General features: G+C 53.4%; 6 protein-coding genes across 18 annotated transcripts; 1 reads left to right on the top strand and 5 right to left on the bottom strand.

Moving 5' to 3' along the window:
• Window positions 1-2574: 2574 nt before the first annotated feature.
• KHSRP (KH-type splicing regulatory protein) lies at window positions 2575-14082 on the bottom strand. Of its 2 annotated transcripts, XM_053911339.1 has the most exons (20): window positions 13704-14082; window positions 11959-12055; window positions 11253-11291; window positions 10883-10922; window positions 9966-10015; window positions 9613-9684; window positions 8731-8788; window positions 8324-8498; window positions 8038-8136; window positions 7556-7654; window positions 7355-7457; window positions 6620-6720; window positions 6380-6524; window positions 6139-6299; window positions 5930-6039; window positions 5734-5835; window positions 5491-5579; window positions 5196-5396; window positions 5026-5103; window positions 2575-4736 (listed from the first exon to the last, which is right to left on the bottom strand). In XM_053911339.1, exons 1-20 carry the CDS (start codon window positions 13935-13937, stop codon window positions 4459-4461), a joined length of 2331 nt encoding a protein of 776 aa, XP_053767314.1. In that variant the 5' UTR covers window positions 13938-14082; the 3' UTR covers window positions 2575-4458. The 2 variants fall into 2 exon arrangements, with proteins under 2 accessions (XP_053767314.1, XP_053767315.1); XM_053911340.2 differs by lacking the exon at window positions 5734-5835 and having other exon boundaries at window positions 13704-14079.
• A 1218-nt stretch (window positions 14083-15300) lies between these two features.
• SLC25A41 (solute carrier family 25 member 41) lies at window positions 15301-19984 on the bottom strand. Its single transcript, XM_053911341.1, has 7 exons — window positions 19778-19984; window positions 19389-19544; window positions 18692-18844; window positions 18396-18503; window positions 16629-16796; window positions 16403-16550; window positions 15301-15746 (listed from the first exon to the last, which is right to left on the bottom strand). The coding sequence occupies exons 1-7, from the start codon at window positions 19982-19984 to the stop codon at window positions 15574-15576; spliced, it is 1113 nt and encodes a 370-aa protein (XP_053767316.1). The 3' UTR covers window positions 15301-15573.
• Window positions 19985-23260: 3276 nt separating this feature from the next.
• SLC25A23 (solute carrier family 25 member 23) lies at window positions 23261-33382 on the bottom strand. Of its 3 annotated transcripts, XR_006656661.3 has the most exons (11): window positions 33066-33379; window positions 31847-31973; window positions 31183-31270; window positions 30781-30892; window positions 29593-29751; window positions 29356-29508; window positions 29051-29158; window positions 28470-28637; window positions 26135-26285; window positions 25266-25347; window positions 25000-25136 (listed from the first exon to the last, which is right to left on the bottom strand). XR_006656661.3 is itself a non-coding variant. In XM_024569169.4 (10 exons), exons 1-10 carry the CDS (start codon window positions 33219-33221, stop codon window positions 24952-24954), a joined length of 1407 nt encoding a protein of 468 aa, XP_024424937.1. In that variant the 5' UTR covers window positions 33222-33379; the 3' UTR covers window positions 23261-24951. The 3 variants fall into 3 exon arrangements, 2 of the variants coding, with proteins under 2 accessions (XP_024424937.1, XP_045058358.1); XM_024569169.4 differs by lacking the exon at window positions 25266-25347 and having other exon boundaries at window positions 23261-25136; XM_045202423.3 differs by lacking the exons at window positions 25266-25347; window positions 29051-29158 and having other exon boundaries at window positions 23261-25136; window positions 33066-33382.
• Window positions 33383-35647: 2265 nt separating this feature from the next.
• On the top strand, window positions 35648-38259 carry CRB3 (crumbs cell polarity complex component 3). The gene is made up of 5 exons (XM_024569109.3): window positions 35648-35801; window positions 36029-36204; window positions 36953-37023; window positions 37496-37639; window positions 37966-38259. Exons 2-5 carry the CDS (start codon window positions 36123-36125, stop codon window positions 38035-38037), a joined length of 369 nt encoding a protein of 122 aa, XP_024424877.2. The 5' UTR covers window positions 35648-35801; window positions 36029-36122; the 3' UTR covers window positions 38038-38259.
• A 289-nt stretch (window positions 38260-38548) lies between these two features.
• Window positions 38549-47619, bottom strand: DENND1C (DENN domain containing 1C). 9 transcript variants are annotated; one of them, XM_045202415.3, is made up of 23 exons: window positions 47603-47619; window positions 46243-46307; window positions 46113-46156; window positions 45951-46000; window positions 45620-45739; window positions 45477-45546; window positions 45221-45292; window positions 45061-45126; window positions 44905-44958; window positions 44684-44794; window positions 43810-43910; window positions 43680-43725; window positions 43455-43556; window positions 43241-43366; window positions 42277-42381; window positions 41460-41550; window positions 41327-41367; window positions 41045-41116; window positions 40050-40094; window positions 39871-39978; window positions 39601-39722; window positions 39262-39469; window positions 38549-39166 (listed from the first exon to the last, which is right to left on the bottom strand). In XM_045202415.3, the coding sequence occupies exons 2-23, from the start codon at window positions 46289-46291 to the stop codon at window positions 38549-38551; spliced, it is 2421 nt and encodes an 806-aa protein (XP_045058350.2). In that variant the 5' UTR covers window positions 46292-46307; window positions 47603-47619. The 9 variants fall into 9 exon arrangements, with proteins under 9 accessions (XP_045058350.2, XP_045058349.2, XP_024424876.2 ...); XM_045202414.3 differs by lacking the exon at window positions 47603-47619 and adding an exon at window positions 47429-47565; XM_024569108.4 differs by lacking the exon at window positions 47603-47619 and adding an exon at window positions 47429-47563 and having other exon boundaries at window positions 39601-39668.
• Window positions 47620-52184: 4565 nt separating this feature from the next.
• Window positions 52185-55743, bottom strand: TUBB4A (tubulin beta 4A class IVa). Of its 2 annotated transcripts, none has more exons than XM_053911545.2 (4): window positions 55534-55743; window positions 54891-54999; window positions 54673-54783; window positions 52185-53813 (listed from the first exon to the last, which is right to left on the bottom strand). In XM_053911545.2, exons 1-4 carry the CDS (start codon window positions 55588-55590, stop codon window positions 52756-52758), a joined length of 1335 nt encoding a protein of 444 aa, XP_053767520.1. In that variant the 5' UTR covers window positions 55591-55743; the 3' UTR covers window positions 52185-52755. The 2 variants fall into 2 exon arrangements, with proteins under 2 accessions (XP_053767520.1, XP_053767522.1); XM_053911547.2 differs by lacking the exon at window positions 55534-55743 and adding an exon at window positions 55139-55342 and having other exon boundaries at window positions 52186-53813.
• Between the last annotated feature and the right edge of the window lie 10218 nt (window positions 55744-65961).

Here is a 65961-nt window from a genome sequence, read left to right on the forward strand (position 1 = left end):
GCAGCAGTGAGCTGGGGACTCTTGCACCTTCCCCAGTGAGCGTGTGGGCAAGAAGGTGCCAAGTGAAGATTGCTTAAGTTGTATCTTAAAAGGAATATTTCAACCTAAATTCCTATCAACAAGGATGAGTTAATTATTGAACATCCCTACAGAATACTATGTAGTGGTTAAAAAGAATTAGGAATCTCCTTATGTGTCAATGTGGAACCATCCCTAGTTATGTGGAGTGAATAAAAGTCAAGGGCAAATCAGTCTTCACTTTCATATCAGAAAGAAAAAAAAAATGGAAAAGAATACCAGAGCTGGACTTGCTTGCACGTTTTATGGCCAAAGTAGCTACAGGAGACACAAGAAACGGAATACTTGGTCACCTCCAGGAAGGATAGAACTGGGTGGCTGGGGACAGTGAGGGACGCTTCACTTCTTCCTGTTTGTGTTGTTTGGCTTATGAGCTCTACCAGTGTCCTACTTATCCAAAAAGATAAATAAGACAAAAACTTGAAACTACAAAAAGGACCCAAGGGACCCGATTATTCCTTATTGGACCTGCACGGGAGCCCCTTTCCTGGGTGCCTGGGTGGGCCAGGCCAACACAGTCATGGTGTTTGACTGCTCCACGGAGACAATGGTCCGGAGAGCTCGGGGCTGGGGCCAGGTGGAACATCGGGTGGCTGATGGCGGGTTGGCCATCCGCCTGGAGACGCACTACACCCTGTGTGAGCCCGTCTTGACCTTCTACCAGCAGAAACCTCCTCCTAAATGTAGGTACTGCAGGCTTGCTGCTCACTGCCCTGGCCTCCAGAGGGCAAATCCAGCTCCAAAGAGCACAGGAGCCACGCTGTGGCCCAGTCTCTCCAGGCCTCAGTCCATCCATCTGTGTACATCTGAGGAATTCCATTCCCTCCATTAAGCAATACAGGTGCAGGCTACAGCCTCCCACCTATGACATTTAAGGTCTAAACAGTGATTAGCTCCAAAACTGCAAAAATAAATACATTTTAGAACATATTGACAGAACATGAGATTGACGACTGGTCAACCACAGGTCAAGTCAAAGCTATACAGATTCTCCAGGTGTAAAGAAGGGATCACTTAATTCACAAAGCAACCCATACAACTCCTATACTTTTCAGTTATGGAGATAGTGAACTTTAGTGATGTTCCCATCATGGAGGGTAGGAACATGACAGGCGAAAGGGAGGGACAGCAATGCCTGCGGACCTAGCTGTGCCCAAGAATGGGGTGGGAGATTCCCCACACCTCCTTCACTGTAGCCTGTTTGGAGGGACAGCATCTCTGCACAGCTTATGTGGCTGAGTGGCCAGCTATAACATGAAATCTTGTCTTATCCCGGCCTTCCTGACCCATTTCCTTTTCCCTCTCTAGTATGGCCACAGGACTGTACCTTGTGATTCTTTTCACTGGCAGTAATAAGGGCCTGCAAACTTGCTTCCCCCTTTCCATTGGGGTGGAGGGCAGTAACACAGCTGTGACTAAGAGCTGACCCCTCTCAATCTTGACAGAAGCAGCTCCAGGAAACATTTTTACCAAGTGCTGCTCTGTCATCGAAAGTCTGTGATGAGACAGCAGGGGGCTGACTGTTCCTTCACCCAAGAACCAGCAGAGGGCTCAGAGGGGGCGCAGTGCCTGGGAAATAGGGTGTGTATGAATGGAGCATACGCTCCTAAGCTGCCCATGTGACCCCAGAGCAACAGTATCCCCCTCCCTGGCCCACTGTGCCACAACATGGGCTCCCCGGGGGCCATCAATGAACATTCCCGCAGGGACAGGTTCCTAAGAAATGTGGAAGGTCACAGGACTGTGAACAGCCCCACCTGGAGGCAGCACTGTTGCTGTCACCTGCTTGGTGCTGCCATTTAAACTGCTGGGCCCAGGCATCCAGATTCTGATGGTGAAACCTGATTTTTCAGTGTTAGTATCCAACCATAAATCCAAATGGAACACCCCAGCTACACAGTATGCCTCAGGATGACCGCCCCTATGCTGGGCAGCTCAAGTGGCCCCTTCGCTTACTCTCCCATTTCCTGTCCTCACCCTTGGGAGGCCATGGCCTGCCACCAAGCACTTAACTGGTGCCATTACTTTGGACAGGACAGGTTTCCAACTCAGGGCTTTCTAAAGAGAGCACGTAGGAAGGCCGGGAGGACTCCTGTGAGGCAGGGCTGGGTTTGCTGTGGTGGTAGGGTGCATCCATGGGAACGCCTGTCCCTGGGGATCATCCTGGGCACTTTGCTCCCCAAGTTCCCCGAGGGAAGAACAGGGTGGGGGGAGAACTGCACCACAGGTGTGCGGCTTGCTGCTCCCTCCCCAAACAAAATCAGAGGGCAGTCTTTTGGGGGCGGCTTGTACTGCACTCTCATAGGCCAAGCCTGTTCCTGTACAACACAATTGCATCCAGCACACAGTTTTAGACAAAAAAGCTCTTTATTTAACCAAAAAAAAAAAGAAAAAAGAAAAAGAAAAAAAAAAAGAAAAAAGGGAGGGGAAGAAAAGTCATAGGAAAGTACAACGTGCCTGCAGAAAACTATTTTCTCTTATAATTTTGTTTTCTTAAAAAAAAGAAAAAACACAACACAAAGCTTATAATTTCCAATCACCATTATCAGGCTCTTACAACATCTATAAAGAACATACATCTGCTTCAAAACTCTACAGGGGCAGGTGGGGAACAGAGAGAGAGACGGCACCCAGCAGACATGGGGAGGTTTTGTTATCATTTATTTGTGAAGTTAAAAACGAGCGATAAAAAGTAAAAACTGCCATACAATTTTTTTTTTTGTTCTCAATTTGTTTGCAGTTTCAATGTCCTCTTGAACAGATGAAACAAGACAGACCAGTCCTGGGAGAGAGGACGCGGGAGGGAGGGCCGCGGGAAGCCGAGCTAGGGCAGAGGGAGGAGCAAGAGGAGCAGAGAGGCAGAGGGGCTCAACTGATGCAGGGTGGGGTGGGGTGGTGGTTTCCTGCAATATCAACACCTGGTCCAAGGAATGTTCCAACTCTAACTAAAAAGAAGAAATAGCAAGATTGACTTTTTTTCCTTTTTAGAAGTTTATTTTAAAAACATGAAGAGGGCCAAGAGTGGTAGGGAGAAAATGAATTACTTTCCCTTGAAAGAAGCAGTTTCAGGAAGGGTGGGTATAGAGATTTTTATATATATATAATCTTATAGGTTTTGTTTCACTTTGTGTTTACTAAAAAAAATTTTTTTGGCAGAGATTTAGTTCTCGCTATCTTCTATGGCTGGCTCAACATGAAGGACCCCAAATTTGAAAGAAAAAAAAGCATGTGAGACACAGAAAAAGCGAGAGAGCGAGAGCTAGCACTGACCTCCAAGCCACTCAGAGAGGGCTTCCCCAGACCCCCATGGCAGCCATCACTCTCTCACCTAACAAATGGGGAAAAAAAAAAAGAAAAAAGGAAAAAAAAAAGAAAAAAAAGCCAAAACCAAGGAAAAAAAAAAGCCCCCAAACAAAACAAATAATATTAAAAGAATTTTCACAGATGAAGAAGTTCACATTCATTCGATTCATTGAGCCTGCGGAGAGGGAAGAGATAGGAATTGGTCACTACGGGGAGGGGTGGCAGGGGCGGGAGACTGGGGGACCGTAAGGAGGGGGCCAGGAAGCCCCTCTCTAGAAACAGTGGCTAGCAGGTATGTCTGTAACTGTCTAGTGAAGTGCTCCGGGGACTCGGCTGAAGTCAGACTGGCTCCTTAATGAAGGAGGAGAAAGAGTGATACGAAGGCAAGAAGGAGAGAAGCAGGGGTCGTGGGAGAGAGAGAAGCGAAGTGAGGGTCTGCAGGGGAGAAAGCGGTGGCTCCCGGCGCATCACAACATGAACAATCTCAGAGATCACGGTGTCCCCACAACACCCCTGTGAGGTAGGTTGGAAGGTGGCAGCGATCATCATGCCCACTTCACAGACAAGACCGGGACACAGACACGGGCGCGAGAGCAGAGGCCAAACCCAGGTGGAGCAGAGGGGCTCCAAGGCTGGTCCCCTTGGCAGGCTCCCTACGTCCCTGCTGGAGCCAGGGCCACCCCACGCTGGGGCTGCCTGCAAACACAGTCACTTGGACACAGTCGGAGAGAAGATCGTGGGTTTAAAAACAAAAAGAACAAAAGCCAAAAAAAGTAATGCAGAGGGGGAAAAAAGTATCCATTTTCTTCCCAAGTGGCCAGATTTTGAATTAGCAGCCAGGTTGGTGACCAACGTTTCAGTAGCTGGCCTGCCCCCCACCCCCAGGACTACCCACCAGTTCAACAGTTCCACCTTTTATCTGTCTCGCACTCTCCCCCAGCATCACGACAGCATTACACAGGAACAAGCGAGCCGGCGGAGGGAGGCCTCTTCTTTAACCTCTGGACCCAGCGCACACTTCCCCTGGCTCATGGGGACTCTCGGAGACCTCCGGCCACACGGCCCCCGCTGCAGGCATCAAGGACACACCCCGCAGGGGAAGGGATTTCCGGCGCTACCCACTAAGGCAGGATGAACGGTGGCTGGGGGTTGGAAGGAAAAAGGAGGAGGAGGAGGGTGGCAATTCCCACTTGCCTGCTGCTGTCCCTGCTGTGTGGGTGGAGGCTGGGGGCCGCCAGGACCTGGGGTCTGTCCGTAGTAAGCGGCTTGCTGTCGGTAGTATTCAGCCCAGGCAGCGCTGTAGTCTGGCTGGGAGCCGGGGGGCGCTCCTGGACCCCCTCCAGTAGCCACTTGAGCTGTTGGGAGGAGAGGGTGAGTGGGGCTGGCAAGAGTGGGCCTGGCCCTGCCTTGCCTCAAGCTCCACTAGTTCAACCTTTTTTTTTTTTTTTTTTTTTTTTAAATGATGTAGTTGACATACAATACTGTATTAGGTTCAGGTGTGCCACAGAGATTTCCCATTTAAATTCCTTACAATATAATCACTATACTAATACCCACGCCACCATACAAAGTCATCATAATGATGACTACATTTCCTATGCTGCAACTTCATCCCTGTTACTATTTTTTTTTTGTATAACTCACCCTGCTTCTTGTAGTACTCCTCCCAGGCCTTCGTGTAGTCTTGTTGTGGGGGAGCTCCAGGCTGCTGGGGCTGCTGACCTGCAGAAGGCAGGCAGCGAGGTAAGAGGACACAACTGACCTCTTCTGTCCCTCTGGCTGACTTGAACCCATGTCGTGGCCCACACACTCACCGATTTTTTTGTAATACTCTTCCCAGGCCTTTGTGTAGTCTGATTGGCCAGCAGGTGGGGGCTGGGGAGGCTCGCCCTGGGCAGGTGGAGCTGCGGGGGCAGGGGCGGGACCAGGCACGGGGCCTGGGGGCTGCTGGTAGTAGTGTGAGTAGTAGGCGGCCCAGGCTGCGTTGGGGTCTGCGGCGGCTGCAGCAGCTTTATCTGCAAGAAGAAAGTGTAGACTGAGAGCTGACACACAAAACCAGTCCCATATCCAGACCCTGTGCTGCCCCATCAAATGGACAGCCTTACTTACTCGGGTCATGAGGAGCAGGTGGTTGCCACTGGGGGTAAGTATTGCCCCATCCCTGGGGTGGGTACTGGTGAGGAGGGGGGCCCCCAGCACTGCAGGAGAAAGAGGGGGAACACATGAGCATGGGTTGCTCCACTGCAGGAATAGAAATGGCTAGTAGAGAAAGGGGACCCAGGGGAGGGTGTGAGAAAACTAACAATGCATATAAGACCCAGGCCGTGAAACAAATTCCCCCAAATTCAACACCTATAGCATCTTGTAAAAGACGGTGTCTGTGAAACAGAGGGCTGGGCTGGATCATGTTTGGGTCCCGAACAACCACTGCTTCTGAAAGATGACGCAGGACCCCTTGGTGGTGCATGGAAATGGAAACAGGGCCTGTCACTCTTCTTGCCAGTGTACAGAACCCAATGTCCCAAATCCCAGGCAGCTGAATACTCACTGAGGGGGAGCCCCTGGTGGCCCCTGGTTGAAGGGCCCAGGATTGAAGGGCCCCATGGGACCGGCAGGGCCTGGTCCCCCTGGGCCAGGTCCAACTGGGCAGAGAGGACCCTGGAGGAAGGAGAATGGGACAAGGTTAGCGGGTGAGAGATAGGAGCCAGAGCCAGGCCCAGGCCCCCAGATCCCTCCGTGAGCCCTCCACAAGCCCACCTCAATCTTCTCCTCAATGAGCTGCTTGGCGTGGTCAATTTGCTGGGGTGAGCCACGGATAATGAACAGTTTGAAGTTGGGGTCTCCGTTTGGTGGCAGCTGCCGGGATATCTCTACAAAGGCGCCTGTCTGCTGGTTTATGGCTTTCACATTCTCGCCACCTGAGGGGGAGACAGGCAGTGAAAGGAGGGTGGGAGGAGAGAGTGGGTGAGGGACAAGGGGTTAGGAAAAGCCTACTCACCTCGTCCAATGACTAGCCCACACTTGTGAGTGGGGATGGAGAATGTCATCTCCCCACCAGGCGGGCCCCAGTTGCCTTGGCCCCTTCCTCGGCCACGACCTCCTGGGGGCATGCCTGGACCTCCTGGAGGGCCTGGGGGACCACTCTATAATACAAGGAGGAGATGGAGAATGAATGCAGGAAACCAGGCCTGTCCCCTCTGCCCCCACCAGCTCTTCTCACCTACCCCATGCCACCTACCCTAAGGCTCTGGAGGAGGTCATTGATAATCCGCGCTGCGTGCTCACACCGGTCTGGGGGCCCCATTATGTGAGCTATCTTCTCAGGACCTGTCCCATCATCTGAGGCCAGCACCCAGAGAGCGGAGACACGGATTTAAAAGAGAAGCACAACTCCAAGCCACCGCCTCCTCAGGACAGCACTGTGCCAAGCTAGGTGCCTGAGACAACTCAGACTCAGGGCCGCTCGCTGCACTCCATGTACTCAGGAGTGAGAAATGAGGCAGGCAGGCCCCACGTCCCCAGCTCAACAGGGAGGTGGCTGAGGCTTCTTTCTGCAATTGGAACCCTTAGAACTAATGCATGCATTTTTATAAAACTGAAAACAACAAACTTCTGAAAAGCAAGAGGTCCCTCCTCCCCACAGACCTGCCCTCAGGGGCTCCCAAAAGCTCTGCAGGAGCCCAGAGTTGGGGTAGTGGTCTGATCCAGCCCAGGGTGCCCATGTTATCTAGGCTGCCCTGTCAGGATGGGCCACTGGTGGCGGAGAGGGAAGAGGTAAATTCAACAGAACAGGAAAACACGGAAAGTCTTCCCATCACCAACTGTCTCCCAGGGCTGTCCCACAAAAGAGAGAGACGTGATAGATCTAGGAGTAACGGGGCACCACAAAGAGGCTCAGCATGCTAACCATGGTGCGAAACTGTCTGCAGTAGCCTCTCAGGGTGATCTTAAGAGGACACGACTCGACCCTGACCTTGTTTAAACTGGATCCGCACACCGGCGTCATTTTGGATCTTCTTGATCATCTCTCCACTCCGGCCAATGACCACGCCAACAGAATGCCTAGGCACTGGCACCTGAGGGAGGAAGGAAGAGTCAGCTTTTGCAGTCTACTGGATATGAAGAGCCCTCCCCACGAACAGCTCTCCACCTTCTCAGGGAGGCCTGCACTCACATCAATGCCTCCACCAATCCGGGATCCATACTCATTCCGGTCCCCAAAGCCACCCTGGTCACGCTCCCGGAGGATGTCCATCACCATCTCGCAGGCTTGCTGCAAAGACACAGAGCATGGTGCACACAGGAAGCTCTTCTGCCCCACTGTGACCCCAGCCTCCCACAAACCAAGGGATCACAGGCATAAGCTAAAGACTGACACACAGGTGCTGAGCTCTGTTACCTGCCACCCTAAGAGGCAGGCACGGCCAGCACCTCTATTTTCCAGATGAGAAAACGAAGGATCAGAGTTAGGCTACTTGCTCATGTACAAACAATTGGGAGGGAAAGTTCAACACAAGAACACAAATCCTGGGCCGACTTCAAAGCCAGTGCTCTCGGAAACCTCTCCACTTCCACCCAAATCTCCAGCCAGCCTACCAGATCTCTCTCTTACATCTCTAGAAACCACCACCACCACCACCTGCAAGGTGTGCTCACCTGCACTTTGTAAGGATCCCCAATGATCCGAAGGGGCTTGTCCACATTTGTGTTCTGGGAACCATCTTGAATTAAAATCATCTTTACTCCAGCTCGTTCCTTTAAAACCAACGTTGACTGTCAGTGCAGAACTTTCTGAGAACCAGTACACTTGGGGCGGGGTCCATGATCAAGAAGGGTAAAAGACTGGCAAAGCAGCTGGTGTGAGTGTATGTGTACATCAGACTCAGAAAGGACACTGTCTTGGGATGGAAGCAAATTTCTGTCCTCTGCTCCACCCTCTCACCTGTAGCTGCTTAATGGTCTCCCCGCCTTTGCCGATGACCAGGCCAGCTTTCCCTGCAGGGATCATAATCTCCTGCACCGTGCCATTCTGGCCCCCGTTGGCATTGTCGTGGAACTGCCCTGGGGGTCCCCCACGACCACGAGAGACAATGTCATCCAACATCATCTTTGCTTTCCTGGGAAGGAAAGGAATGGGGTGCTGTCACTTGAAAAAGTACTGGCCTGGAGACCCCCCAACTCAAAGCAAAGATGTCTCCAATACATGGGTCTGACAGATGATGTGGCAGAAGAGTATTAAAGTGCCTGGGACTGGAGTACAGGGACATGGTGTGTCACCCACAACTTTCAAAGGGATCAAGAGGACTTCTGCCCACTCCCATCACAATGACAGGCCCAGCGAGCACTTACTGGACAGACTCTGGGGCTCCTGTCAAGGAGACACTGCGCTCAGGGAGGCCACCACTGTCTGGAGAGAAAAGGAGATAGGATCAGTGCCTTTCTAGGCCTGCAGACCCTGGAAAGGCCTTTATTGGAGATAAGGAAAATTCAAGAACCACCAACGGACACTTCTGCCACCATTCAGCAGCTTGAGAAATCAATTTACCTCCCCAAAGACCTGGGAGGCTGTGCTATGCAAGGCCGAGGTCAGGAAGCTTAAAGTCCAATATGGGAGGCAGAACTTTAGAGAGTAAAATGAAAACTTTTAGAGAGTAAGAGATGGAAGGAGAGACAGATTATGGAAGGTCAAAACCCTGGGCCATTCTCACTACCACCAACAATCACATGTGCACCCTATAATTAAGATTCCACTCTGCCAGAGCAAGGCCTCAGAAACTCGCGAAAAGCTGACTCCTACAGAGGAGCAGGCAGAATTGCAATTCAAACCCAGGCCTGTCCTCAAAGCTTTTCTTTCTAATGCACCTTCCTGTTTCCCATATTCCTGTCTGGTTTCTATTAGGTATTTAGTTCAGGTGGCAACCTAACATAATGGTTCAAAGCAAACCTGGAATAAGGGTCCTTGTTTTCAATTCTAGATCTTCCCTCTCAGTCCTCCCCCCACCTATAAAATGAAAGAAAAGTCACAGCTACATCTTAAAGTGCTGTATAGTGGAGATACTGCACTGAGCCTGGTACATAGAAGGCACTCAATAAACAAACAATGAAACACACAAACGCCAGTCCATTTCATATTTCACGTCTACCCGTCAAGTTAGAAGTGAGATCACTAAAGTGCAGAGAGCCAAGCCCCAGCCCAGCATTCATTCTGGCACGAATATGGCTCACTCATACCTGGAGAGATCTGGACTTTGCAGCCTGAATCTTGTTGGATTTTGTTAATCTGTTCACCTCCTCTGCCAATGACTAGATGGACAAAAGAAAAGCAGAGTTGATGGAAGGAAGGAGCCAGCAATGAGTACATGAAGAGGTAGGGGTTTCAGGCCATATGAATATTCAAAGAGGGCGGTAGCCATTCCAAGAGCTCCACCATTCTTTCTGCCCAGAAAGAACAGGTAAGAGCAGAATAGGGGAGGCCCTTTCAGACCAAAGGCTTCTGGGCTAGCATGGGCTGCCAGGACACTGTCCCGGGGGCCAGGGTAGGGTGGGTATAATGGGCACCCCAGACCGCAGTGACCCACACTCACTTAGCCCCACCATGCCATCTGGAACCCTGTACTCTTCTGTCATTGAAGTCCTGCAAAGAGAGACAATGAAAGTCTCAAATGGGAAAGGAGCAAAGGGTCTCCCTGGAGAAAAGGTGCCTTGGCCCAATGCTTCTGGTCTTTGACCCCGCTTCCTATGATGGGATCAAAGCCCCACAGGCCTAAACAGAATCTAACAGCATGAGGCTGGGGTTCCCTTGCCCTACAGCAGGTCACTCCACCTCTGGAGGCCCATTTCCCCACCTGGGCTACAAGAGGCTTGCTCTGGGCAGTGTGGCCCTTGGACCAGTGCTGTCTCTGACTTAGGGGGAGACTGAGCACTTAAGACACTTTCACAGCAATATAATTCAGTCATTTTTTACATGTGTTGACTTAAAAAAATTGCTTTTACCTTTTTCATTTAATTTTCCTAGTGAATCATTTCTATTAAGTTTTATAACCCCCCTCCCTCTGAAACAACGTGGTCCTTCACAAAGGATTCTGTCAGGTTCACTAAAGTCATCTGAGGCAGGGGCAGCAAAAAGGAAAGACCTCCCTACCCCAGGCTCCACCAGCTCTCAGGGAACAAACACGTGCAGAAGATGGATAAGAAAACCAGACTTTTCTAGGAAGAAAGATGCCTGTGCTTTTGGAGTGCCCCCACCTCAACAAAGGAAGCACCAGGGCGCAGAGACCACCCTTTTGTCATTACCAACAAAGTGTCATAACCCTCTCCCTCCAGCCCGGAAGACAGGTAAGGACACAGACAAAGGCAGTGACCTCTATCTATTTGCTCTCTGATGGAATAGTCCCAAATGGTGCGGGAGCCCCAGACAGAGCTCTTCTCCTCCAAGTCAGTAAGAAATGCCAGAGACAGCTGACAGACAAAAAAATGACATATTCTCCAAATCCAAACTTACCTGGGGGGAGGATGGATAGGTCCAAGTTGAGAACTGATGGCTGCAGAGAGAAAATCCACAGGAAAGATTGGTCTGGCTTCTCTCTGGAACTCCGAACACCAGTGGCCCCAGGTGCTCCTGCCTCCATGGTGGCAACCAGCACTATTGCAGTCTAAGCCCCACTGAGCACTGGTGCACAATGGGCCCTCCTCACAACAGCACAGGCACCGGGTATTTCTACCTCAGTTTCCGGGGGCTATGGGAACCCCACAGGTCATGAACACCTAGAGCCTCCATAAAGGACAGGTATTCAGTGCTCCTAGCTCCCAACTTCTAACAACCTTCTAAGATCCTGAAGCTGCCCTCTGCCTGTGTTACCCAATGGACTTACAGTCTCCTTGAGAAGCCAGTTTCTTGCTCTCCGGTTGGTCTGTGAAAGAGAAAGGATGTCAGATGCAGCACCCACCACAGCTGCCTCAAATCTGATGCTGGTGCCACACATCCTGGCAAATAATCCCCCCTTCTGCTACCCCCCAACATTAGAGCCAAGACAGGAAAGTAGCAGACACCAACTCCTAAATGAGGCCAGACTCCATCAATCCTGCTGCCACCACAAGAGTGAAAAAACCCTTATAAATGGGGGAACAATGATGGTGGTTTCTGAATCCTTCCAGCTCAGGACTGGACCTGCCTTGGGCAACAGGGTCCTGGTTGAAAGATCAATCAGGTGGCCCCCCACAAAGTGAGGGGCCACCCAACTGATCATTTTGGCTACTGTGGGTAATGCCACATGCTCCAGGGCCAGCCAAACTTTACGTTTGAGGGACCTCAATAAAGGTACCAGCATTTCCCCAGACTACCAGAAGGGGAGGAACAATCTTGAGAACTTACAACTTGGACCTAGCCACAGCCAATCTGCTCTCCTCTCAGCCACCTGATACCTCAGGACGGTGGCTCAACAAAAAGAATGAACAAAGCTGGGATTGCTGAGGTTTTAAAAGACCGAATGGCAGTAGCGCCCCCCCCCACTCTGAACCACATTCAAACAAAGGCACCTCACTCTCTACCCCTGGCCCTTCCTCCCAGCAGGTAGTTACCTCCATCTTCCAACTGCCTCTTTTGGCCCCCAAAACCAAAATCAGGAGTGCTGTTATTCACTGTTGTAGCAGCGTCGCCTCCAATTTTGGCTGCAATCTAGAGATGAAGTTGTAAACAGAATAGAATTAGCACTAAAACCAACTTCCATGGGGCTCAGATAAACTACTCCTGTTTTCCGGCCTTGCTGTTTGGGCTGGGAGTCAGCTTCCCCAATTTAGGAAAGGGCTGTTGGTTAAGATATTCTAAAAAGAATTTTCACCGAAAGCTTTAAAGTTCAAAAGTTATCCAGGAATTTCAAAGCTCCCCTTCTTGATTGGATTTGGGCCTTCACTGTTTGTGGCCAGACTGTAACCCACACTAACTTGTCTTAGGGGTAAAAGGAACAGAAGAGACTCAGTGCCATGGAGGGTCCGCAGGTCATTTCCACAAGGGAGGACCGCAGGGAACCAGAAGGTGTGACTGCAGCCTAGTTCTTCTGGGATGCTGAGGGGTATTATCTCCCTCACCCTCAGAATCTTTGCATTTGTGAAACAAATCTCAGGAAAGTTTTTGCTTCAAGGCATCTGAAAACTTCATTTGAGAAAAACAAAAGACCCTTTTGGAATACATGTTACAATTTAGCCACATGAAGAGCAACTTAAAATAAACCCCAATCCAACAAACTTATTAACACCAGAGTCTGTTTGTGGAATTATTACTAATTTTCCAAAGAGACAAAAACCAAGAACTAAGGACCTATCTTTCCACCTCTCTCATTTTAACACTTGGAACCAAAGCTCTTGGTCTGCCCAGATGGGGCCTCATCCCAGCCCAACAGATAGCACCAACTCCCCCAAACGATAGCTGCTTGTCAATCAAGACAGTTCAGTGGGCAAGATGAAGTGCACATTAGACTACTATTCCACTCGAGGTTAGAAAGGTGAGAAAGCACAGATCACAATGGGCGGAGCAGGACTTCCAACCTAACGGGCCCTCCCACCCTGCCCTGGAGGCAATGGAACTACCCAGGTCAGGCTGGGGTCCGCTTCCGGAAAAGCAGCCAAAGTCGTCCCATTCTAAGGGCCTCCTCCCCTCCAGGCTCCGGGGAGGTCAGTCCCACCGGCATGTGACACCTCCATGTAGTCATCAAGACTCAAAAAACTGTGGTGAGACCCTCCCTTCTTTCCCAAAAAGATATAGACCACGCTTTCAAGCTGCTAGTAGCATCAAAAAGAACCCACACCTACGTCCACCCTCCCCATTTCGTTTAAGTGCTTGGCCACTTTGGCAGCAAAAGGATTCCCTTTCCATACTCAAGGGGAAGGACTTGTTTCCCCTAAAGTCCGTTCTTTCTGGGGAGCGAGATGAAACGGGACTGGCTTGGGGGCAAACAGAGCTCTGAGCCCTGATGGAGATGGGAGCAAAGTAAAGCATATCCCGGGAAAGTGGACCCTTTCCTTCCAGGACGGTGGACCATGCCTGCGCGTGCATTAAGGCGGGGCGTCCCTCAGAGTGAAGGTTTGCACTCCGGAGTCCCTGTACACCCAGGGACCGCTCCTGGGAATTCCCCGGACGCCCCTTCCCCGTGCAGGAAGTCACCCGTGGGGCAACCGCATTCGAGGCACCTGGGGCGACCCAGGCCCCAGTGTACTGCTCCACGTGAACCCACGGCGGCCCCGGCAACCCCTCACCCGCGACCCCGCGCGCGCGCACACGTGACCCCGCCCCCTCCCCCGCCCGCCCCTCCGGCCCGCGGCCTCCTCACCTGGCGGGCCCGCTGCACGGCGTCGGCGAAGGCGTCCTTGCGAATTCCTGGGCCGCCCCCGCCGGGGGGCTGCGAAGAGGCCCCGGCAGACCCCCCGCCCGGGCCCCCGCCGCCCCGGTCCCCCGCGCCCGGTGGGCCCTGTGGAGGGCCTCCCCCGGCGCCCCCAGAACCCCCGCCCCCGCCGGCAGTCGGCGGCGGCCCGGGCGGGGGTCCTCCCGTGCTGTAGTCCGACATGGCGCGGCAGGGCCGGGCCTGGCGCGGAGGCTGAAGCTGAGAAGGAGGAGGCGGCGGCGGCAGCAGCGGCGGCTCAACGCGGGAACAAGGCCTCGCTCCACACGGCCGCGGAGCACTCTGGGAACCCAGCGGCAGGGAAGACGACGAGGGGAAAGAGGGACGCCCCCTCCCGCCGCCTGGACGGACAGCACAGCCGAGCCAGTGGAAAGCGGCCGCCGCTCCTTCGTCACCAATCGCAGGCCTTGTAGGCGAGCGACCAATCGGAGTGCCGTAAGGGGTAGTAGGCGGGAGGCACCGTGTGACTGACAGTTCTCGGAGACAATGAGCTGCGGGCTGCCGGCGCTAGGTTGGCAAATCGAGGCGATCCGAGAAGGCGGGAGGCCCAATGAAGCGGGAGTTCCAGAGTCGCGGGGCGGCTTCAGAACCGATTGACCGCTCCGAAGAGTCAAGCAGACAGGGAGGAGGAGCCTAGTAAATGGCTCTTGGAATGCAAGCCAATGAATACACGTGGAAGGCGGTTCTTGTAAAGATTGGCAGTCAGTTTAATCCAATTCCTGACGAGTTCTGGGTGATGCACTTGGGTTTGGACTGGCTTTCCATGTTAACCAGAATCCTTTTCTGGCCTTGACCACTAAGCCAATAGCTGAGCGACAGGGGTAAGGTGTTAGGTGACTGACACTGCTCCCGACAAATGGCAATGAAGTAAAGGTGCCCAGTTTTGGTAGGAGCCAGTGGAAGCGTCGCTGCATTGGGGCGGAGCCGGCCACCAGACGGCGAGTGGGGATTAGCGGGAGGCAAAGTGAGTGGCAGCTTACGTAGGAAGTGGCGACCGCTGCCGGAATTCGGGCCTGACGTCAGGGTTAGCGCCCCTGGAGCCTGGCTGTGTAGGCCAGGCACGTGGCCTGCTTGAGGACTTGGAGACTTTCGGAGTTCAGGTGGCATGAGAACAGGAGGAAACCCAGGGATCCCCCGGTACACCCCTCTCCTTTCTCCACGCCGGGATCTAGAACCCCTTTTTCTCTTCCAGGACACATGGAACCAGCTCCCCTCCTGAACCAAAGGGTCTTCGGCCATTGGTTCCTGAGGGATCCCATACCCTAATTACACACCCCACACCTGCTTCACATAAGGTCCCGGGATCCAAACTTCAAACTCCAATCCTAGATCCTCAAGGTATTAGCTGGACCCAGGCATCATCCAGGCTTTCCATTCAGGACCGAAGAGCCCAAGGTACCCAGTCCCCCTCGGAGACCTAGGGAACACAGATATTTAGCTCCTCTCTTCGACCCAAGTATCCAGATCCACAGCTTCCCTCCTGGACCCAGGTATCCCAGACATGTATAGCAGAATCCATCATTTTATTCCTGGTTTGACTTCATGTTCACCATTTTTTCCCTGGAGCCAGGACAGCCTACTTTGAGCCAAAATGGAGTCCATAATAATTTCAGGCAGCACCCTGGAGAGCATCTTCTGACCCAGACACCCCACCCCCCAGCCTGCTTTTCCTGGAAAAAATAAACAAAACAAAAAAAATGAAAAATCTTCTCTGGAGCCTGAGCCGGGAGGGCTCTTTGGGGCCAGGGGTGCTAGATCCTCCTGACCATTTCTGCCCAGGGCGTGCCACTTAGCTCACTGCCTATACACCCAGAGTCTTCTTCATGGCTTCATACACCACGTAGCTGATGCCACCTGCCGGCAACACCTTCAGTAAGGTGGGGGTCATACCTCGGTATAGCCCTGGCCAGCCCTGCTGGGCTAGGATTCGCTGGAAGACTCCGCACATGGTGGGGTTTGAACCCTCCACAGTGTCTGCGGAGACAAGAACAATCTCAGTGCCTCTGAGATGAGCTGGTCTCCTGGGGGTTTGGAATGTTGGGGGAGTGAAGCCAGGGAGAAGAGCCTTGGGGGATTAGTTGGAAAGGGGTTTGGAAGACTTTTAGAGGAAATTAGTCAGTGTGAGGAGAATTAAGAGATCAATTTGGGCAGGCATTTTCAGGTTTCCTTTTTGGGAACATCTTAGAAAACATTCAAGCTTATTTGGAAGGGAATTTCTAAGATCTGCTAGAGATTTTGGGAAGTGGGCTATGGAATAATTTGGGGACATTTTCAAGGTGAAGGTGGATGGCTAAGGACCACCTAATAGTTTGGATGTTTGAGAATTGGTTTAGATGCTGAGGGTTCATTTGAGAGAGTCACATTTAGGGAGTTTCCTGGGTAGCAGAGGAAGTGGTTATGAATTTTGGGACATCTAAGGGTAAGACTTGGCAATTTAGGAACCATTTTCACTTTTGGAACCAATTGAGGGCTGGGATCAGATTTGGGGGGTAAGTATATGTCTTGGTGGGTTTGTGGGTCAGTGAAGGTAGCCAGGATCAGATGTCGAGACTTTGGGAATATGAGGAAATTCAGAAGGTTGGTAGAGGGGTCGGGGGAGCATACATGGTGGCCACTAGGGCCAGGCTGACCTTGAGCCTGCATCCTTGTGCGCACCAGAGTTAGTGGGTAACTGGCCATCTGACCACAGGTCGTGGACAGTGTCACTGATGACAGACTGACCAGGCCACTAGGGTCTGCCATGTCCCTGCCTGACTTCAGCCAGAAGCACCTGAGTATCTGCAAGAAAAAGGTGGACAGGAGAAAGCTTGTCAGGGCCTGGGTTCATCCATGCTACCCACTCTGAGGAGTTCACACCTCATAGACGGCCAGGTCGGTACAGGCATAAGGGATGATGCCAAGCATGTTGGGCAGGTAGCCACGGTAAAGGGCGCGGGTGCCCTCCTGCTCCAGAATCTTCCTAGCACAGTCCAGCAGCCCCTTGTATTGGCCCGTCCAGCGCAGGGTTAGCCGTGTCTTCAGCACCTAGGAAGGGTGAGAAGTGAAGCAGCTCATTTGATTTAATCTTCTCAATGACCCTTAGCAGTGGCCATTTGCCCCCTTCTAAAAATGAGGAAACTTCTCAGGAATATGCAAAGCTGGGTGTCAAACCCAGAGGTTCCTGTCCCATCCATTGGCCTGTGTGTGCTCTCAACACAGGATTCAGAAGTTCAAGTGCTGACAGAGGCCAAGAGGAGAAGGGAAGTGATTTGAGTCAAGTGAGGTCTGCGGCAGCTTTCACTTAGCACCAGCCAAACAGCGCCATGGAAGTGTACACTCCAGGTGGCCAGATCTGCTAATTTTCTGAAAGAGTCAGAGATTGGAATTTTAATGAAATACCCCAATTCCAAAATATTGGCAATTCTACAATTGTGCAAAAGACAGAACACCAAGTGTGGTAGGCAAAATTGTAAGGTGATTCCTAAGACTCCTGCCCCCTGATATGCATGCTCTGTTATAATGACCGCCCCCCCCCCCCCCCCCCCCCCGCCAATCTTGCATGTAGGCTAGACCTGGGAACATAATGGGATGTCACTCCTGTGATCAGGCTACGTGATAATGACAAAGTTGACAGATTTTTTAATAGGTGTAATAAAGGTCCCTAAACAGTTGACTTTAAGAATCAGGAGAAATTGTCCTGGGTGGACCTGACCTAACCAGGCAAGCCCTTTAAAAGAGGTCTATTGCCAGAGACAGAAGTAGAAAGACTGGAAGCATCAGAGTCACCCTCCAGTTGGTCTTAAAGAAGCAAACTGTTGTAGAAAGGACCACATGGCAGGAACAGTGGTTGGCCTCTGGGAGCTGAGGATGTCAGTCCTACACCCATAAGCAGCTGATCCTGCCAATAACCAGGAGGCTACGGAGAGGAGCCTCAGATGGGTTTGTTGGTAGCCCAGCTGACACCTTGACTTCCACCTGATGAAACCCTGTGCAGATGACCTGACTAGTCAGTGCCCAGATGTGACCCACAGAAACAATGAGACAAAAGCCTATCGTTTTAAGCTATTTGAGTCTGTGGTGATTTGTTATGCAGCCAATGAAAACAAATACACTTTGGAAGAAACCTAAACAGATGAGAATAAGAATTATACAAAGAAAACTTTTAAAAGACCATTAAAGAACATAAAAGAGACTTGGACAAATCTCTATACGCTGTGAATATATTCCTGGATATGTAGATTCAACATAAAAATGGCAACTTGTCTACAAATTGAACACCAGTTAAAAACAAAAACCAATAGATGATTTTTTAGATAAAAATTTTTCACTAAAAACATTAAAAGGTAGTGGTGCATGAACAGACAGCAGAGCAACCAGAGGATAAAGGTCAGAAATAAACTCAAATATAGACAGGAATTTTGTAAATTATGAAGGTGTTATCTTTGATCACTGGAGAAGAAAGATGGGACCCATTCATTAAACAGTGTTGGGGCAACCAGGTAGCCATCTGGAATGAAAGTCTGACACATATCGTATGTGAAGGAGAAGAGGGAAAGAGGAGGGGGAAGGTGGAGGAGAAAGCAGTAGCAGCTGGCAACTCCTTTTCATCTTGTTTCCTCTTCTGTGGGGCAGGTGTTCTCTTACCTCCATGGGGTTGATGAGTGTCTGGGAGGTGGCCACAGCCAGGGAGCCAGCAAGGAGACGTTCCTGAAAGGGTGGGGACCCGTGCACTCCACAGAAGTAATTCTTACACTGGGACAGGAGAGAGGAGCAAGAGCAAATAAGTGACCATCTTCCTACCTGAAACCCATCTGGAGGGAAGGCGCTGGGACTTGGAGGGTGAGTGTTGTGTGTCTCAGATAATGCTTGAGCGTTGGCGGTGGGGTATAGGAGAGGTAAGGACTTGAGGGTGGAACTGGGGAAAGCTGACCATTCCCCACCTGCTCAAATACGGAGAACTTGATGGCGTACTCAGGGGCGATCTTGAGTATGTTGATACCATTGCCCCGCCACAGAGAACGGAAGCCCCCCTCTTGGACCATGTTCTGTAGCCCCCCCAGCAGATTCATGAAGTTCGTCTTGGAGGAGTAGACCTGGGGGTAGGGAGGCCCCTGGCCCTGTAAGAAGTCCTCCACCCTATCTTTATTCCCATCCCATCTTAGAACTCAAGCCCCTCCTGTCCCCAGTCATACAACCACTCTCATTCCAATTCCTTCTCCAACTCTTTCCCTGGCTAGTCCTAGAATTCTCTAATCCCATGCATCCCCAACCCCAACACCAAACCACATTTCCATCTCATCCATCTTCCTCTCCTTTCAGTCCTACTTTGTTTTGAAAGCCATCCAAAGACCCCTACACCCAGTTCCCTGATCCCCAACCCCAATCTTGTCCCTGGTACCATTCTCTCAACTCCTTCCCTGATTGAACTCCATGCCTCATCCACATCAGCTCCATTGCCACCCCCAATTCAACCCCTGCTCCATCTCCATTCAGCCTCCTAACTCCAGCCCATGTCCCAACCCCACCCTCCTACCTGCTTCCAGTTGCACCCCCACCCACATCCTGAACTCCATCCTCTCCACTTCTGCCCATCGCCACCCCAATGGCGTCAGTGCGGTAGCCCCCACCCACACAAACCTGCATGTACACCTTGGCACGGTCCAGAGGGGCTGTGCCAGTGCGAGATACTGCTCCAGCTATGGCTCCTGAGAGCAGAAACTTCCACAAGGCTCCCTCGTTATCCACTTCCAGGACATCCACGGGGACCATCAGCTGCTCTCCTGTGTCAAGCACCTGCAGGGCAGACCAAGCTCCTGCCCATGCTCGGCCAGGCTGGAACTACCTCCCCACACACATCTCCAGAACCCGCTCCTGGTGAAAGGCCCACCCTGGTCCTCACTGCTTCAAGATGAAATTCTAGGTCCGCTTAGAGGGAAGTGGACCATGCAGAGTGGGTGGGCAGTGTGGCTTTCTCCCCCTGAAGTTCTGGCTCGAGATAGTGGATGATCTGTAGTCCCCAAACTCACCTGCTGTGATGGGAGGTGCTCCAGGTTGTTTTCACCCACATGCCCAAACACATACCCATACACATGTGTACAGCCTGGGTTCCAGCAGATGGGTGGGGGTGGGGGCGGAGGCGGGGGCGAAGCTTTGGTGAGTAAAGCCCTGACCCTCTTAAACAGGGTCTGGCCCCTTGAGCAAGGCTTCTGGGCTTCCTCAGGTTTGGCTCCCATGACAGCTAGAGAGTCACTAGGTTCAAGAGCCTGGCAAGAGCCCAGCAACCATGTGGGAGGGGTGCCTTGTGAATTTGGGCCCCAGAGGATAATGAGGTCACAGAGGCCTCTGTGACCTAACTGGATATGGTGGGCAGAGTGAGGGGCTCCCCCCAGAAAGGTTCACATTCTAATCCCTCCAAACCTGTGAATGTGTTACATTGCATGAGAAAGAGGGGATAGCATCTGCAGATGGAATTTAGGTTACTAATGGAGCTGATGGGGAGATAGATTATTCTGGATTAACCAAAGGACTCAATATAATCTCATTCCCTTAAACAGGGAAGGGGGAGCCAGGTTGGTGTTCAAGTGATAGGATGTGAGAAAGACTTCAAGGCCATTGCTGGCTTTGAGGATGGAGGAGGGAGCCATCAGCCACAAAATGCAGGTGACCTCTAGAAGCTGGAAAATGCCAGGAAATAGATTCTCCCCTGAAGCCTCCAAAAGGAGCCGGCCCTGCCGACTGTTTGGTTTTAGCCCAGAGAGGTCCGTATCAGGCTTTTGCCCTCCAGAATAATACATTTGTGTTGTTTTAAGCCACCAAGTTTAGGGTCATTTGTTTCAACAGCAGCCATAGGAAGCTGATGTACTGTGTTTCATTGTCATGGCAACAGGAGATGAAAGTGAGAGAGAATGGGACAGCGCTGGAGCTCAGAGCGGGGAGACACAGTTGGTCCCCAAAGAAGGCAGGGATAGGCTTGAAGTCAAAAAGGCCTGGTATGAATCTCACCTCACACACTGCTTGCTATGTGCCTTTGGAGTACCCGCCTTACTCCTCTGAGCTTCAGTTCCCCACCCAGAAACCAGAAGTAATGATAAACTCTGCCGGATAGTGTTGTTGGTGGGATCCAACGAGTCTTCATTGAGGGCACTTCCATCCTCCAAGTTCTTTGGGTCAAAAATTTGATGTCACTGATTCCTCCCTTTCTCTCATGCTCACACTGTCATCAAATCCTGTGGGCTTAAACCTTCAAAATATATCTAGACTCTGGCTGCTTCTCACCATGTTCAGGGCCACTGCCCTGGTCCAGCCCCATCACTGCTTACCTGGGCTAGTGCAGTCATCTCCACCAGTCACCCCTCCCCTAGGCCCCATCCTAGACTTGCCCCCACAGTCTGTTCTTCCTGCACCAGTGATCAGAGGGCACCAGTGACCACCCAAGTCAGGTTCTGTCCCCACTCTGCCCACAGCCCTCCATGGCTCCCACTTCCCTTGGGGTGAAAGCTCAAGTCCTCCCCAGAGCCCACAAGGCCTTGAACGACCTGCCCACCTCCCCTCCCTCTCTCCTCCTCTCTCACTCTGCTCCAGCCACATGGGCCTCCTCCCTGCTCTGCAACACGCCAGGCACAGTTCTGCCCCTGGACATGGCACTGGTGGTTTCTTCTGCTGGGGATGCTGTTTCCCTAGACAACCCCACGGCTTCTTCCCTCACCATCTTTAAATCTGCACTCAAATGTCTTCTCCTTAAGGTCTTCTCTGACCACCCTATTTAACATGTGAAGTCTACCCTGCAGTATTTCTTATCCCCTTTCTCACCTTCATTTTTCTCCATAGCACCCTTGTTTTCTGCACTGCTATGTATTCATTCATTTATGCTACTTAGTGTTCTTTTCTCCCCACTGGAAGAAATTTTTGTCTCTTTCATTTACTTCTGTATCCCAGATCCAGAACTCAGTCTGGCCTAAAGTAAATGAATGAGATGATACATTAAAGGGCTTAGCCAGAGGTAGGATATGTAGTGCTTGCTCAATAAATAGAAATTGTTTTCCTTTGAAAGATGTCAGTGGAAATACCCTTTATTTTGAATGTGGGGAAACTGAGGCTTAGAAAGAGAACAGAAGCCTGTCTGGCATCACACTGCACATCAGTTGCAGAGCCTCCTAAAGGCCAGCCATACCGTCATAGGATATGAGAACGCAGACAAGATCCCTGGCTGGTGTGGCTCAGTGGACTGAGTACCAGCCTATGAACTGAAAGGTTGCCGGTTGGATTCCCAGTCAGGGCACATGCCTGGGTTGCAGGCCAGGTCCCCAGTAGGGGGCATGCGAGAGGCAACATGTTAACTGGTCCAATTAAATAAAGTGCTAATACTTGATTAGCACTTTACAGCCAGCATGGCGGCTGTAAAATTGGTAATGCTAATTCCTTGTTGGTCGCTGTGGATATTACACACCAATTTTTCTGGTGGCACGACCCTGAGGTAGCAGTATGCTTTGACCCACTCCTGGGAATTGATGCTAAGGGAATAATTCAAAGGAAGTAAAGATACAAAATAGTTAGCAAGGCTTGATCCCTTATTTGAGTGTGTGAAAAAAATCACATGTATGGATGTGCAAGTATATCAGTGAGCTACTGCTACGTAACAAATTGTCCCCCCACACCACAGCAGTTTAATATGCAAACAGGGTGGAAGCTACAGTGTCTCTCATAATCTAATCTTGGAGTGATATACCGTCACTTCTGCTGTGTTACTCTCTGGACTATACAGACTCACCTTGGTGGAATGAGGGGATCATACAAGAATGTTAATACTAGAGGTAGAGATGGAGGACATCTTGGAAGGTGACTATCACAGTCCGCACAGCACAAAGTTTGGACATGCAGAGACAGGCAGAAAACAGGTCTACAAGGATTGCTGGCAAGCACCAGGAGCTGGGAGAGGCGATGAAGGACCCTCTCCTGGGGTCTTCAGAGGGAGCGTGAGCATGCCAGCACCTTGACTTGGACTTCTACCCTCTAGAACTCTGCGAGAATGAATTTCTGTTGTTTTTATCCATGACAGCCAAGGGGTGGGAACCAACCAAGTGTACACTCATGGATGAATGGATAAACAAAATGTGGCCCTCCCAGATAATGGAGTATCACTCATGAAGTGTTCCATATTTAAAAAAATATATTAAAATGGTAAATTTTTGTTAGGTGTACTTCACCACAATAATAATATACCAATCTAAGATTTGTTGTTTTCAGCCCCATTTGCAGCAACGTGTGACGACAGCCCTGAGAAATGAATACACTTGTGTAATTAGAAACAACACGGGAAAAACTAGAAGGGCTCCTGGATATGGACTTCTCCTCGCTCCACTTTGCAGGCGTGAAAGCTGAGGCTCCAAGAGGGAGTCATTTCTCGGTCTCCCCCAACTGTGAGTGATGGAAGACAGCCCATGTCCCTTCCCTGGGGGTATTTTGAGGGTGTCCCACATCCACCCACCCCTTTCAGTAAAAACCACAATGAGAAGAGCTTAGAAAAATGTATTCCTTTTGTTCTTTTTCTTTGAAATAACACACACAGGCAGGGAGATGGGGAGAGGTTGAAGCCTTGAGGTCCTCTATCCCCCACAAACATCCCAGTTCCTCTTCTGTAGTCCTTTAATGGGGTTCTCCAAGGACTTGGGAGGAGTGGAAGGAGGGGTCCCTCAGTTATCCTAAGCTCAGAATCCAACTCTAAAGTGCAGAATGTATAGGGGATGTTGGGGCTTGAGTTAGTCATAAGGCTGGGGGGTGGGGTGAGGGAATGTCTGCTCCTCTCCTTATAAAAATAGATCTGGAATGAGTTCTGGAGGTTTGGTTCGTTTTGCATAACTGGATGCTTGGGTTTGGGGAAGGGTGGTCTGTGTAGACTTGCTCCTGGCTTCCATCTCTGAAGCCTGAGGAGAGGCTGCTAGTGCTGGGGCTATGGGGAGGTCCCCTTAATGTGTCCCCACCTCAGATTGCCTCATTGCCAGCCCCCAAGAAAGAGCAGCTGGATCTTCCAGAGGGACCCAGGCTCTGGGGGTTATCAGCTTATAAGGTGGGGAGTGCGAGACTGCAGAGGATTGAGGGAGGGTTGGAGGGAGCAGTGTTCCCACAGAGTCCAGGGTGTGCCCATGCTGGAGAGGTGGGGGGTCCAGTGTCAGTGCAAGGCATGAGAGGGGAAGCTGGCTGTATGAGGAGCCAGGAGGCAGGGACCTGGGGGTCCCACTGGCTCCCAGGTTTGGGTTGTGGTGGGGAGGTCTCTGGGCTCTTGTGTGTGTCCGAGACAGGGGACCTGTGTGGTCCAGAATGCTGTGATCAGCCTACTGGTACCTAAATGTGGGATCTGAACATTTGGGAGCCAGTGTCTGGGAGGATTCAGGTCAGAATCCAGGGGCTCGGGGGCTGGGATCCAGTGCCTGGAGGTGTTGGGGTCTGTTTCCTGTGAGGTTTCAGAGTCCTGCTGCAGTTGCGGGGACCCACTTGCTCTGCCACTGGGCTCTCACAGTTGTGGTTTTCGGAGCTGAATCGAGTGTCTCAGGCCTTGGGGATCTGGAATCCAGTGGGTTGGGGGTTGAGGGTATGGTGCCTGAAAGGTAGGGATCTGGCAGCCCAAGCGGAAGGATCTAGGGGATCAGGGATCCAGTGGTGCGGGCCCCAGGATCTGGGCATTGCACTGTCAGGAGCTGGTGGCTGGGGTTTCCAGAATCCAGGGGCCACGCTTGGAAATCCAGGGCTCAAAACATGGAAGTCTGGGATCTGCTAGTGGGGATGGGGATCTGGGTTCTGCTGCCATATGAGGACTCCCGGATGTGGTGCCTAAGGGAGCAGGGGTCTAGGTGCTTAGCTGTGGGGATATGTGCTCCTGTGGGTGGGGTTTCAGAATTCATTAGCTGAGTTGCTGGGGATCCAACGGTTAAGACATGGAGGTCCAGGACCCTGTGTGTGTGTGTGTGTGTGTGTGTGCACACACGCGCCCTGGGGTGGGGAGGGGCGGAGGGGAGGGGAAGCAGGGAAACATGGGGGCCAGTATCTGGAACTCGGGATGCAGGACCCAGTGGATGAAGGATGGGGATCCTGTGGTTTAAGTGGGGGGCACCTGGGATCCACTGGCTGGGCCATCAGTCACCAGTGGCTAAGGTGTACGGGACGTCATGATTGAGGAGGGATGTTAGTGAGGGAAGCTCTGGGTCCCTCACCTGGATGTGACCCCCAGGGCCTGCTTCATGTTTTCGTAGACCACATAGGAGATGCTCACAGCTGGGATAACCTTCATGAAGTTGGGGGCAATGCCCCGGTAGAGGCCCGGTATGCCCTCCTGGGACAGGATGTGACGGAGCAGACCCAGCATGGAGAACTGGGGGGCACCCTCGATGGAGGCTGGGAGGGGATGAGGGGCCAGGTCAGGCCAAAGGTCCCCCTCTCCCTTCCCTCTCCCACCCCCACAGGGCTAGGCCAGGTGGCTGTTGCAGCAGGAGGGAAGAGGGTTAGACTAACAGCAGGACCTACCACTCAAGAGTCAGGACTTCTACTGGCCTTGGAATGGATTGTTCACCTTTTCACTTCAATCTGGAGGGCCCAAGTTTGGGGACTATTCAAAACAGAGCAGGTATGAGTGTGTGTAGTGGGAGAGGGCACAGAAGTGACCTCTTCCTGGAACTGTATCCCCACCCTCTTCTCCCAGCTAACTCTTACTCATCCCTGCAACCAGCTCTTCAGGGAAGCCATCCTGGGCACCCCAGTCTAAGTCAGGCTCCTCTTCCCCTTTATTCAACCCTAAATCATACTCAACTGTGGGATCACTTATTCAGCACCTCTTCCTCTCCAGCCTGTGAGCTCTTTGAAGGTAGGAAACCGCATCTGTCTCATGCACTGATACCCCCCCAGTGAAAATCATAGAACACAAACACTAAAACTCCCCAGGAAATTCCGTAAGTAGATCCGGGTATAATAGGGCAGAGGCAGGGAAAGAACCCGTGAAAAAAAAATACAGAGAAACACAACAAAATGATAACCAGCCCGGCACTGGCCCTCCTTAACCTGGTTCCTCACCTTCCCCTCACTAACCCAGCCTTGCAAATTAGATCTCAAGTTGCCAGCCTGACATGGTAGCTGAAGTCTACCAAGCAGCCTCCCAGCTATGATTGCTAGGGCCCTTCCAGCATCTGATCTCCTAGTTAGGGCTAAGGGCTCCCATTCTAATGTCACAAATGGGTACACTGAGCCACAGAGAGAGGGTGGGACTTGGTCAAAGTCATCCAGATCCAGGAGGAGGATTCTACCTGGTATTCCACCTACCCAGGAGGAGGAGCTGGGGAGGGGAGGTGGGACCCAAACTGTGAGACCTTCCCTGCCCCATCCTCCCGCCCAGGCCTCACCTTGGGCCTGCATACGGGTCCGGACCAGGGCCAGAGGGTAACTGGCTATCTGGCCACAGGTGCTGGAGATGGTGCCACAGGCCAGGAGCACGAGGATGCCCGGGTCAGCCGAGTCGTGGCTATACTGCTGGAGCCACCGGTTCTTCAGGGTCTGGCAGGGGTGAAGAGGGGAATAGGATGGGCTGGAGGTGGGTGACACCAGGAACCTGCCTTCAGATACCTTGCTGGCTAGCTTCGGTATCCCGTGACAGCTGGGATGAGCTCAGCACTTGTACCCCGAGGGGCAACACTGGCATTTTACCTGCACCCTCTCAACTCAGCCCCCACCACTACCCTTTATGGTATATGGAATGATGGCCCCCACTGTCCATGCCCTAGTCCATGGAACATATGAATAGGGAAATTTATGTGGCAAAAAGGACTTTGCAGATGGGGTTAAGTCAAGGATCTTGAGATGGAAGATGATCCTAGAGCATCCAGGTTGGTTCAATGTCATCACAAGGGTGCTTATAAGAGGCAGAGAAGATGTTATGATGGAAGGAGATGGGTAAGAGAGAGAGGTTGGAAGATACTATGCTGCTGACTTTAAACACGGAGGACGGGCCCACGGACCAAGGAGTGCAGGCGGTTGCTAGAAACTGGATAAGGTAAGGAAACAGACTCTCCCCCAGGGGCTTCAGAAGGACCACAGCCCTCCCGACACATTGATTTTAACCCAGTGAGACCCATTTCGGACTTCAGCGCTGTGATGGATTAGTGACGTCTAGCCTGGTATGGAATGGGCGAATGAGAAGCAAGTGTTTTGCCATTCTTGCCTTCACAATTGCAGTTAGCCTTCTCTCGAGTCTGGAGCTGTATTTGCCAAATAGGTGTTTAACGAATTTTTAAGAGATGTTCTGTTGAAAAGAGGTTCGTGGCCGACACTGGGCTAAACAAAATGTTGTTACTTCTTAGTGGGACTTCTCAGAGCCTTTACAGGACTAACAGATTTTGAAACTTCAAGAGGGCACAGGGTTTCTAAAGCTACTTAGAACTCCCTCCAAAGTCCCTTTTTTTAGCGAAGAATGGATGAAACAAGGTTGCATCTTACTTCTGCTCATGACTCTCAACGGCTTCGCACTGCACTAGGGATAAACCCGAACGCTTTCTCATTGGGTCCTGCTGCCTCTTCAGTTGTTCCCAGCCGCTCACCGCTTCCACTCTGCCAGAAGGACCAGTTCGTTCCTGCTTCTGGGCCTTGGCATTCACTGTGCCCTCTGCCTTGTTCACACATATGTCCCTTCCGTGTATGTTCAACTCATCGATGCTTCAAGAACACCTCTCAGAGACGTTCCTAGACCTGCCCTCTCATCCACTGGTACTTTCAATTGCACATCCTGTTTAATTATCTTCTGAGAGTGTATCAAGATCCCAAAGCACTGATTTGCTGGTTGCCTGGCTCCCTAGTTCGTTGAAGTGGTGTCCAAGAGGGCAAGGGCTGTCTCATTCTCACTTCATGCAGCAGCCAGCCCAGTGCCCAGCACATATGGGTGCTTAAGCAAATGAACGGATGAATGAATGAGTAATGGCCGTGTCTTATTTGGCTGCATAGATGTTGGGAGGGCAGATATGGAAGAACTTAGATCAGGAAGGACCGGCTATGTAATTTGTGGGGCCCAGTACAAAATAAAAATACGTGAGGTTCCTCCTTCAAAAATTATTAGGAATTTCAAGATGGCAACAGCAGTGTTCCAAGTGAGGAACACTTGGTCGGAGCCCTTGATTGTCTGCCCATGAAGCTGACCCTGCCCTGGATACAGAGATTTTGGGGGGATGCCTGGGGACATCTGGGACTGTGCTATGTGGGGAAAACCTGGTGATTCCATCAGAAGGTAAAAGCAATGGATGAGGCCCCTGGCAGAGAAATAGCAAAATTCCTGTTTTTGTGTTTCCTGATGAAAGCCCCAAGAAGCTGGCCACAGGGTGCAGATTTTACGGTGACACAGATGCAGAAATGGGCGGGCCCTGAAGACAATGGCCTGGAGACACAGGCCAGGTGTAGTACAAGCTTTGGGGCAAAACTCACCTTTGCCTGCTTTCATGAGTCTGTGAGCTGAAAGAGGCCCCAACTATCACATATCCTGAGACCCTGGAAGGCCGAACTGCAGTGGTAGGTAAGGAGTGAGGATGCCTACTGCCTGAACGGGTCCCCAGGATCCCCAGATCTGTGTGGCCTCCCCACCCCAGGATTGGCTCCCCTACTCTGAAGGTCAACTGAGTCAGCCCCACAGGAAGAGGGTGGCCCACGGGGAGATCCCAGAGGGGAGAAGAAAGGAGGGGCGGGCTACCCACAGACCTCGTAGACAGCCAGGTCGATGCCCGCGTAGGGAATGATGCCCAGCACGTTGGGCAGGTAGCCGCGGTAGAAGGCGCGGGGCCCTTCTCGCTCCATGATCTGCCATGCGCAGTCCAACAGCCCCTTGTACTGGCCCGTCCGGCGAAGGGTCAACCGCGTCTTTAGTACCTGGAGAGAACCCGATTATCCCAGGAAAGCTGCTTCTGGAATCACTACATCCAGGAATGAAGACACCTAGAAATAGCTATTCCTGGAAGGAGATACCTTGTGAATAAGTGAATTTAAAAAACCCACTTTCTCTAGAATCTTCTATTGCTAATCTCCATACCTAGAAATGGTCACACTTCTCAGAGTGGCATGTGGCAGCCACTGCTAACAGTCTTCCAATATCTTGACCCCTTCTCCCTTAATAATAGAAACCATTGTTTTCAGGAAATTGTGGCCTACAGCTTTTAGAAATAAAGACTATATTTCTCAGCTTTCCTAGGTGTGGCTGAATCAAGGAGAGGCAAAGTTATAATCCCAGGGCTTATCACACCATGAAGTGAAACGGGGCCTCCGTCAGGGTCCCTCCTTCTCACCTCCATGGGGTAAATGATGGTCTGGGCTGTGGCACCAGCCAAGGATCCAGCCACAAAGCGCTCCTGCACATGTAGTGTCTCCTGCTGCCCCCGAATGGCCCGCTTGATCTGAGGGTGGGAGACACAGCGGTGGGCAGGACCTCAGGGGTTAAGCTTTCCATACACTTGGACCTGCCCTCTAATGTCCTCCTACCATGGGCATCATGCAGAAGAACAGATGCCCACCCCTGGGGACCTGCAGACATTCCCCACCCTCAAGCCAATCATGCACATCCTAGCTCATGCCTCCCCACAACTGCCCCTACCTGCTCATAGGCCATGAACTTGATAGCTGACTCAGGTGCAATCTTGAGTACGTTGATCCCGTTGCCACGCCACAGGGAGCGCATGCCCCCCTCTTGGATCATGTTCCGTAGGCCCCCCAGGATGTTCAGCCGATTGGTCTTGGAGGCATGGACCTGGGCAGGAAGACAAGGTGACTTTGGGGTCCTCTCCAGGGGCCCAGGCCTGGAAGAGGGGGTGGGTCTCTTCAGTACTCTCACCTGCATGAAGACCTTGAGGCGGTCCAGAGGGGCTGTGCCTGTCCTTGACACAGCGCCTGCCACTGCACCAGCCACCAGCTGCTTCCACCACATGCCAGTCAGCTTCTCTTGCTGTGAGAACTCGTCAGGGACAGTCAGGCACTCGCCAATGTCCAGGACCTGGGGATGCAGGGTGCAGAGATGTAACTCAGCTCTAAACGAAGGTATCTCCAAGAATCCCTGGATACCCAGGCAGTCCATCAATGAATCTTGCTTGGAGAGCCCAGGAGATCCCTACCAGATTCCACCAAAACATCCAAGTCAGTCACCTTCCATGTAAGATCCTAATATCCCTCCTTGGGGACTGCGACCAAACTCTACTGAAGGATTTGCCACATAAAGATCCCTCCAGAGCCACCAGATCCCTCTGACGGATCCCATTCAAGGGTCTCCCACATAAGGATCTCAGAAGATCCTTCCAGGGCCATACAAGATCCTACAGGGGGCCTCCCACATAAGGAGCCCAGCAGATCCCTCCCAGGGCCTCAGCAACTCCCGCAGGGATTTCCTTCACAGGGATCACTCCTCCTCTAGAGTCCTCCTGCAGACTCCCCGACTGAGCCCCTCCACGAATCTCCTCGTGAATCTCTGGCTCTCCCATCATATCCCACTAGTGGATCTCCCCCACATGCCGTCAGTTTCTACCAGAAGCATTGCTCAGGAAATCCCACCCAGGAAATGGAGACCTCGAGCACCCCTCCCAAGTTCCAGTGGACCCCACTGGACTCTCCAAAGACAGTGCCTTCTTGTCTTTCAGCAAGAGAATCCTTAACTGAGGCATTTAGAAAGCAGAAGGGGAGGTACGTGGGTTGAGGGTGGGCGGCCAGGTACCCCACCAGGTGAGCTCTTTCTTCCCCATGTGCCCAACCCTCCCCCCTCCCCCCGCAGCCTGCCTGCTCAGAGGCCCTACAGCAAGTTTGAAGAGTTCCCATCAGATTGCAGAAACCTCCCCAAATGGGTCCTCAGTCCCTCAAGTTCCAAATGGAGAAAAATGAGGAGCAGAGCCCCATCCCTCAGCTGTTCCCAGTGGCTCATCCTTCTAGAGCATCCTGACCCAGCTCATTCTTGCCCTGGGAAGACTGAAGCTAGGCCCCCAGGGAGGAGGAAGAGGGCCCAGTCACTAGGCTGGGAAAGCCACCCCCGCCTCACCGTGGAATGCTTCCAGAAATAGAGCACGTCTTCTACATTCTCCAGTGAATGCAACAGGAAGTGGTCACGCCATTCCTGCCAATCGATGGTCATAGTGCCGTCACGGTCCATGCTGGGGGGTGGGACAGAATCAGTACCTGAGGCTGGGGTTGGGTTGGAGTGAGGTTCTAGTTGGATTTAGGGGTAGACCAAGCTTGTCTGCACTGAGAGCTCAGCGCTTCAGTGGGGCAGACTGAGGCTCAGGGAGGTGAAGCAACTGGCCCAAGATGGACCTGACTCCAAACCTCAACTTCTCAACTCTGCCTGCCCACCCTGGTACTGGGTCTGGGGCCTAGAGGCTCGAGGCGGCTAAGGCAACCTGGGGACCAGAGTTACCTGGGATTCTGGACCCCAGCTACTCACCTGTGTAGAATTTTCTCTGCCTGCTCCAGGGAGATAGAAATGCCCAGAGCTCGGAAACTCTGCTGGATCTCAGAGACATCAATGTGACCTGGAAACCAAGGTGCGGAAGGGGGTGTGTGTGAGTGGGGGGCCCTAGGACGTGGAGTAGGACAGTTTGAAATGCGAGTGGTCTAGCAAGACCAGGGGGTCTAGAAACCCAGGGTGAGCTTTGCGGCAGTGTTGGGGAATCCCCGACCCAGTGGAATCTTAGAAGCGGGACTGGGCAATGTTGAGGGGTCCTCTGTTCCATGAATGAATGAAGGTGTGAATGCAGGGGTAATTGCAGGACTCCCTGCAATATCAAGGGAGATCAAGAAGTGATATTGGAGACCTAGAATATGCTATGGTGAGGGGGGCTCTCTGTGCCATAGGAAATCCAGGAGCAATAGGGGCATCTTTGTCCCTTTGAAAAATCTAAGGGTAAATAACAGGGGTCTCAATCCAGGAAGAAAATGAGGTGGGATGGGCTGGCTGGGCCATGAACCACCTAGCTGGAAGTGAGGAGGGTTCCCAAAATAGCCTGTGAGTCATCAGGGAGAAGCAGCCTTACCCCTCCTCCTGGCATCATCAGTGCTAACCCCACTGGCATCCCCAGGGTCCCAATAGCCCCATCCCTGGGCCTTACCATCCTGATTCTGGTCCAGACTGTGGAACAGAAGCAGCAGGCGCTGTTCCCGCTCCTGCAGGTATTGGGTAAACTCTTCCAGGTCCAGCCCGCCATCTGGGTCAGCACCAGACTCTAGGGAGAGGCCCTGGCAGGGGGAAAGGGACAGAGGGAGCTCCAGAAGGCTGCTACCCCATGTGGGGCGGGCACAACAAGCTTATACCCCAGGAACCCAGTGACTAGAGGACAGGGACAGGGTAAGTCACCCCTTCCCTCCATCAGCCTATTTCTCAGTATGACGCCCAAGGCCACAGTAGGGCTGTGTGGTGGGTATCAGTTGTCCAGTTTTCCTGGCCAGTAAACTGAGGCTCTCCAAGGTCAAGTAATTCATTCAAGGTTACAGAGCCAGGAAGTGGGAGGTAGCCTTGGGCTCTCGTCTCTGAAAGCCTGTCCTCCCAGCTGTCTCTTACAAAAACCTGTCCCTGTGGCAGTTTCAGGAACTCCCCGTAGAGACAGCTCTGGGCAATGTGGGGCAATGACAGATCCAAGCTGAGCAGCTATAGGGTCTTCACTTTCCCATCTGGAAAGTGGGAGGTTGGACTGGAGGTGTCAGGATGCGATGGAGCCATTCCAGTGGCACCTGGGGCTACTGATGTGGGGAACACCTGTATGGGCCCAGGGGCGAGTTCATGCTTTGGTAGGTGCATCCCCAGCTGAGGGTGGCCTCAGACTGGACTGGGTCCTTGGCTGTGGCAGCCTGGGGCATTGAGCCAGGCCTGCGAAAGGGCAGGAATGTAAACATAGAGGCTGGGGCAGCTGGCTGGGAGGGCAGTTGGTGCCCAGAGGAGGGGGAGGGGGACAGTGTGTATCTTGGGAGGTGGGAGCAGCTATGTCTTGGGCTGTGCAGAGTTCACAGGAGGTGTCTCCGGGCAGTGGGCAGGAAAGTGGGTCAGACTCTATTCTCAGGCAGACATTGCCTACCTCCCTGGGGTTGAGCGTAGGCACCCCAGCCAAACCTCATGCCCCGGGCCTCTGTAGCCCTTTTTTGTGTGAACTTGTTAGACCCACGTACAGGTAGGCAAGGGGAAAGGAACAGAGACACCCAGGCTGGGCTCAGGTGCTGGAGTCCGGCCACAGACAGTGCCTGGCGGATCCCGTCACTCCATTCAGGGGCTCGGATTACCCGGCGCCGCTAGGGCGCGAGCGCGGCTCACCAGGCCCGGGTCCCTGTAGGGGGTACCTGTTGGGCGCCGCGGCTCGGATCGCCTCCGCTCAGCCGGGCCAGTCCCTGGCGCAACTCGTGCACGTCCACGCGGCCGTCCTTGTTACTGTCCAGCTCCTCGAAGAGGCGACCCCAGCGCTGCCGCCGCTCCGCGTCGCCCGGACCCCCCCGCATGGCGCCCTCCGGGGGGGAGGGGAGGCCCGGCAGCAGCGGCCTCAGCCGGGGCTTCGCCGCTCCCCCTCCCCCCCGGGGCCCCGCAGGGCCAGCTCCGCTGCCACCGCTACCGCAGCCTCCGCGCAGCCAGCCGGGCTCTGGCACTTGCTGGAGGTGGTGACTGCTAGCCGTTGCCGCCCGCGTCAGAACTTGCGGCACCTCCCCCGACCCTCTTGGGGGGAGGGGGCTGAGGGCGGAGCTGGGGGGGGTGTGGGGAGGGATGTCAGGGATGCTCGGGTATTGCACAGCCTAGGGAGCATTGGGTTCATTCTGGGAGAGGGGCTAGAGAGATCAATGGCCTCAGTTCCGTTTTCAGTGTTCCGCCTCTGTGTGCCTCAGTTTACCCTCTGCCCAAGGGGGCAAAGTAGGGAGATGTCGGTGATTGGGTTTCGTAATATCTTTCCACTGATCTTCCTTCCCTACTAATCCTCTTCAGAAACTAAAGTTCTCGTTTTTCCCAGACATACTCAAGAACCAGTCCAACGCCACCTAGCCCTGCATCTGCCCGCTCTCTCATTCTACATTCCCCCCTAAGCAGCAGTAACGCAAGAGCTGGACGTGACAATGTCTCTCAGTCCCTAAATCCCTCCCGCGCGCCTTCTTTCTTGGTCCCACTCAGACTGGGAAACAAAAGATCAACATGCGGCGCGGCTGCAAGGTCGGTTTCCTATTGGCCACAACCACCTAGAGCAGTGCCCGCCGGTCCCGCCTTGCCCACCCACCAGGGGCAGCCTCGGGCTCCGCCTTCCGGGGCTCTCCAGGCAGTCTTAAAGGCACCGCGGCCTCGTGCAGAAGCCCCGCTGACTGCTCTCTCCAGACCATCCTGGAGGGTCTCAGTGTCCCAGGGGCGTCTCAGGACCCGCACAGGGGTAGCTGAGCTCAGAAGGCTGGGTCCCAGCTTGTCGCGTTCACTACATCTACCAAATATCCATCCTTCCCATTAGTTTCGGGCGCAGTTTCTCGAGTCATCATTACGGGGAGGGGCGCCCAGATCACGAGACAGCGAATAATAATAACAGATAACATAGATTCAGTGCGTTACACATGCCAGACCTTTTACTCACCTCTCGTGTCGTCCTTGCCAAAACCCTATAAGGTAGGTGGGACTGGCTTTCCCATTTCTCGGATGAGGAAACAGGAGGTGATGGCTCTCTCCCCAGTCCACGTGCCCAGTAAGGGCAAAGCAGGAATTTATCCAGACCTGGGATCTTTACCCATCCCTTTATACCCTAAAAGGGATTAATTTCCCCCTAGGCATCACTATTCACCCCCAGGAGGAGGTCGTCTTTTTAACGTTGTCCTCTATTCAAAGGTACAGTCGTGACGACACCCTTGGTTCCCACTCAGGTTCTGCCCACACAGGTGTGCTCGAACAGGTGCGTCCCTGACCAACATGCCTCTTATAGAGGGTCCTGTCACAGATGATCCTTGCAGGTGCCTTCCATCATGGGTATACCGATGTTTTTCCACGAACATGCCCCAAATAGGTTTTCTCAGATATATCCCTGACAGATGGGCCTCAATACACATGAGCCTCTGTCCTGCACCCCCCGCTCCCACCATGTGCTTCCATGTGAATGTGCTTCATAAAGATGTTCTCAAGTCTTTCTCTCATTTGGGCTCAACTCGATGCAGATGTTCCTCATACAAGACTATTTCCTTCACCTCACAGGTCTGCGTCTCAAAAGAAATCCACCCAGGAATGTGTTATACAGCGTCTCTCCACCCCACAGGTGTTTTCCAGTTAAGTGTACACTCATATGTGTCTGCTTCCATAGAACTGGTTCCCATACAGGCGTACTTCAATGCAGGTGTGTCTCATACAGGTATTACCAATACATTTTCACAAAGAAATTTGTTATACAAGTGGTGTTCATTTCACAGGTAAGCTATGCAGATACGTTTTCAAAACCCTACACCAGAGCGCCCCCGTCAGGTGTTTGCTATAATGCAGCTGTTCTATACGGTTGTTTCCCACACAGGTATGCTTCTAGTCGGCTATTCTCCAAATGGATGTGAGTCAACGCAGATGTCTCCCATAGGTGTGCTTCTTACATGTCCCTGCAGATGTCTTCTCTACAGGTTTGCTCCCATGCAGGTGTGTACCACACAGGTGTTTTTCCATTAGGGACTCCTCATCTGGATCTGCCCCAGAAAGGAGTGCCTCATACCTCGGTATCTCCGGGCCTCCTGTGTCTCCACACCTGTGAGGTCCTACAGATGTGCTCGAAATACAGGTGGGAGTTTCCTCTTGCACCTGCGCGCTTCCGCCTCTTTTTACTTCTCCTCTTTATAGGATTGGGTTCCCGTTACAGGTGCGCTCGAGGCAAGGCCCCACCTCCCTCCTGGCTCCACCCTCTCATCTCTGCTCAGGTGCACAAGCCGGAAGTGCGCTCCCTTCCCAGGTGGGTGACTAAACTTTCCGGGTCACGTGAGCGGGAGGAGCTGGTGTAGTCCGACCGAGCGACCGCGGGACGCACTGAGGGCTCGAGCGAGGGAGCCAGACCGGGAACCTAAGCGCGATCTAACATCCCGGGCCAGGTAGGGAGGCAGGTCGCGTTGGTTGGCCTGCTGCCCCCTTCTTTTATTCCCTTCACTTTCCGGAGTCCAGGAACGCACCTCCCCGAGTTAATTTTTAATCTCTGACCTCTGCGGCGGGGCGGGGTTGGACTCCGGGGTGCCCTGGCGCGGGTCACCCCTCCCTGGGCCCGCGCCCGGGTCCAGCCTCCTCCCCCACGCCCTGGCCTTTCTCCGTCTCCCGCCCCTAGGTGCCAAGACTCTAGTACCCCCCGCCCGAGATGCGGTAGGAGCGGCGCGCACGAGAAGCCCTGTCCCTGGTGCCACCAACCAGTCGCCCGGCCCATGGCGAGCCCCAGCTTGGGGCTGCTCCTGGCGCTCGGCCTGTCGCTGCTGCCGGCCCGCTGGGGCCGTGCCTGGGGGCAAAGTAGGTACCGACAGGGGCACTGGGGACCTGGGACTATGAGAGGTCAAGAACTGGGGAGCAGGCATGGAGTGCCTTGGGGGCAGCAGTCTACAAGGTCAGGGCTGGGGAATTTGAATTCTTTAGTCCTTGGTCTGTCTGAATTGGTCTAAAATTCCTGAGTTCCTGATTGGAGTGGAACTATGAGCTGGGGGCAGAGGAAGCCTGCATATCTGAGTCTCTGTGGTTGAGGTGTTTTGGGCGGGCCGTGAGCCTGGATGAGGCCTGCCTGGGGCTCTGAGCACAGGATGACCACCAGGATGGCCATATGGGTGGACCCAGCCATTCAGTTCTTTTCTTCCAGTTTCAAGAGCCTGGGGTGAGGGTTAGGGGTGGAATAAAACAGATACTCCAGGGAAAAGCAGGATCTGTCCAGATCTTTAAGGGCCAAGGAAAGGCCAGGGATTGGGGAGGGAAGGGGAGGGGGCAATTGGGCTTCCAGACACTATCCATTATCATAGCCCCCAACTCAGGGCAAACTGCAAACTAATGTGGGCTGATTACTCACTGCTGGGCTCTCCTGGGCTGGGGGTGTCCAGAGGAGCCGTACAGCTGGGCTGGCTCCTACAAGGAGAGCAGGGGCAGTCAGAAAAGGGCAGAGTTCTAATGAGGGGGTGGGGGTGGGCAAGGGGAATCCCCAAGGAAGGTGTAGATGTGCAAGATGGGAAGGGCAGATGGAGCTTCATTCATCCTCTCTACCACCTCCTCACAGCGTTGGAGCCCACTACTGCATATGAGAATGGCACCTCTACCACCCCACACCCTGACTTCAATGGGGCCCTGGTGAGTTGGGGCATATACAAGGCAGGAGGGCAGCAGGGATGCTATTCAGGAACCCACATGTAGCAGATAGAGAGTTCTAGATCCACAGAGGTGGCAGGTCAGGGTAGGGGTTGGCATTGGAGAACCCCAAGAGACCAGAATACCAACCCAGCGATTGGGGAAACCCAGTATCACAGGAAGGGAGTAGATGGTGGCAAGTTTAGGGGGTCAAGAGCCCCATAGGTCTCTCAGAAGGAGGGAGGGAGGAAGCTAGGAGTCCAGATGTTGCAGGTGCTTGGGAAGGGGGCCCCAGACATGGAAGGTGTAGGGGACTGGGAGCCCCAAATGTGATAGATGGGGATTAGGGTGGAGGAACCAGATCACCTAAAGGGGCAGGGGTGGGCGGGGGGTATTAGGAACCCAGATGCTTCTAAGGTGGGGGTGGACAGGATCCCCAGATTTAGGGAAGTCACACCTGTCCCCTGTCTCGCAGTCTAAGGAGGCCACTACCGCCATCATTGTGGTCTTCTCCCTGCTGGCCGCCCTGCTTATGGCCATGGGGCTGGTGCTGCTGGTGCGGAAACTGCGGGAGAAGCGGCAGACAGAAGGCACCTACCGGCCCAGCAGTGAGGAGCAGGTGGGTGCCCGCGCGCCACCACCCCCCAACCTCAAGCTGCCTCCTGAGGAGCGGCTCATCTGAATGCTGGGGTCTGCCACAGCCGCCACCACTGCCCAGGACTGCCTAGCACCTGCTCCCACACAGCACCTGCCACCGAGACACCAGCCTCTCATGGCTCAGTTTGGACTTGGGGGCCATGGGGCACCTGCCCGGGGGCTCTGCGAAGCATGTCTCCTCTGCATGACTTTGCCTGCAATTGGGGGTGCCGGGGCTAGGGACCTGCCTTCCTGCTTGCGGCACCACCTCCACAAAGGCCCGACAACCCCCCTCTCCTTTCCTTTCAGTTCTCTCACGCAACTGAGGCCCAGGCTCCCCAGGACTCCAAGGAGAAAGTGCAGGGATGCCTGCCCATCTAGGTTCCCTTCCTCTATCCATCTCCCTCCCTTGCTGTGTGACCTTGGGGTGAGGCTGATCCCTTTCTGGGCCTTCAAATTCATCCAGCCCAGCTCCTAAGAACAGAAGGGAAAAGGTGCTTCAAAGACTCTGCCCCCGAGAGCAAGGGAGGGTGGGGCTGCTCACTTTTTATATATATGTGTAAAATCGGTAGTGAGATATAATAAAACCTTTTTTTGAGCTGGTGGAGGCAGAAATTAGCCTAGACAGAGGAGATAAGTGCAGGGCTTATAGGCTGTGGAGGGGTGAATTGTAACGCTGTGAGGATCCTAGGGGCTGGGAGGGTTTCCTGGAAGAGAGGGGTTTTTGCTCCCCCTAGGAGCCAGCTGGAGGCTGCATCAATAGGGAAGGTGGTGGATGGTGTGGGTTTCTGAGCAGAGATAGGGTTCTCAGGTAAACTCACCAGGAAAAAAACCAGCTTTGCACTCTTGAGACTTTATTGAGAGAATGGTGTCTCCTCCGGATGCCTGATCCTTAACCTTCAAAACACTTTTTAAGCTCAGAAACTCTAGGCCTGCTTCTGGCCTGGGGCTCCTGCCAGTTGCTATCAGGGGATCTGGTAGCTCCTGGCTCCTTGGGGGGCTGAAGGTGTGAATACTCTGTTCGCAGGTCCTCGGAAAGCTGAGCTCTGGGGTTTTCTGGGGTACTGGGATCAGAGGAAGAGTCAAGGGGAGATGTCCAGGTGATATCTGAGTTGTGCTTGGTGGGGACCAGAGGTTGGGGGCTCTCTGGAGGGATTGGCTGGGTGGGTGCTGTGTGGAGCTGGGAGCAGGGGTTCTCCTCAGCTCTGGGGTCTCCAGCTGCCTTGTAGAGAGGGGAGAGATGTGGGATTTGATGAGGAGGCTCTGTGAGGGAGGGCTTGAGGTCCTCTCTGCTGCTTGAGTCTGCAGAAGCTGTTAAAGATTGGGTTGAAGAAGTGATTTCTTGGCTGGCCTCTGAGGGTGGCTGCGGAGCGAGGTTGTCCAAGGAGCTCGTGGTATCCAGAGGTCGGGGGCTTTGCAGAGAGGGCAGGTGGGCAGGCAGGGACTGGGGCTGGGGCTCTGGGGTGTCCTCCTCATCTGGCTGCCATCTTGGTCTTTCTGGTAAATTGGGCTGGACGGGGGTGGAGAGATTAGCAAATCACTGGACTTTAGGTGGAGGAAGGGTGGCAATTTGGATGGGCAGGTGGGGCAGGCTGGAGGGCTCACCAGGCTGAGGCAACTGTCCAAGTCCCCTCTGTGGCAACAGTCTAGGCTCTGGCTGGGCCGCAGGCTGCTCGCCCTGGTGGGTCCCATGCTCAGACTGTCCAGAATCTCACCCAGCAGATCCAGTTCTTCCCCGGAGCCCAGGAAGCTGCTGTCCAGAGCTTCCTCTGCCCATGAGTCCTGGGCATTCTCAGGGCTCAGTGGGGGTGTCCTGGGTGAGGATGGGCAGTTTCAGATATCTGCCCGAAATCCCCAACTGTTTGGAAATTTGGGGACCATCTTCCCCATTAGTCCTGGCCTCCCACTTCCAGCATTGCCCTCTTCCCTGCCTTTGAGCCTTACCTTTCCTGCAGGGACTCAGAAGATCTCTCTTCCAGCCGGAGCCTCCTGCTGGGGCGAAGGGGCCGGTTCTGCGAAGGATAGGTTTGGAGGGGTGGGGCCCCAGGAGCTACAGAGTCAGGGGACTGTGTAAAGGAGGGTGTGTATGAAGTATTCAGAAGATACTGGGGTACAGGAGGAAGGAGGTGAGCTGTCTAAATGGAGGTTGAGAATGGGAGGGTGACTTGGTGATATTTCCAAGTGTGTGTGTCAGGCGTGGGCGGGGCACCTTACCTGTCCAAAGTGCTGGGTTATTGGCAGGCGCTGCTGCAGGTGATCTGAGCGGCTGGTGAGGGACAAAGCCCTCATGGAGCCTCCCCTCTGCAGGCCAGAATCTTTATCCTAGGGAGAGGGTGAGTGAGTCAGGAGCCTGTTTCCCCATTTCCCCCTGGGCCATTGGCCATGAGCCTTACCTTGTACATCAGGAGGCTCTGCACTCCCTTCAAGCCACTCTTGGCCTATGGAGGAGCCAAAAGAGAATTAGATCCGAGGTGCTTTGACGCTGGGCATTCGGGAACTCAGCCCTCCATTCCCTCAGACAGCCGTGTCTTGCCATCTATTCATGTCTGTGTCTTACACACACACACACACACATTTTGCTGTGTATAATGCACTCCTGTGTATATGCACACCCATGGTTTTGGCCCAAACTCTCAGGAAAAAAATCTTTTGTTTTAATTTTTTATTTCAATTTTTAATGTATTTATATTTAGAAACAAAACCGATTATTGTATTCCAGGGTGCTGTTTTGCATGTGGATATCATTACTTCTTTCTGGAGTTACATTTTTAATACATAAGCATAAATAAAAGAATTAAAAACATTTATATAGACACAGAATTAGCACTACCCATATATAGTGCGCATTCTTATTTTTCCCTCAAAAATTTGGGCAAAAAAGTATGCATTATACATGGCAAATACGGTATTCACAATTCCCCATACACAACCTAAGGAATCAATACAAGCTCCTGACCCTTTTACAGATACAGAAGGAATATTCCTGGGACAATAACCCCCAAGTGAAAGGGGGAGTGGCAAAAGCAGAACATCATAAAAATGTGTTTGTGTTCAGGAGCCAAGCGAAGAGTAAAATTGAACAGACAATTTGATGCTGCAAAAGTTGGCCCTGGGAAAGTTGGGCTTGGGAGAAAAAACCCACAAGCGTAGAAGCAGGGTTTGCAGTGTCTGAGAGGGACAGAAAACCCCCCAATGAATCTTGGTCATGAATTTTGTACAGGAAAGAGATTATCCCAACCAAAATGAGAATGGTGAATAGAAACTAAAAGTGGGGAAAATTGTTGATGGTTTATCTACTGGTTTAGTTGATAAAAATGTTTGCATTTTCAATATGGGGTTAAAATGTCCTCTGTCGCCCCAGTAAATGGCCTGTCTAGCCCATTGTTACCGAGCGGTACATGTTCCTGACAGCTGGTTGGGTCTTGGCCTTGACAGAATGCAGGAGGGCTCCACCACCTTTCTGGGAAGAGAATGTCAAGAGAGGCTTGGGCATCTGGGGTTTACCGGACCCCACTTTACCCCAGGATGTGCGATGCTGGACCAGCCCTTCTCCCTCTCTGTGCCTCAGTTTCTTCACCTCTATAAATGAGCAAATGATGACCCTATCTGGGGACTGTTGTGGGATTAAATTAATCCAGTAATAAACTAAACAAGTGTTCAGTGTTAATACCTTTAGGTTGTCTGCCCAGAGCTGGTAGGAGCGAAGGGTGCCTGGAGTGAGGAAAGAGCATGGTCACGGCAGGCAGGCTCAGGTTGGGGTGCTGTTGGTGGGGTGGGGACTCCGGGCTAGGTTCAGTGCTCACCTGAGGAGGCCCCGCTGCAGGTAATCTCCTGCTCAAAGAGATCTGAGAAGCCCTCTCCTGTGTTAAGCTTCTGTAGCCGGCCTTCAATGAACTGAGGGCGAGGGAAAGCGTCAGAGAGTCAGACGCAGGGCTGCCGCCAACATATCTGAATGTGAGGACTAGGAGTCCTCTCGCCTGAGGGCGTAAAAGCCATTCCTGACTCCCCCAGGACCCAGGAGGTCTGGAGCCACCTCTGGAAACCAGGAGTCCAACCCTCTCCCCGCCCCCCAGGCCGGGACCTGTGGTCAGGGACCAGACCCCGCCCCTCACAGGGGCCCGGAAGCCGGATTCCACCACCCCAGACCACACACTTCTCAGTGACCCTGGAAGAGGTCGACCCCACCTTCAGGGACCCTAGAACCCACGCCCGCGCTGAAAGATCCTGGAGTCCATCCACCTTCTTCCAGGAACCCAGGAGTCTGGCCCTGCTTCAATCCCCTCCCAGGTGCTGGGACCCGGGAGTCCGGGCCCCGCCTCCTCCTTCCAAGCCCAAGGAGGTACCTCTCAGGCCACGCCCCTTCCGAAGGCCGGCACCGACTCCCACCCCAGAGCCAGGAATTTGGTCCCAGCCTTATCTCCCCAGGGACCAAGGAGTAGATTTTTGTACCTTAGGAAGTCAGGACTGGGGCTCTCATCTTTAAGAACCCAAGTTCAGTCCTGCCTCCCCAACCTGGAGCGGGAGATCCGGCCAGACCGACTCTAGCCCACACGCCCCAGGCGTCTGTGTCCCTAACCTCACCCCTCCGGCTCCAGCCCCGCCCTTAAGGCTCTGGCGCACCTGTTTGAACAGCTGCAGGTGCACAGCCCGCTGGTGGAAGGCTTGTAGGGGAGATCCAGGCTTCTGAGCTAAGAATGCTTCTTCACTGAAGGTCACAGGCTCCCCCTGGAAGAAGGACCCGCATCCTGAGCTCCTTGAGGCTCTTCTGGACACCAGCTACCTCCCTCACTCTACCATATGTCTACATAGCAAATGGTAATTGAGCGCCTGCTGTATGCCTGATCTTGTGCAGGGGCTCGTGAGCCACGGAGAGGACTTGGGCTTTTACCCAGAGGGAGGTGGGAGGTCTGGAGGGCTGGGGCAGAGGTGGGAGAAGTGAGGTCGGTGCTCACAGGTGACCTCTGTCAGCTTTGGGGAAGAAAGACTATGGGGTGTGATGGCGGAAGCCCAGGAGAGGGGACTCATTGAGGAGGCAAGCATGCTGATCCAGAGGAGCAATAATGGGGACCAGACCAGGGTGGAGACAGAGGAGGGGGAGAAATGGGCAGACTCTGGATGAGTTGTCAGGGCAAAGCTGACAGGAACATCAGATGCCTAAATGATAAATCCTCCCCATCCTCACGTTTTTATAGACTAGTGAAGAACTGAGTGGAAGGAGTTTGAAAGTCAGCAGATCAAAGTCCTGGCTTTAACACTTGCCCACTGTGGAACTTCTCCAAGCCTCAGTTTCCTCATATGTGAAATGGGACCACAATGGCATCTATCTCATAATACTGTCGTGAGCATTAGACGAGATAGTAGAACCTAGCATTTGAGTACTCACGATGTTCCAGGCACTATCCAAGCATTTTGCATATGCCCATTTATTGACTCACGCCATCCTTTTGGGGGGTACCATCTGGATTTCATTTTACAGATGGGCAAACGGAGGCACAGAGTAAGCACTCTATAAACGATAGGTATCAACATTATTCTGAATGCTTCAGGGCCCACGAGGCTGCTCCCTCAGTGTCCCGCTGCTCACCGGGCTGCAGACCAGAGCATCACGGTACCCCCCAAAGAGCAGGGCCTGGGCTTTGAGGAAAAGACGGGACACCCCTTCTCCTGGGGCCAGTGCGACCTTCCTTAGCCGCAGCCTCAGCAGGGACACCTGGAGAACAAGGGAGTGGCGCTGAGCGGGTGGGTTTGGGGCCTCTGCCTCCCAGCTGCAGCAGGAGGACAGGAGGGGTGACACTGACCACGTCTGGGGGCAGCGCCTGCACGTCGTCAAAAGGCGTCTCTAAGATATTGGAGTCCACGTTCATCATCACGACGTCCTCTAGGCCTTTCTCCAGCACTCTCTGCGATGGAGGGTGGTAGGGGGTACCGTGCTCAGAGCCTGAGGATCCCTGGCAGCGAGGGCATCTGGGGGGCAGAGGGGACAACTCCACCCATCCCCACAGTCCCTGGCCACCCCCACTCACCTCGGTGAGACTGGAGTGGACTCCAATGAGGTAGGGCATGGGAGCGCTAGGGAAGACAGGGAGAGCGGGGTGATGCAGGAGCCGCTCCCTGGTCCCCAGGTCCTGTCCCTTCCCACACCCCGTCCCTCACCAGCAGTAGTCCAGCAGGTGCGGTGGCAGCGTGGGGATCAGCACATGCTCCCATCGCATGGGGTACAGCAGGGCACAGGACGCGTGGACGCATGAGGTCAGCTGAGGACGGATGGGTACCGTGGATTCAGGGCCTGGGCCACCAGCTTCAAAAACCCTCTCTGGGATGGTGGCTCTCCCAACTCCATTTCCCACCCACCTCACCTTACCCACATGCTACTGGGTAAGAGGTGAAAATTCACACCCCTTTAGAAATCACATGGAGACCTAGAATTTGGCAACTTACAGTGCCTGGAGCAGGTGGAGCCAGGACTCGGCACATCCTAGTCCCTCCCTCTAGGCTTTGGAGCTAATATGCAACCTCCAGGATCCCTCTTCTTAGGGATAGAGCTGCGACTCAGTCCACTGGCTCCACCCCATGAGGCGGAGCTGTCACTGAGCCCGCCCTAGTCCTGCCCTTAGGGGTGGGGCCATGACTCAGCTCCACTGACCCTACTCCTAAAGAGGCGGAGCTAGAATTCATCCTCCTGGTCATGTCATCCTCTACCCCCTACCATCCCTGTCCTCTCCCCAGGGGCGGAGCTAGAATTTAGCGCTCCCTAATCTCAGCCCCCAGGGAGCAGGGCCAGACTTGTTATGGCCCACAGTGGGTGGAGTCTGAACTCAGCGCTCCCAAAGAGTAGCTCACAAAGTGGGGCTGCAGCGCTACCCGCTCCCCCTACAGGAACAGAGCCAGGGTTCAACTCAACCCTGACCTTCAAAGGGGCAGAGCCAGGATTTTGCCCATAGGTGTCGCCCGATGAGTTTAGAGTAGGAATGCACCCACGTAGTCCCGCACCCCCCCCCCCCCCAGCTGTTGGCCCCGTCTGTCTCACAGTGCTCAGCTTGCTAGCGGTGAGCATGACTCTTCGCTCGGCCAGGAGTGCCGCGAACAGCCCCACGATGTTCTCGTCGGTCACTGCTACCACCAGCTCTGTTAGGTTCCTCTGAGGGACAGAGAGCAGTGCTGGGCCTGAGGGCCCACAGTATCTGACAGCCCCTGCGGGTTTCGAGACCTCCCCCCGCACCCACAGCCTCCTCCCAGGTGTCCACTCACGTTCTCAGGAATGGATGGCAGGCGGCCAGAGTCAGGGGCCACGAAACAGGAAAGCTGTTGTGGGAGGGATTGGCAGGGTGAGGGGGGTGGGAACCTATCAGTCAGGGGTTGGATTCACATGGGAGCCCAACCTTCCAGGCCCCTAGCCCTGCTCACCGGCCTAATGTTTCCAGGGCCAGGGGGCAGGATGCTGGGCGTACTGGAGATCATCACTCCGCTGCCCTGGGGGAGAGGTGTAGCTGTATGGTCCTCCAGGCTGGGACGCTGCCTCCCCATCCACCTGGAATCTGACGCCCAGGAGTTGGGGTCTACTCACCAGCTCCACCGAGGTCTGGGTCTCTGGCAGGGTCTGCTGCAGCCGATTTAGAAGTTCCTCGACCTCTGAGACCTGGGTGGGGGTGAGGTGTCTGGTCAAAATGTGCGTTGGGGATTCTGAAGACCTTGGCTCAAGCTGGGCGTTCTGAGAAGAGCAAGTGGCTCAGGTCTGGCCTGAGAGTTCTGAGTAGGGCTGGGGGCTGGCTGGGCTGGGGGCCAGATTCCTGCAGAGTGAGGGGGATGGAGGTTGGTCTCACTTGGTCCTGCGCCAGGAGATCCCCTACTGTATTCAGCAGCTTGTAGAACACCTCAAACCAGGGTAGGTGGCTGTAGAGAGAGGGCAGAGGTTCCATGAAGTGCCTCTAGGTCGAGACCCACCCCTCACACCCATATTTCACACCTGAGGATACAAAGACAACTGTGGGCCCCAGCCCGTAGGCGGCAGAAACCAAATCTACGGGTGCCGGTCAGGTCCGTGAGGGCGAAGGTGAAATGCTGTACGGCATGGCTGGGAGGTTGCCTAGAGGTAGAAAATCCTCTCAGAGACCTTGGGGGCCCCAGCTCCCTGACAGCCCCGGCAACGCTCCTAGTACTGTTGCTCCACCACTATTCTAGGGTCCTGGGTGTATAAGTCCCCAGTTGTTAGGGTCCCTGATTCCCTTGGTCCCTGGGTGTCCGAACCCTTGAGTCCTTGGGTCCCTAGGTCTCTGGATGTCTGCTTTCTTACGTACCTTTCCACATCAAAAGGGAAGCAGAATTTAGGCACCATCTGCATAGCTTCCTGGGGGTGGAGAAGAGCACACACTGCTTGGCCACTCAGGTTGGACCCTACTCTCTCCTCCCCCAGGGAGACTGACCCTGGCCGCAGAGGAGCAAGGGCCCAGCATGCATACCTGGTCCCTGAAGTCTGGGGGGAACTGCCGCAGGATGAGGGGATCTGCAGGGAAAGTAGGCCTCTAAGTTCAGGGCCCCAGGCCCACCTTCCATCTCCACCCCACTCATCTGATGCCCTCCCCCACTCACCCTCCTGTAGAGAGGCGGGGCAGGCTGCTTCGAAGAACCAGTCAAACATGGCAGGAGGACCCCCTCTGTGGGACAGGAAAGGGCTTAATGGGTCCATGAACTTGCTTCTGTATGTGTGGTTGTGTCTGTGGTGTCTGCCCATGTGTGTGATTGTGTGTGCCTGTGTGATTTGTGCAGCTGTGTGCATGATCCCCAAGGGTATGTGGCAGTGACTGTGTGGGTTGTGAGGGTGTGCCTGCAATGGTGTTGATTGTGTGAATGACTGAGAGTATGAAGGGAGTGTGACTGTGTGTGCATGTGCAAGACTAGTATAAGCATGTGTCTGTGTGTATAACTTGTGTGAGCATGCAGGTGTGTGTGTATGTGTGATTCAATCTTGTGTCCCCTGAAAGGATGAGGCTGTCCAGCGTATGTGTCGGGTGGGACTGTAAGAGTGTTGGCCAAGACAAAACATGGTGAATGAGTCCGTGTTTTCTCATGTGGCTGTGTGATTGGGTAAATGTGCAGGCATCTCAGTGGTCTTGGGAGCAAGAGGTCCTGCCTTTGCATCTCTGTATGAGACTGGATGAGGCCCCAGGGGCTGACTCCAAATTCCTCACCAGAGAAAGGAGGGCAGCATGCCCTAGTACTTCTGTCTTCCTCTTCTTCCCCCCTCCCACTCACTACACAGAGGATGGCGAGACTGCGCTCAGTGGGGGAGATAGCCAGGAGAGAGATAGAGAGATACCTGGAGGGCAGCAGAGGAAGTAGATGGGGACTGAGGGCAGACACACCATCCCTCCCCTGGAGACCCCTGTCACTTAGGCCTCATGTTGATAAAGTCCCACACAAGTACAGGGACACAGAGTCCTCCCTCACCCTGCTGGCCCCCAGAAACCATGTTCCCCATCACTCAGATACACCAAGAGGTGAGGTGCACACTCAGAGCTACAAACTTAGTCACATAAAGGTGGGAGGGGAGAAAGGGAGAGAGTGGGAGAGAAAGAAGGGGAAAGAGGCTGTGAGCGGCCTGAGTGTGTCTGAGTGGAGTCCGTTTTCTAAGCCAGCTGAGTCCTGCTGTGATTCTGGCCATCTGCCCTGTGGCTCTGGGTCCCTCCCCAGCCTAACCCAGCCCCTCTCCCCTTGGCCCTAGCCCAAGCCTGGTCTGGGAATCTTAGTCCAGAGGATATGGGAGGGATGCTCTTACTCAGCTCTGGATTCCATGGTCCCTGCAGGGCTGATCGGTGAGGCCCTTTCCCCAGGGGTCCTGGGGCCTGTGCTTGCTCAGGGCTGGGCCCTGAGCAGGCTCAGCTTCCTGTGTGGCTGAGAGAGGAAGTTTAATGGGTGACGTCCCCAGAGCGAGGCCCCTGCCCCCACCTACTGTGAGAAAACCAGGCATCCTGTCTCCTTCCCCAGGATGGGTGGCAATGGGTGGCTCAGAGGCAGGACCCCAGTCCCATCCTGCCAGGCCAGGCCAGGCCAGGTCTGGTCCCTGCTGTCATACCCAAGCTTTCCCCTCTCTGTGCAGCCCAAGATTCACAATTTGCCTAAAATGCTTCCTCTTCCCTCAACTCTTCTTTCCTTTGGTCTATATGCACCAGATATTCCTTGTCAGACCACCAGAGGGAGCTGGACCAGAGGTTGGACTCAGGGCACTGGGGAGGCTGGCAGCCAATAGCAGTCAGAACACAGGCACAGACAGACAGACACACACAGCCAGGAAGTCATCGTCACAGACAAACAGGCCAGAACAGTCGCAGACAGTAGACAGACACAGAGATACCAAGTCATACAGGCAGGATACAGCCATGGACAAACTGACAAGCAGAGAGGGAAAGCACGCACAAGGAGCAGTCCTCACCCAGCCAGGTGATAGATGCAGAGAGATAAGACACACACTCAGCTACAAACCCTTCCAGACCCTTCCAGACGGAAGCCACAGACAGACGTGTGCAGAGAGCACAACTGTCAATAAAACAAGATGACAGAGAAATTGATCCAGACGACAGACAGAAATGCAGAGAGCACAGGCATAGCTAGAGCAGTAACGGACAGACAGACAGAGTCAGGGCTCAGCCACGAGTCAGGTTCATAGCCAGATGCAGTTACATGCCTGAGAAGAGACACGGTGGGACACACCCAAGCTGCAGACTCAGAAAGAGACAGACACACAGGCATACAGATCTCATGTTGAAATACAAAGATCTATAGACACACTTGCAGACCTGAATCAAGCTTTTGATATATTCTGTTATTATGACAGATAGGTCAAGTAAGTGGTTAAGGGAATGATTTTGGCATCAGAGAGACCTGGGTTCAAGACGTGATTTGGTTCTTTAGTGTCTGTGTGACCTTAGGTAAGTCATTTGATCTCTCTGTACTAGTTACTACTGCTGTGTATCTAATGTCCCGAAGTTATGGCTTAAAAGAACACACATTTATGACCTGACAGTTTCTGCGGGGGCCCAGGACTCTGGGCATGGCTTGGCTGGGCCCTCTACTAGAGGGTGTCTCAGCCATAACCAGGTGTGTCTGTCGGCCGCGGCCTCGTCTGAAGGCTTGACTGGAGAAGGAGCTCTTCTAAGCTCACTGTGGGACTGCTGGCTGGATTTAGTTCATTTGCATTGTTGCACTGAGGGCCTCCGTCCCTTGCTGGCTGTTGGCCAGAGGCTGCCCTCTGTTCTTGGCCATGTAAACCTTCCCGATGAGCTGCTTGCTTTGCCAGCTCCAGCAGGCTGAGAAGGCAATGGAGTTCCTCAAGACAGAAGTCACAACCTTTTGTAATCCAGTCTCAGAAATGACATGGTATCACCTTTGCCATAATTTGTCGGTTAGAAGCCATTGCCAGGTCCAGCTGACACTCAAGGAGAGACCACACAAGGGCACAAATGGGGGCAATGTGGGTCATTGGGGCCATCTTAGAAGCTGCCCCACGCCCTCCGCATCTTCATTTTCCCATGTTAATATGAAGAAAACAAAACTCTCACCTTCCAGTGTGGCGTGAAGTCACTCATTCACTTGCCCATCCATTCACCAAATAATTGCTGAAGGCCTTTGTTGCATAAGGCTGTTCTAGGCACATGGTGGCCGAGGTAGATGAGATCCCTCTCCTTGTGAATCTTACATTCCAGTGGGGAGGTAAGGAGACAGACAAAAGAAACAAATGTATAACTAGGTAAGTGATGGAGAGCTACTGGGTGCTAATTTAGAGTTTCAGGGAGGCTGCTCAAAGGAGGCATCATGTGAGCTGAAACCTGTTGGTGAAAAGGGGCTAGCTATTCCCACCTTTGGGGAAAAGAAACAGCATGTGTAAAGGCCCTGAGGTCGAATCAAGATTGGTATGATTGAGCACATGACAAAGACCACTGTCGTTTCAGTTTAATAAGCAAGAGGGAGGGTGATGGAGGTGTAGTCAGCAGAGCGTGAAGACCAAGGTGCAAATCTGGGTTTCAATCTGAGTGAGTCATGAGGCAGTTTTGAGCAGGGGAGGGACATGTTCTTGTTTGCATATAGAGGCTCATCTCTGGCTGTTGTGGAAGGAGGACACGCTGCAGGGGCCAGGGGTGGTAACAGGGAGCACAGGGAAGTGATGGGGTGGGTTGGTTGTCTGAGTGAACAATGGTGACTTAGAGCAGAATATCAACAGGTGGGGAGAAGAGGTCAGATTCAGGATACATTTTGGAGACAGAGATGACTGAGTTCAACAAAAGATAGGAAGAGCGTGCTGGGTGTAGGAAACGACAAATCAAGGCTGACTCCTAGATTTGGGGGTTAGCAATGGGATGGTACCGCTTATTGAGGAAAGGGATGTTTTAGGGCTGGAACAGGGAGCTCTTTTGTGGCCCATTAGGTTTGAGATGACAAAGGCAGCAAGTTCACTGCCTAGTCTATCGTCTGCTCTACCTCCCAGTTCTGTGCTGGGCCTGCTCACATGCGTGTCGCTGTGGGCTGGATATCCGGGCTGCCTTCCTCACACTTCTGCCTTCTGACAGCGGGAGGACCCAGTGAACAGGCTGGGGCCTCAGTGAGGGTCCATCGGTCCAGCATGGAGTGTAGTGAGAATAGTCGATTGGCCCTTCTTTCTCTCCCTCCTGGTTTGCCTTCCTTTCTGCTGCAGAAGCTGGGAGAAACTGCATCTCCTAGACTGCTTTGCAGCTCTGGTTGTGGATGCGGGACTCATCCTACCAATTAGAAATGCTTGAGAGATTTGGAAAGCGAGGTAGGCCCCTTCCTCTCCATGTGTGTGTGCACACGTGCACATGTTGGTGTGTATGGATCCTGCTGGATATATATTTTAATTAATTTTATTTTCCATTCATTTTAGTTAACTTTTGTTCATCTCTGTGGGTCTTGGGAGGTGTTCTTGAACTTAACAGTTCTGATGGCAGCTTGCTGACTCTCCACCTTTCTGACTAAGCAGAGGGAGCGGCTCTTTGGTGGTCAGCTTTGTGCTGTTCCAGCCTGTTCCAGGGCTACTCAAAATGTGGTCTCACAGGCACATTCATCAGTATCACCTGGGAACTTGTTAAAAATGCAGGGTCTTGGGCCCCATCCCCCAGACCTGCTGAATCAGAAACTCTAGGGCGGGGCCTAGGAAGCTACGTGCTTGCCAAGTGTTCCCTGCGATTCTTTTGCACACTGAAGTTTAAGAGGTATTTGCTTACAGCCCACTCTCTCAGCCCCTCCAATGGTGTTGGAAGCCTCTAAATCCTTGTATTAAATCCCTTTCTGCTTTATATGCCTCGGATGGTCCTGCACTAAACTCTAGGTGATAAAGTGGAATCAGAGTTCTAGACCTAAACTGCCAGGCTTTGAACCCCAGCTCACTGCTTCATAGTCATGGGACCAAAGTGTAATCTCCAAAGACGGCCACAGTGATATCTCCCACCCCACATGCTCTTATGGAGTCTTGCCTCTCTACACTCCAGAGGTGGAGTCTGTATCTCACCTGCTTGAGTCTGGAGGTGACTTTGTGACGGCCTCGATCAGGAGTCTGGAGGACACCAAGTGCCGTTTGAAGCCAGGTCAGAAGAAGGCAATGCGTTTTGCTTGGTCTCCTGGGATATTTGCTCTTGGGGAACTCGACCACCATGCTGTGAGGAAGCCCAAGCAGACTATACAGAGGTACCGACGCCCTCCTGCTATATGCCCCTGCTGTGTCCCCGGACAACAGTTGGCATCAAATTGGCAGCCACGGAGTGAGCCACCTTGAAAATTAATCCCTCAGCCTCCAGCTGAGATTCTGTAGCTGATGCCACAGGGAGCAGAGACAGGCTGCCCTGCCAAGCCTTGCCTAAATTACAGATCTGGGCATAAAATGAATAACTGTTGTTCAAAGCCCCTAACTTTTGGGAGTAGTTACACTGGAAAAGCGAACTGATACACTTCATCTCTAAACCTTGGTTGGAAAAAAGATAAAAGCTCAGACAAGGTTGGGGTGAGGGTTATGTGAGATGAAGCATGTACCAGGACACTGGAGTGCTCCATCCATGTTAGTGACCATTATCTGACGGGACTGTCCCTTGGATGCTAGCTCCAGGCTGCTATCTCCCCAGAACCCTTCCCTAGAGACCTCCCTTTGCTTTCCATACCTGCTGGGTGTCCCACAGAGAAAGGCACCAGCTCCATCACCAAGCACTCCTTGCACCAGGCGATGTACCCACAAGATCTCGGATCCTCACGAACATTCCTGGGGTGGGTGTGTAGGGATCATGAGGGGAAACATATGATCCCATTTTACAGGTGAGCAAACCGAGGATCAGAGAGGGCAAATGGCTTACTTAACACCACACAGTTAGTGACATAGCCCGGTCTGTCTGACTCCAGAATTTCTACCTCCTACCCTCCTACCCCTGATCAGATGTCCCCTTAGAGCCCCCCTCTGTCCTGTAGGAGGGGGGCACCCTTGCTTGTTGGCCTTTCCACAGAGAGATGGAAAATGCACTCAGCAGAAGCATGGCGGGACAATAATTAATTTATTTATTAAGGGTGGGGCAGAGGGGGGAGGGGGGAGGGCTGGGGGCAGAGCTTCTCTTTTCCACATGATCCAGGGCTTCTTCTCCCTCCACAGCAGCCCCTCATGAGCCCTGGAAAGCCAAAGTCAGTTGGAGCTGAGGGGACTGAGTTCAGAGATGAAACAGGAGTCAGAGAGAAGGCAAGGTCAGAGGGCAGGTGGGCTTGTGGGGTGAAAGGCAAGGCAAGGTCTGAGGTGAGGGGATGCTCAGTGAGAGGGGTGTCGAAAGTAAACTGGGGCTTCTTGGTCTGGGGGTGCATTGGATTCGTGGGGAAGGTCAAAAGTGAAGGGGAGGTTGGGGTGAAACAGGGTTTGCGGAGTTAAATGTGGGGCAAAGTGGGGCTCAAGGGTCAAAGGTCAGCTGAGGCCAGGGGTGAAGTGAAGGCTGTAGGGTCAGAGGGTCAGAGGTGAGTCGAGCTTAGAGGCCTAAGCAGGGTTCTCAGGGCCCAGGAGGGGCTCTAAGGGGTGGGACGGGATCGGCCTGGCAGGGGTGGGGGCGGACCGACGGGAGTGAGCGGGCCCTAGGCCACCTCCTCCTCGGCCTCCTCCTCAAACTCGCCCTCCTCGGCCGTGGCGTCCTGGTACTGCTGGTACTCGGACACCAGGTCGTTCATGTTGCTCTCGGCCTCGGTGAACTCCATCTCGTCCATGCCCTCGCCCGTGTACCAGTGCAGGAAGGCCTTGCGCCGGAACATGGCCGTGAACTGCTCGGAGATGCGCTTGAACAGCTCCTGGATGGCCGTGCTGTTGCCGATGAAGGTGGCGGCCATCTTCAGGCCGCGGGGCGGGATGTCGCACACGGCCGTCTTCACGTTGTTGGGGATCCACTCCACGAAGTAGCTGCTGTTCTTGCTCTGCACGCTCAGCATCTGCTCGTCCACCTCCTTCATGGACATGCGGCCGCGGAACACGGCGGCCACGGTCAGGTAGCGGCCGTGGCGGGGGTCGCAGGCGGCCATCATGTTCTTGGCGTCGAACATCTGCTGCGTGAGCTCGGGCACCGTCAGGGCGCGGTACTGCTGGCTGCCCCGGCTGGTGAGCGGGGCGAAGCCGGGCATGAAGAAGTGCAGGCGGGGGAAGGGCACCATGTTCACGGCCAGCTTGCGCAGGTCGGCGTTGAGCTGGCCCGGGAAGCGCAGGCACGTGGTGACCCCGCTCATGGTGGCCGACACCAGGTGGTTGAGGTCCCCGTAGGTCGGCGTGGTGAGCTTGAGGGTGCGGAAGCAGATGTCGTAGAGCGCCTCGTTGTCAATGCAGTAGGTCTCGTCCGTGTTCTCCACCAGCTGGTGCACGGACAGCGTGGCGTTGTAGGGCTCCACCACCGTGTCCGACACCTTGGGCGAGGGCACCACGCTGAAGGTGTTCATGATCCGGTCCGGGAACTCCTCCCGGATCTTGCTGATGAGCAGCGTGCCCATGCCCGACCCCGTGCCTCCACCCAGGGAGTGCGTCAGCTGGAAGCCCTGCAGGCAGTCGCAGCTCTCGGCCTCCTTCCGGACCACGTCCAGGACGGCGTCCACCAGCTCTGCGCCCTCTGTGTAGTGGCCCTTGGCCCAGTTGTTGCCCGCTCCAGACTGCCCTGGAGAGGGAAGGGAAGGGGACCTCAGGCAGTTAAGGAAGAGCCCATGCAGCCCCACCTCTAGCCATCCTGGTAGTTGAATAATAATAATGAGATTATTGTATATGACATAAATTATTATAATTCTGTTATTATTATTAATTGTCCTCTCTGCTTCTGTCCTCACCCCCTTCAGCTATTTTCTCTGCCTGGTACATTTTTCCTGCCTTCAATGCCCTAATCACCTTTTAGGTTGCCGACATTAATAATGGTGATAATGAAAACAACAGCAAATTTACCTTTTCCTCTGTACTAGGTATTGTTCTAAATTCTTTACACATATTAATGGCTTTAAGCCTCACAACCCTGTGAAGTAGATTTTTGAAGTAGATTTTATAATCCGTATTTTAAAGATGAAGAGACAGGCACAGAGAGACCAAGGAGCCAGCCCAACGTCGCCCAGCTGCCTGGGTCAGTGCCTGAGCTTTACTTATTTATTTATATTGTCCTCTCACCTCCCTCCACCAGGATGTCAGCCCCAGGGGGGAAGAGAGCTTTGTCTGTTTTGTTCTCAGCTGTATTGCCAGGGGATACAGAGAGCCTGGCATGCAGTAGGTGCTCAATAATTATTTGTAGAATGCATCAAGTGGCAGAGCTGGGATTTGTGCACAGGAAGACTACCCCCCCATACCCAGGGCCTGTACCAGACTCCTCCCCTGGGCTCCCACAGTGGCCCTGCATGTTGCCCTCACAGCCCTGGCTGCCATGGCCACCTCCCTCCCTGGGCTGGGGGGCCCTGTGGTGGAGAATTTTCCTTAAGCATTTGGAAGTGAAAGGAAGAGGGGGGCTTCCTTGTCTGTACTCCATGCCTAGGACTCACCAAATACAAAGTTGTCAGGCCGAAAGATTTGGCCAAAGGGGCCAGAGCGAACCGAGTCCATGGTGCCTGGCTCCAGGTCCACCAGCACGGCTCTGGGTACGTAATTTCCTCCTGCAGGGAAGCAGATGGAGGTCAGCTGGGGTGAGTGCCAGGAACCAGCATGCAGCCCCTACCAATCCCTCCCCACCCCTCCTTCCCAAGGTGCCCCTCCACCCTACCTGTGGCCTCATTGTAGTATACGTTGATCCTCTCCAGCTGCAGGTCACTGTCCCCGTGATATGTGCCCGTGGGGTCGATGCCATGCTCATCACTGATCACCTCCCAGAACTAAAGGGGTAGTGGGGTGGTAAGAACCAATGGATCAGGAGAGGGGATCCAGGCCTGCCCTGACTTCCATCTTCCCAGCTCAGGACCCCCAGCCACCTCCCTGGCTGCCACCTGTCTCCCAGCAAGGTGAACAGGGTACCTAGAGGCTGGTGGGGAGGCACGGATGAAACAGCAAGCAGGGAGAGGCGGGGGCGGGGTGGAGCGGAGTCGCCGCTCGGCGGAGACTGCTGCTGTCAGTGCGCCCTGGCTGCGGCCGCGGGCGAGGCTGGGACTCTTTGTGCGTGTGCAGGGGACAGTGGGCCAGCTGTGAAGCCAGCTGTGGCCAGCAGACAGAAGGCCGGGCCCCACCCCATATCGGCCTCTTTGTTCCCAGCCTGGCCCTGCCCCTGCGTCCCCTCCCCCATTGTCCTTGGGGTGCTAGCCTCTTGGGGACCCAGTCTGCCAAAAGGCCCAAGGCGAGCGAGCTCCGCGGAGCTTAAGGACCTCGCTCTCTGCTCTTCTCGGCCGCCTAGCGGGGGCCCGTCCCTGGCGCACCTTGGCCCCGATCTGGTTGCCGCACTGTCCGGCCTGCAGGTGCACGATCTCGCGCATGGCGGTGGCGCTGGTTGTGGACGCGGCAGCGGCGGCAGTGGCAGCGATGCCAGCAGCTGTGGTAGGGGGCGGGAGGCGGACGCGGCGGCGGTGGCAGTGGTGGTGGCGGCAACGACGGAGCACGGTCCCTGTGCCCCTCCGGGTGCCTCTATAAGAGAAGACCGGCCGCGTCACGGCCTGTCACCGGCCCGCTCCGCCCCCTGGTCCCGCCCAGGACAGCGGGGGCTGGGTGGAGGATGCTTCCTCTCCAGCGACCCACCCCCGCGTTGGTGGGAGACCGTCGGGCGCTCTCAGTACTAGGTACTCCCACCCCTCTCCGCCCCAGCCAGCGCCGGCGACTCGGGTTTTGCAGAGATTGGGCAGGGGAAGGGAGACGCCGGGTAAACACGCAGCCGGGAGATCCTGCTTTCCACCACTGCACCACACCCCGGCCAGGAAGGCCCTGCCTCAGTTTCTCTGTCCGCAGCCTTTCCCCCCAATTCCATTTACGTACCATTCTCCAGAACCCCTCTATTACCGGGAGGGCTCTTAGTGGGGTAGAGCTTGGGCCCCGGAGCTGCGATTGTTTTGGGGAGCGGCGGACGGTCCATCTCAGGACTTGTCTTGAAGCTGCGGAGTCAGGAAAACCGAGATTTTCCTTCCACTGTTTGCTGGGGTTGCTTGTGGAAGCTGATGGAGGCTTGAAGGGTCCATGCGTTCCCCGCCCCCGGACACTACGGTTGGGCTTTGGGTTTGCAGTAGTCGCGGCCACGCCAGCCTCGCATGGAGGGGAACATCAAGGAGCAAGACTTACAGCTGGATTTCACATTGGGGCAAGGGGTAGCGAGCTTTGGGGGACTGCCTCACTTTACCCAGATCGGCACCTTTCTGCTCCAGTGTCATTATTGCACGTTATCACCCTCCGTTTCGCATTTCCTGTGGGCCCTCTGACATTGCCTGGGCAGGTTTGGCTCCCTGTGGCTGAACTTCCTCATCTGTAAGAAGGGCAGGCAGGAGTGCCCAGCCCCCAGTAGGGTTGGGAGGGTCAGATGAGATAGCCCAGCCAGCAAGACGGCCCCAGTTTCTCTCACACTGAGTAAACAATAAATTGTAGCTATTAGTATTACAATTGTTATCAAGGACTGGACAAAACTTCCTGTGCTGCCCCTGAGTGAGGGCCAGACCCTTTTCTGATGGCAGCCTCCAGCTCTGCCACCCAGGAGCCTCCTCACCTTGCTGGGCTTCGGGTGATTGTGGGGTGGTGGCTGAGTCAGCGACTTCCGCTGTATGGCTGGTACCTCAAGTGCACCAGTGGCCTCTGGTTTGAACCTGTGATTCTCAACGGGGCGGGGGGCGGGGAATGCTGCCCTCCCAGGGGACGTGGCAGTATCTGGAGACACTTTTGGCCGTCATGCCCAGGTGGTGGTTGTGTGCGTGCTGCTGGTATCGAGTGGGTGGATGGTGCGAAACATCCACAGTGCCCAGGACAGCCCTTCTCCCCTCACCAAGGACTTATCTGGCCCCAAATGTCGACAGTGCTGAGAGTCCCTGTGACAATTAACTGGGAAAAAGAGCTGAGTTAAACCCCTAGCTTGCACTGGACTTCAGAAAAATTCCTGACAGATCAGGTGGTATAAACCAGGGTGACCCCCGCATCTGTGAGTCGCCTCCTCTCTTCATTCCATTAAATAGGTGCAGCGTCCTAGGGAGATGGGCTGGTTAGTCAGGACAAGTCCAACAGGGAGACAGATGTTTGAATGGCCAAGCAGTTTGCAGCCATCTAGTAAATCGCAAACTCCCAGCTTCCCTCACCAAGGACACTTAAAGGTAAAGGGTTAAGCAAAACAAAACCGAAAACAACAAACCACTCACAGACACAGACAGCAGTGGGGCGATGACCATCAGAGGGAAGGGGGGTAGAGGAGGGTAAAGGGGGATCAATGGTGACGGAAGGAGACTGGGCTTGGGGTGGTGACCACACAATACAACATAAAAATGATGTGTTATAGAACTGTACACCCGAAACCTGTAAGATTTATTCAACAATGTCACCCCAATAAATTCAATAAAAAAGAAAAGAGTAAATGGTTTACACTTCTCCCCAACCAGAGGGTAAACAGCTTAAACCCCACTTAGTGCCATTTGCGCTGACACACCCAAGGATAGACGAAGTCCGGGGACTGAGTCTCCTATTGGTGCATCAGCGTAAAGCTGATGAGTATTCTAATGAGATTCTTCCCTAAAACCTCCCCTTAAAATTTCCACCTTCAGAAAACATAAGAACCCTCAAGACAAAGACCCAGGGCAGGCTCTGGAGCATGCCCACGCCTTCCTGCCCCACAGGTGTGCATCTCCTAAACGCTAAGGGTCCCCATGAGACTTGCAGCCAGGGGAGCAATGGGCAGTGGCAGCTCATCCCAGGCCAACACCCTGAACCTGTCTCCCGCGTCCCCGTCTTCCTCTGGCTTTCCAGTGAGCTCACTCCTTCCCTATAACACTTCTAGAGAGCCAAAGCAGAGCCTAGGCTCTCTTCTGTTGCTTCTTCTGCCTTATGCCCTTCCTTTGTTTCACTGTGCCCAGCTTTAATAAATGAACTTTCAAGATCACCTGGACTTGTGATGTGAAATCTTTCCTACACAAAGTCAGGAACACACACACAACAGGCTGTCCTGAGGCAAACCTGCTGCAGGCTCAGCCCCTTTCTGGTCACACCAGGACCACAGTCATCAGATGGTATGGAACGCAGAATTCCCTGAGTGGGGCCAGTGGAGCCCTCTAACCTAGGAATTCTCAGCTGGGGTTGTGAAACCACAACCCTAGGAAGCAGGTGCTGTTTGCATGCCCATTTTACAGATGCGAGATGTCCCTAGGGGGCACTTGACCATGTCTGGAGACATTTTGGGTCATTGCAGTGTGGAATTGCTACTGGCATCTGGCGGGTGGAGGCCAGGGACACTGTTCAACAGCCTACAGCGCACAGGACGGCTCCCGCAGCCAAGAACTGTCCAACCCCCACGCCAATGTCAATAGTGCTGAGACAGAAACCCTGATTTAGACGGACTTTTGAGGTTGTCACCTGATGTAATTGTTGTTAGAATTGACCCCTGAGACGTGGCACCCAGACTGAAATAGGAGGTCTACCAATCCGTGTTAATATACATTAAAAATTCATAAATGCTGTGTTGGCATTTCTTAATTTTTTCATATATTATGAATCATAAAAACAGCTTTCCTGTGTCGCCCCACCAGGGCAGTGCTAATTTGGGGTATGGTCTGACCTCCAGAAAGACAGAGCTTCCTGGGTTAGCTCACCTGGGAAGGGACAGCTCCCTGGAGAGTACAGGCCCTGCAGTGGGTGCCCTCTACCTGTCTCTGTACCAAGGCACAACTTAGGCTCCCTGATGGGCTCAGTGGCAGGTGGGGGATCCAGAGGGAGGGGAAGAGGGGAAGAGAATGGAGAGCAGGGGACAGATGGCTTTCTAGACACCTGCTGGGACCTGGCATTGTTGGAGATGTAAAAAGACCAGAGTATTAGAAAACCTGCAAGGACAACATGGGGAGGGGTTGAAGGTGGGCTGATGTTACCTGCACCTCATGGCTGCCACCACCCCAGGCTGGCCTCCCCTGGACTCCTATCCTGGGAGGTGAAGAATGCCAGGCATGCCATGGCTCCCAGGCAAGCAGACCCTCCCTGGTACCCAGGCTTCCCACGGCATTACCTACCACCCAGAAAGACATCAAGGCTCCTTGCAGGAATCTGAGGACCGTATCGTTGGGATGGTGCCGATAGTCCAAGATCCAGCTGTAGCTGGGGAACAGAGCCAGGGAAAAGAAAAGGAGGCAGATGGTGGGCCATAAGATTTCCATCCCCAGGGGCCAGCCTGCACCTAGAGCTGGGGAGGAGGGCAGGCACCCTGTAGCCCCAGAAGTGGACACCCATCCATCTGGGGCTGCGTTTCTGTGCCCATCTGCCTGTCTGATCCTGGGCGGACATGGCGTGAGGCAGGACATTTATTGTGCCAATTTTGCGTGGAAATGGATTTCAGCATCTAAAGAGGGCATCGGCCGTGGCCCCTGACACCAAAATTGTAAGAGGGCTTTATGTCGGATGATTTCCGAAGCAGTCAGGTGAGACCCTGTTGGGTGGGTTCCTGCTGTGGCCTGGAACTCCCACCTCCCACCGGCACCAGGTCTGTAATCTAGCAGGAACCCCTCGAAGAGCAGGGCTTGGGCTCCTGATTTTGAAATGGGAAACAGAAAAAATTATTTTTTAAATTCAATTTATTGAGGTTACATTGGCTAATAAAATTATATAGGTTTCAAGTGTACAGTTCTATAATACATCATCTGTAAAAAAAACCAACCTATTTTAAAATAACAGGTTAATTTTACTTCCTTGAAACTAGCAGGAAGAATGAGAAAGTGGCTGTTGTGTGTTTCTGGGAGAAATTAGGTGTGGGGACCTGGAGAACATTCGAGGCACAGGAACTCAGGGAGACCCAGAACATTCTGTTCATGAAATTGACTGCCCTTTTTCACAAGGTCTGCAAACCCAGAGAAAGGCCTGCCTCCTGTCTGCCATGTAGGGGGCCACACTGCCGCCCCACCTGTGTACCTCGAGACATTGCTGACACCCCAGCCACCAATCCACCCTGGGGGACAGAGGGTGTCTGTTTTGCCTGTGTTAAAGATAATAGTCACGTTTAGGCCAAATCCTGTTCTAAGTGCTTTGATTGTATCAGCTTGCTTATGTTTTAACTTATGAAACCACAACTCTAGGAAGCAGGTGCTGTTTGCAAGCCCATTTTACAGATGCAAAAACGAAGGGCCGAGGAGGGGTCGGAGTATCTCATGCAGTGTCACACAGAGTTGAGGCTGGGATAGAGACCTTGCATTCCAGCTTCAAACACCCTGCTCTTTTATCACAGCAGAAACTGTAGTTACTTTGTTACTTGGTCTTTGAAAAAAAGCTACTTTGCCACTTGTCAGTCCAAAGGATTGTCTTTCAGGAAGAAGAGTTGCTGGGTTGCTGGTGTGAAAACATCCGTGTGACTGTCACATGCTGCCTGGCCTGGGCCTCTGTCTGTGTCATTGTATCTGTTCACCATGGTGCCTGGGTGCTCAGAGCTGGCTCCCGTGTGTGTGATCCAATTCTACCACTGGGATCTATGCTGTTTGTGCACTGGGCCCACGGGTCGTCGGCTCCTTCCCGGAGGGTTTCCTTCTCCCCAACTTCTCCTGCCACCTCACTACCCAGACTTCAGACCTACACTTCAGCTGGACCTGGTTTCCCTGCCCCCTGCTCCTGGCAGAACGAGCCCTGGCAGGGGACCTGGCCTGGCATGCGCCGTCTCCAGCTGCAGGGAGGAGGAGACAGGGTTCTGGAAGTTGCCATTGTGGGACAGGGACACTGAATGAGCCTTAAGAGAAGATAGGCCCTCCCCATGCTTGCCATCGCAACTCCAGGGGGCACCCACACAAGCTCTATGGAAGCTGTGCCCGGCACTGCTGGCACCAAGCATGGCATGGGGGTGTGGGGGAACAATGGAGCATTCTGTGACCTAGCCGGGTGTGTGGCCTGCCTCCCACCAGCACTCACCATCAGACACACCATGGCGTATATCCCGAAAGAGGCATGCTCAGAAGGGTTTCCTGGGTGGGGGGAGAGGGGAGGGCTGACATCAGCTGCAGCTGGGGTGAGGAGGGGACACTTCCTGGGTTCTCCTCCCAAGCCGCCCACTGGCCTGGCATTGAGGATGTCTTCAGGATGTCCAGTGCAGGTGTAGCTCATGATGTAGCCGCTCTCACAGTTGAAGGAGGCCCAGTCAGGCAGGCACACAGCCAGGAAGTGGGGCCTCAGGTTACCTGTGGGCATCTTGGCGATGTTGGTCAGGGAGCAGCTGGCCATGCCACCAAACACAAAGGCCCCCAGATGCTTGTAGATCATAGCCATGTGGACGCTGCTCATGAGGGGTGTTGAGCTCAGCCGCAGGCCCTAGACCCATATCATCTCTCCCAGACTGATGTGTAGGGCCCTCCCAGAGTGGGTGGGATCACTGCTGAGGCGGGGGGAGGGGGCAATAAGAGTAGAAAATATCCAACCCTTTTTCTCAGATAAGTTGCATTTTCTACTTCATATGGAAAGGAGGGTGTGGCTTCCCACCAAACCAGGTGAAAGGGTGGGGCTTCTCATTTCATCACATACACACACACACACACACAGCACAATGGGGCCTTCTCTCACCCCTGTGCCTGAAATGGGCAAGATTTCCTATTTTACTGAGGCAAGGGGCCTGGCTTCCCATTTCACCAGGAAAAGGGGTGGGACACCCCCCTAGTTTCTGTCAGACATAGGCAGGATTTCCTGTCATGTATCTAAAAGGGGTGGGACTTCCTGTTATACCAGGAGAAAAGGATAGACTTCTTCCCGAATGCATGAAAATAGTGGGACTTCCCTTTTTACCATAAGAAAGAGGCAGGATGTTCCCTCTCTGTTTGAAAGGGGGATATTTCCCAACTCTTCATAAAGGGGCAGGACTGCTTCCTGCTTTATGCATATAAAGGATGGGGCTTCTCTGTTCACTGGGGGGACGGGGATGAGCTCTTCTCGTTCCATGCCTAAGGCAGAGAGGCTGGCGTTTCCTCTATTCTATGTCACCAAGGGGTGAGCCTTACCTTTTTGTCAAGGAAAAAATTTCTTCTATGCCAATGAGCAGCAAGATCTCCAATCTCATTAGGAAAAGAGGTGGCACTTCCTCCTGCCTTAGGCCTGTAATGGGTAGGGTGTCCCACTTTCCAGAAAAAGGGCTGAAGCTTGCCTGTGGCACGTCACCGCTGCATGGGGTTAAAGTGGCCGGCCCCTTACCATGAAAATGGAGATGAAGGAGGCCATAGTGATGAGTACTGAGTCCTCAACAATGTAATGAGCCACCAGGGAGTATCTGATGATGATGGCATCACGAAAGAAGCCCAGGATGTGGGGTACTAACAAACCGCTCTCCCGCAGCATGATAGGGATGCTGACTGCAGGGGGCAGAGAAGACTCCACTTACAGACTGGTCACCTAAGGCTTACTCTCCTCAGGCATTCTGGGCAGTTTGTCCTCCCTGTGTCTTCACACCTGGATGTGGTGGGAGTGTGGGAAGGCTGTGCAGGGAGAATGGGCAGGCCAGAAAGCCAGAGGAAGACAGTCCCAGGGACACTTTCATGGGTGGGGTCCTGTGAATGAGGTAGGTAAGGGCTTAGGATAATGAGGGGACAAGGGTGGAAGGGCTCACTTTTTCTGTATGTATGTGTCTTGATGTATACGTGTGTGTGTATGTGTTTGCATCTGAGAATGTGTTGTGTGCATGTGGAGGTGCTTATGGATATCTATGTCTATGTAACCTGCTACATGAGTATGTCTCTGAGCATGTATGTTTTCTAGTGTGGCTACATGAATGCATGTAGATGTATGTTTCTTGGTGTATGTGTATTTCTATGTAGCTGTGAGTTGGTGTGAATATCCTTGTGTGTCTTTCTTGGTGTGTATGAGTCTCTATGCCTTCGCACATATGTGACCATGTGTTTTTGGAAGTGTGTATATGTGGTATGTTTTGGCGCGTGCACCTGTGTGCTTGAGGATATACACGGATGCAGATGCATGTGCCGTGGAGTGTGCACATCATGCCTCATGTGTGTGAGTTATGTGAATAGGTGTTTGTGGTGTACCTATTTACATGTGGTGTGAGTGTATGGGCTCTTTTCTGTGATCAGTGCATGTGTGAGATTATGCACATGTGTCGATGGGTGTGTGGGTTGTGCTGGTGTGTGTGTGGTTGTGTTTGGGGTCTGTGTGTGTGTTCACACTTGTACCTGTTGCTCTGTAGCTGGTTGACCTGGGAGATATTGGTGGAAATGTGTGTGAGCAGGGTCCCGGGCCCTTGATACCACCATCCTGAAGTCAGGAAGGGCAGGGGGGTCTGTCTCCAGCAGGTGCCAGGCTCTCTGTCAGGCCCATCTCCCCTAAGAGCCCACCCTCTGGATCCTGTCATTCTGTTGTCCACTGAAGATTGGTGGAGCTAGACAGTTGGAACCCAGTCTCTCACATCCCTAAACTCCCTTCCTGGGCTAGGAGGGCAAAGCTAGTGTCCCAGCCTGGACTCCCCTCCCCAGTGAGAGGACTTTAGTCACTAGCTTTGCCCACTGGGGAGCTGGGAGTCTAGCACATCTAGACTCCAGGCAAGTTCAGGCCGCACAGATACCTGCACACACAGAATCTGACATACACAATACAACCACACAGTCTGAGACATACAGATTCTGATATACACACATAGACTCACAATACGACAATATGCTCACAATACACATAGGCCCATATCAACCTAGACACACACCCAGCTACACAAATACCATGGGATCCACCCCCTACCCAGATGCATGGTCACAGGCTCCCACAGACCAAGTGCATGCATAGGAGTCACCCACAATAGACATACGTCCTCAGAGCTGATACAACACAACACACAATTCAGAGACCCGAAGACGCACACTCACAGCGTCACAGATACACTCTATGCCCAGACTCCAGTACAGACACAGCCAGACCTCGATGTATGCACACACAGAAACACTTGTGCATAAGCACAAGCATGGAATCATACACTCACATGGATAGAAATACAACACAGACCACCCCCAGACACTCAGACCCAGACACACAAGTCAAAAAGACATACAGCAGATGTACTGTATTATGGAGCTGTACACTCGAAAACAACGTAAGTGTATTAACCAATGTTACCCCAATAAATTCAATTAAAAAAGACATACAGCAAGTAAAATTGTATGAAAGAAAGAAAAGGTTGAAGGGAGAAGACAAAGTCATGAAAGACTAGAAGGAAAGAAGGAAAGGGAGAAAGAAAGGGAGAAAGAAAGAGAGAAAGGAAGAAAGGAACAAATGCATAGCCAGATGCTGACTCTAGCATCCAGACCCAGGAAGACAGGTAAACAAACACCCAAAAGTCACTTTTGTGGAGAATCCCTTTCTCTCTCATTCACACAAACACATTGACCCAGACACCCCAGAAATAAGCTAATGAACACACAGATGTGAAGCCACTTCTTCAATCTAGCCTTGGATAAAGACATACAGGGAGACCTCTCCACGGCCTCATGGGTGTCGGATGGGGGCTCAAAGCTGGTGGGAAGGGGCTCACCCAGCAGTAGACATAACTTGTGCAAAGCCACCACCATCTTGGTGGGGCAGAAGTGTGGCAACAGATGGTGCAGGAGTGTGGTAACCAGATCACCATCTCAAGCAAGGCCAACACCGTATGTAGTAAATTTATAGATTGGGCGAGTGGAGTGTGGGCGTCGGGGTGAGTGCACCCACCATGACGGGTATTAGAGTTCTGGAGACCCACAGGACCACAGCAGGAAGAGGCGGGCTGGGGTGGTGAAGACCCCCCCAGCAGAGACAGGGCATTGTAAGTATTTAGACAGCTAAGAGGGAGTGGCGTTGTCATGGAAGGCCAGGGCAGGGGAAACTGAAGCCTCTGTTTCTCCATTATCTACGGGGCCCCATCCCAGACCAGGAACTTGATGATGTTGGGGTAGGGTCTTTATAGTGTGGGTGGGGTCTGGAAGAAGATAGGGTGGCACAAAAGGAGAGGGGCCTAAAGGAATAAGACAAAATGGTCAGACCTGCAGGCTATGAAGTCCCGAGGAAGTTAAACTAGGGATGGGGATGGGTTGAGGGCTTGGACTGGGAAGAAGGCACAGGGCTCTGGAAAGATGGAACCCAAAAAGGAGAAAGGATTTTAAATAGGAGACAATAAAAGGGCGGAGCCGGGGGAGAGAGAGGGTGGTGCTAACCAAGAAAAGTAGAAAAGTGGGTGGGACAGGAGAATGAGTAAGATCTGAGAAGCCCTTGGCTGGGGAGGTGGGCAGAACCTGGGGAGGACGACGGGAAAGCGGGCGGGACTGGAGAGTGAGCAGGCCTGAAAAGCTAACGATGGGGAAGTGAGCGGCCCTTAGAAACAATGACTGGAAAGTGGATGAGACTGGGAGTGGGCGGGACTTGGGAGGCTTGTTGCTAGGAAGTGGGTGGAGCCTAGGGAGAAACACAAGAAAGTGGGAGGGACTGGGAGGCTGATGGCTGGACAATTGGGCGGGGCTTAGAGATAATGTCGGGGAGTGGGCGGGGCTTGGGGAAACCAGGCTCATCCCTGGAAGGCCCACCATTTTCAGGGTTCCGCGGTCAAAATCAAATCGGAGCCGGAGATAACTCCGTGTTGGGCATTCCACATCTTGGGCGATTCCATGGTGGTCATTTCCCGGCTGAGAGCCAGCGCTGGGCGGGCAGGAATCCCTCCCTTTGAGTCAACGGTGCCCTGCCTAACTATGCCG

This window comes from Desmodus rotundus, chromosome 9, assembly GCF_022682495.2.
Source record: "Desmodus rotundus isolate HL8 chromosome 9, HLdesRot8A.1, whole genome shotgun sequence".
NCBI lineage: Eukaryota > Metazoa > Chordata > Mammalia > Chiroptera > Phyllostomidae > Desmodus > Desmodus rotundus.

What these genes read in the sequence shown, in the direction of transcription:
- KHSRP (XM_053911339.1), bottom strand. Translation starts at nt 13,937, where the DNA reads ATGTCGGACTACAGCACGGGAGGACCCCCGCCCGGGCCGCCGCCGACT. An exon ending in CCTATCCATCCTCCCCCCAG is followed by an intron (nt 10,016 to 10,882) that starts GTAAGTTTGGAT and finishes CTCTCTTTGCAG; the next exon opens with GACTTCAATGACAGAAGAGT. An exon ending in GGGATCCTTACAAAGTGCAG is followed by an intron (nt 7,655 to 8,037) that starts GTGAGCACACCT and finishes GTGTCTTTGCAG; the next exon opens with CAAGCCTGCGAGATGGTGAT.
- SLC25A41 (XM_053911341.1), bottom strand. Translation starts at nt 19,984, where the DNA reads ATGGGAGCCAAACCTGAGGAAGCCCAGAAGCCTTGCTCAAGGGGCCAG. An exon ending in GTGCCAAGGTGTACATGCAG is followed by an intron (nt 18,845 to 19,388) that starts GTTTGTGTGGGT and finishes CCCTACCCCCAG; the next exon opens with GTCTACTCCTCCAAGACGAA. An exon ending in AGTTCTCCGTATTTGAGCAG is followed by an intron (nt 18,504 to 18,691) that starts GTGGGGAATGGT and finishes CTCCTGTCCCAG; the next exon opens with TGTAAGAATTACTTCTGTGG.
- SLC25A23 (XM_024569169.4), bottom strand. Translation starts at nt 33,221, where the DNA reads ATGCGGGGGGGTCCGGGCGACGCGGAGCGGCGGCAGCGCTGGGGTCGC. An exon ending in TCTGGACCAGAATCAGGATG is followed by an intron (nt 31,271 to 31,846) that starts GTAAGGCCCAGG and finishes CTTGGTTTCCAG; the next exon opens with GTCACATTGATGTCTCTGAG. An exon ending in CCATCATTTACCCCATGGAG is followed by an intron (nt 28,638 to 29,050) that starts GTGAGAAGGAGG and finishes GGTTCTCTCCAG; the next exon opens with GTACTAAAGACGCGGTTGAC.
- CRB3 (XM_024569109.3), top strand. Translation starts at nt 36,123, where the DNA reads ATGGCGAGCCCCAGCTTGGGGCTGCTCCTGGCGCTCGGCCTGTCGCTG. An exon ending in GGGCCGTGCCTGGGGGCAAA is followed by an intron (nt 36,205 to 36,952) that starts GTAGGTACCGAC and finishes ACCTCCTCACAG; the next exon opens with CGTTGGAGCCCACTACTGCA. An exon ending in GGCCCAGCAGTGAGGAGCAG is followed by an intron (nt 37,640 to 37,965) that starts GTGGGTGCCCGC and finishes CTTTCCTTTCAG; the next exon opens with TTCTCTCACGCAACTGAGGC.
- DENND1C (XM_045202414.3), bottom strand. An exon ending in AGGCGCTGCCCCCAGACGTG is followed by an intron (nt 43,367 to 43,454) that starts GTCAGTGTCACC and finishes CTTGTTCTCCAG; the next exon opens with GTGTCCCTGCTGAGGCTGCG. An exon ending in ACCTGCAGCTGTTCAAACAG is followed by an intron (nt 41,551 to 42,276) that starts GTGCGCCAGAGC and finishes CCTCGCCCTCAG; the next exon opens with TTCATTGAAGGCCGGCTACA.
- TUBB4A (XM_053911545.2), bottom strand. Translation starts at nt 55,590, where the DNA reads ATGCGCGAGATCGTGCACCTGCAGGCCGGACAGTGCGGCAACCAGATC. An exon ending in GCAACCAGATCGGGGCCAAG is followed by an intron (nt 55,000 to 55,533) that starts GTGCGCCAGGGA and finishes CTACCCCTTTAG; the next exon opens with TTCTGGGAGGTGATCAGTGA. An exon ending in ATACTACAATGAGGCCACAG is followed by an intron (nt 54,784 to 54,890) that starts GTAGGGTGGAGG and finishes GCTTCCCTGCAG; the next exon opens with GAGGAAATTACGTACCCAGA.